The 72,089-nt window shown below is 39.0% G+C and overlaps 2 protein-coding genes across 2 annotated transcripts; one reads left to right on the forward strand and one right to left on the reverse strand.

The window, feature by feature from the left end:
* Positions 1-6,209: 6,209 nt before the first annotated feature.
* CRYZ (crystallin zeta) lies at positions 6,210-30,933 on the reverse strand. Its single transcript, XM_044749146.2, has 9 exons — positions 30,801-30,933; positions 25,438-25,561; positions 23,865-24,017; positions 20,273-20,436; positions 15,643-15,694; positions 11,616-11,765; positions 8,314-8,415; positions 8,118-8,213; positions 6,210-7,681 (listed from the first exon to the last, which is right to left on the reverse strand). Exons 2-9 carry the CDS (start codon positions 25,546-25,548, stop codon positions 7,520-7,522), a joined length of 990 nt encoding a protein of 329 aa, XP_044605081.1. The 5' UTR covers positions 25,549-25,561; positions 30,801-30,933; the 3' UTR covers positions 6,210-7,519.
* Positions 30,934-30,961: 28 nt separating this feature from the next.
* Positions 30,962-47,035, forward strand: TYW3 (tRNA-yW synthesizing protein 3 homolog). The gene is made up of 6 exons (XM_014831421.3): positions 30,962-31,224; positions 34,007-34,087; positions 35,496-35,594; positions 35,813-35,884; positions 38,341-38,474; positions 46,324-47,035. The coding sequence occupies exons 1-6, from the start codon at positions 31,051-31,053 to the stop codon at positions 46,547-46,549; spliced, it is 786 nt and encodes a 261-aa protein (XP_014686907.1). The 5' UTR covers positions 30,962-31,050; the 3' UTR covers positions 46,550-47,035.
* Positions 47,036-72,089: the final 25,054 nt, after the last annotated feature.

Here is a 72,089-nt window from a genome sequence, read left to right on the forward strand (position 1 = left end):
AACCATGAGTTAAATCTGAGGGTTCATTACGAGGGATGCAAACACAAAGTTTTCCCAGGATCAGATTGTTCACACCACCTGAAGAATGCTTTATATTTTTAAAACGAAATGGAATATTTTCTAAGGACAATTTATTATTTTTTTTAAAAAAAAGAATAAAATAAACAGTTATGAAGTTATGATCCACTTAGTGCAAATTTAATACAAACACACTATAATTTTTTACAGAGCATGTCATAAGAATAAATCATAAATTATCAGCACTGGCAAGAAGTGAATTCTGAATGTTTCTGAATGTGCAGACATATAACTACAGAATATTCAAAGTAAGATATACATGTACTCAGAAATTTAATGTCAGTCATTTTGCTTTTTGATATTAAACTCTTTAGATCCTACTATTTATTATTTAAGAAGGCATTTATCTTAAATGGAATTTAGCCATTGATTTTTCAGAAATGACTTTTCGTTAAAAAAATATTTGAAAATGCTGGGAACCTAACCCCACCACTAAGACAAAAAAATTTGATAAATATCTACCAGGTATCTCTTGAAATGCATAAGTAAACACAGACAATTATATAGAAGTGGAATTACATTATACATATTCTATATCTGTTCTTTAAATTTATATTCTTAATACTGTGCCTTGAATATCTTCCCATGTTAGTAACTATGGATATACATGATCATTATAGTAGCTACCTTGTATTACCTTGTAGGAACGAATTAGCTTGTTAATCACTCAACTGATGGACAGTCAGGTTGCTTCCAATGCTGTAGGATGATAAGCAACGCTGCAATGAAAACAATCTTGACACATGTCTACAGACATGTCTATCTCTTTAGAATAAATTCCTGTAGTGAAGTTTATGGGTGAAGGGGGATCCCCATTTTAAACTTATAGACATTGCCTATCTGCTCTCCAGAACAGAAACAATTTTGTATTCCCTTCAATAGTCCATGGGTGTCCCTTTCTTGTATTACTAGTGAGGTTGAATAACTCTTCCCAAAAGTTTGCTGGCTGTATGTATCTATTCTTTTATGGATTATCTACTCATGTCCATTTCTCTTGTGAGGCGTTCATCATTTACTAACTAATTTGAAGAATTCTTTTTTTTTTTTAAGATCATTAATCTTTATTATTGGAGATCTTTTTCTACTTTGCCTACTTTGCTCTTTCTTTTATAGTTCGGGCTTTTGATTAATGGTCTAAGAGGCTTTTCACCTCTCAAGATTATAAAAACTATTCTACCATGTCTGTGTTTTATATGATTTTTTATATTTAAATTTTTTTTTTTTAAAGATTTTATTTTTTCCTTTTTCTCCCCAAAGCCCCCCGGTACATAGTTGTGTATTCTTTGTTGTGGGTTCTTCTAGTTGTGGCATGTGGGACGCTGCCTCAGCGTGGCCTGATGAGCAGTGCCATGTCCGCGCCCAGGATTCGAACTAACGAAACACTGGGCCACCTGCAGCGGAGTGCGCGAACCTAACCACTCGGCCACGGGGCCAGCCCCTATATTTAAATTTTTGAACCATCTAAAAGTCTTCTGTTTTTATATGTGAAGTCAGATTCTAGTTTTATTTCTTTTTCCCAAATGGGTAGCCAGTTCTCTTATTGAATAGCCTTTATCCTCACTGAAAAGCCATTTTTAACACACACAGAGTGAGAAGTCTTTCTAGACTATTTGGTTCCACTGATCTAGTCACTTTCGGACTAGTGTGACTCCATTTCAGCAACTCTAACTCGGGAAAGATTTTCATATCTGCTGGGACTCGTTCCAGCTCATTTGTTTTCCTGAATTTTTCTGGTTATTTGCCCCTTTTTCACACAAAAAAACTTTGGAAACATTTTTAAAAGTTCCTAAATAGTCCCACTGAGATTTTGTTATGAATTACTTTGAATTTCTAGAGTTTGAAGGGAAAATCTTTACATGAATCTGACCAAGAATTCTTTCTCTGAATATTCCTCTGTGTCCCCTGGAGAGTTTTATAGTTTTCTTTTTAAGGGTCTTGTACATTTCTTGTAAATTTGGTCACTTTTATTTCACTGCATTTTAAATTAGTAATAGTACTGTGAACAACAGCTTTTTCCATTATATTTTCTAATCGATCAACTGGCTTATATTAATTTTTGTATGTTTATTATGCAATTGGCTACCTTTCCGAACTCATTAATAGTTTTTCCATTTGTTCTCTTGCATTCTCAGGTTTTGAATAACATAATTGTAAATAATGATTCTTCTGTATGCTCCCTGCCAATATCTAATTATGTAAAATTTTAAAGGCTATGTCTTATTACTAGTAGTTTTCATTAATTTTGCATACACATAATAAAAACTATCAGTAAATAAACTTAGCTCTTTTGGTTAGTTCAGGAAAGTTTTCTTTAATTATTACTTCTTTCATTTCTTTTGCTTTTTAGGGGAAAACCCATAATTCAAAGGTCGCATTTTCATTTCTTTTTTGTCTGCTCTATCTTATTTTTTTCTCATCCCTCTTCTCTAGATTTTTGGAGAGTGCCCATATGACCCTGAAATTTTCCGTAGTGTCAGTTATGCTGATTTGTACGCCCACGGGAATTCGCATTTGGGTTTCCTTTTATTTTTTGTATATTTCAGGATGATCCCCTTTCATTCCTCCTGTTTATCTCAACTTATCCTTTCTTTACAACTAATAAAAATGAAAGATTATTTACATACTTCTTTGTACAAGTGAGTGCGAAGTACTTCACAGACATTAGCTTGCCTACGTTCTGCAAATTCTGAGGTAGATATCACTCCCATGTTAAATGTGAGGAAATCAAAAGCCAAAATGACTGGATAATCTGCCCCAGACCCCACAGCTGGTCAGTAGTAGAGCCAGGATTTAAAGCCAGGTCTTCTGCCTCCATTACCCAAGCTCTTAACCCCACCAGGGGGTTTCATGTGCCCTTGGGCCTCCTCCCTGCTCATAAGGGAGCTCAGTTCCTTTCGGATCTATACCTGGAGTGAGGTGGCCTCATAAGGACCTTGTGTCACTATCTGGCTGCTGGGCTGAGGCATGAGCATCTTCTGCTCCAATTCTTAGATCATCTGGCTTTGCTGGAGCCAGACAAATGTTCTTTGTTCAACTGTTGTACACTCCCCAGCATTTGCTACAATCCAGGGATCCTCCACTCTCCGCCCTTCTACAAGGTTTTCTTCGTGGTGACTGAACATCCAAGGCTGCAACGTCCCCTCCCTCCTGAATCTGCAGTGGTGCCAAAAGTTGAAATTGATCGTCTCTAAAATGCAGGCAAAAGCAAGGAGCTGAGGGATGCTGAGGGGTGGGCACAGACCTCAACTCTAGCTAGCTCAGATGGTGGCTGGGCAATAAGGGCTTGATTTTCCAGGCAGTGAGCTCCTTTGACCCGAGTTAGAGGCAGTGTCTGAGTTGAGGCTTTTCCCTACCTACTCTGCAGTTAATTTGGGTCAATGTATTCAGTGATTGACTCTGGAGTTAGCATAAATTCCGAGTGGATTTTGGCAGAGTTTCCGTTTATCTTTAGTTTCTAGTACTATTTCAGTTTCTGTGGGTATTTTTACATGAAGCTGGGAAAGGACAATCAGGGACCACTAATCCCCGGCCATGTTTAACACACATTTAATGAGCATCTATATCATATGATGGGTTTCGGATTTAGACTCACTTGAAAAGAACATATATAGACTGTCTGCATCAGTACTCAGTGCTCACTGACACAGACCAAAGAGAGTCTAGATTTCTTTCTGCGATGTAACATTTCCTAGGCTCTTTCCTTGGACGTAGGAAGTTCTCCCAATATGAGCTATTCCTAAAGCCCTACGGATTAGTAAAATTTTCTTACAATTTTCAAACGACTTTTAAAAAAAAAATCACTGTACTAAAAAGCAGTAGTGTTGAAATAAAATTAAGCATTGAGCTGGGTGTTTTCCTGTCTGAGACGCAGTTGAGACAGCTGAGAGCCAGGTCAAAGTGACCTGAGAGGTTGTTCTGTTCCTGAGAGTTATCTTATGCAGAAAAAAAGCTCTTCATACCGTAAATTATGGACGCCCCTTGGCACACAGAGAATTTCTTGCCTCAATAAAGCCGAGCTAAGGACATTATAAAATGCTATTTGATTTTTTCCCCCTTTCGGATGCATCCAGATTATTTTGTTCTTTTATGGCCAAAGCTACTATGGAGAAAGGGAGATAACAAATGCATCAAAAATATTAAATGTGGGAGCCAGCCTGGTGGTATAGTGGTTAAGTTCGTGCACTCCACTTCACTGGCCCACGGTTCGCGGGTTTGGATCCTGGTTGCAGACCTACATACCGCTTATCAAGTCACGCTGTGGTGGTCTCCCACATATAAAGTAGAAGGGCCCCTCATTGTCTCCCTGTGTCACCCTCTTGTGATGGTTAGTCTTCTGTGTCAACATAATGTCATCATGTTTTGCTTACAAAGGGTCACCAGTTGACTTTAAGAAGATGATCCTCAGTAATGCAGGTGGGCCTCATTCAATCAGTTGAAAGCCTTAAGAGCAAAACCTGAGATTTCCTAGAGAAAGAATTCTGCCTTAATACTGCAATATAGAAACCCTGCTGGCCTGCCCCATAGGTTTGGGCTTGTCAGCCCCCATAACTGCATGAGAAAACTCTTAGAAATAAATCTCTTTATACATACACATGTATGTATAATGCACATGTGTGTATAGATATAAACATTCATGCACCGCATAATGATGTTTCAGTCAATGACAGACCACATATACAATGGTGGTTCCATAAAATTAGTACCAAATAGCCTAGGTGTGTAGCAGGTTATACCATTTGGGCTTGTGTAAGCACACGCTATGATTTCACACAATGGTGAGATCGTCTGACAACACATTTCTCAGAACATATCCCTGTCATTAAGCAACGCATGACTGTATATACACGGACACAATACTCTAAAAAGTTTTACTTGGCTCTTGTCCCTGCTCAACTGTAAGTCAAGTATGTGGACTATCTTATACATCCTAGTATCCTCAAATTCCAGCACAGTGCCTTCCCAAACTCTAAGCACTCAGTAAATATTTTGAACTAATGGATGAATAGAATAATCCCTTCATAAACGACTATCCAATCAGGAGGTAAGTGACAACTGATGCAAGGATGATTAATAGGGGCATGAACTAGGAATCTCAGGCAAAATGAGGCTGGAAAGCAGGCAGCTCAGCTCCTAAAGTAGCTAGAGGTACAGTAAGCCAGGAAATCCAAAGGCCTGGAAATTAAAATTCAGGTTTTATATCAAAAGCCTACTATAAAATGTTGGCTGAGTTTGAATCTACTCATCATGTCACCTTTGGCATGTTGTTCCACCTTCTTAGCCCAGGGTGGCTGATCCACTTGATCTCTAACACCTTATATGATTCTCAGCAAATATAAATCTACGGTCAAAGGAAACAGGAACAGAAACAGCAGGCTGAGGCGTGAAATGACGCTTGTTGATTCTGCGGGTTACTCTCTACTTTGTATCTGGACAGGTGCTGGCGACTGGTGTGGTAGCCCTTAGGCTCTAGGCCCCAACGGTGCAGTGAAAACAGTTGACTGAAGGGTAGGACAAGAATAGAACTAGAATTAGAAGGAGATTCATGCAGGGAACAGGTCCAATGCTACACAACCGTAAATATGGTAGTTAATGCATAAAGTTTGACTAGTTTTGCTTTGAGATACACTGAACTGTATCAATGGATTGTGAAGTATTAAGGCAGTGTGGGCTTTAGCTCATTCTATAGATGAGGCAAATGTGAAAACAGATTAAACTGACTTTCACAGAATAATTATTCCTTTATCTTGTTGTATGGGAAGGAATCCTCCATTTTAGGATGTACATAAAATGCTAGTCTCTAGATTCACGACATTGTTTTTTAAAACTTTTATCAAACATGTTATTCCACAGGATGGCTAACTTATAAAAGAAATAGTAAATAAGCCTAGAAAATGCTAATAGCAACACTTAGGCCATGGCACATACAGCAGAAGTCAGTGACACCCCTCGATTACGGAAGTTAACAGTTCACTATTAAAGCAGGTTTCATGTTCAAACTAGAAATTGTCACTCAACAGAACAACTTAGGTCAAGAGAATCCACCACATAATGCAACAACAGAAGACTGTGTTCATATGAAGAAAAACAAAAATAACAATCAAACTCCATTTCCTCAGACATAATACGGACGGTAAGGTTTCTAAGGAATCATCCCTTTATTAGTTTTGATAAAGACTTTCAGCACAGAACACTGTTATGAAGCAACCATCAGGAGCTGTGCAAGAGAGGTAAGGCAAGCTCCACATAAAGACAAAATAGACAAACACAGTTTTTAATTCCCTGTAGACTTTATTGCAGGTTACCATGTTGTGAAAACAAAAGCAGATTAAAGATTGGCTCCTGAGCTAACAACTGTTGCCAATCTTCTTTCTTTTTCTTCTCTCCAAAGACCCCCAGTAAATAGTTGTATATTCTAGCTGTGAGTGCCTCTGGTTGTGCAAAAGCAGATCATTCTTATTGTATCAAATTTGTTTATATCATCCCCATCACACAGATAATTCTTTTTTTTATTATGATTGGCATCTGAGCTAACATCTGTTGCCAATCTTTTTTTTCTTTCTTCTCCCCAAAGTCCCCAAGCACATAGTCGTATATCCTAGTTGTAGGTCCTTCTAGTGCTGTGTGGGACATTGCCACAGCAGGGCTTGATGAGCAGCACTAGGTCCGCACCCAGGATCCAAACCAGCGAAACCCTGGGCTGCTGAAGCAGAGTGCGGGAACTTAACCACTCAGCCACAGGGCTGGCCCCCAAACAGATAATTCTAAATCTACTTTGAAAATTCAATCAATCAAGAAGTATCTATTTGGAGACTATGTACCTACTATCATATTATACCAAATATAAGGCTGCTGTCCTCATAGAATCTATGGATCACTGGTAATCAACCACTAACATAGTGAATGTTCTAAAATTGCAGGAAATATTGGAAAACTAACAAAATTTCTCTGGACATTGTTTATCTTGCCCTTCCAAGATACTTGCAGATCTAGATGAGATTAGTTTGGAAAAGGGGTCTTGTTTAGTCTAGAAAATCTTCAGAGTCTAATACAGTTCTCGGCTAATTAGAGAGTAAAGACCCTTTATAAGGGGAAGCAGGCTTGGAAATCAAGCAGGCTTATTTTGAATTTGAATGTTTTACTTGAAGGTGTGGAACTAACGATCAAGTATCAGTTAGGAATTTCTGTAATGCACCTCAATGCTATGATCACTGACATTCTACTTCCTCTTATGAAGACTTCTTGATTTGAGGTGAAAGGCTTAGAGAGTACTGCCAGCTATAAAATAACCTGTATCCAAAGCTTATGATCGCTAAAGATAAATCTTGTTTTTTAATACAAGAAACTCGCTGAATCAAATGAATGCTAAATAAAGCACAGATGGCGTACGTGAAAGGGCTAAGAAACCTCTCATTACATAGGAAACACAAGAGAGAACTAATCATTATAAGAGAAGAATCATCTTTCCCTTAGCCCCACTGCTGTGAATGATATCTTCATGAGCTTGGACCACCTTCTCCAGTGGATACTGAGAACCTATGACAGGGCTCAACCAACCAACTTGCATCCCAGCTTGAAGGGCTGCTGCATACTGCTGAAATTCCTCCTAAGTGAAAGAAAAAGGTTTTTTTTGTAGAGGAATATATGACAATTTTCAGAAGCATTAAAAATTCTCAGAATCTAAGAGTTAGAGCATAAAGATTTCCTACAAATGTGTGGATTTTGTCAACTTGCCCAGAACTGCAGAAAAAGTAGTTTTCTATAAGGCAACCGTAACTCCAATTTGTCTGAGACGGTCTCAGTTCACAAAATACCTATTGTCCTGGAGTAATTACTAATAGTATCTCCTATCTCTCTCAAAAGTGTCCTGATTTGGAAAACAAATTATATTGTAGCCCGAGTTATCTTCTAGTGACTAATCCTTAACCCATTCGCGTAGTCAGATAACTATGTTTAACATTTACTTAAACTTTCAGTGTGCCTGACTAGGCAAATTATGTCAATGTTTAAGTTACCAAAACCAGAATCCCTTCTTTTCCTACCTTGGTTGATGAATAGAGAGAAACTCCAATTATCCTAGATTCCTTTACCATGGTGGCTCGTGGGATTATTTCAATGGGACCTCTGCTGCCAACAACCTATTACGAAAAATAACACATCTATGGTTAAAGATTACTGCAAAATAGTGTTAAATTATGGTAAAATTGTCAAAGTGGTAAAAAAAAATGAAATACTTACTATTACTCGTCCTCCACGTGACAGAAGATTCAAATCATTACGAAGATTTACATTAGCTAACATTTCAATAATCACATCAATTCCTTTTTCACCAACAGATTTCTATTTATATAAAAGAATGCAGAGCAAGATAAGAAAACAATTAAAAAACACTGTAAAATAGTTATCATAGTCCAATATATTACAGAAATGTGTTTCAAATGATATAAAATACTGTAGGTTTAAGACTAATAATTCAAATTTTAAAATGATCTATTTATAAAGTGTTGATGTAATTCTAAGGTATCAGCCACAACATCTAAAATGATAAACATTTGTACTAAATAAGTTGCTATAATGAAATAACATTTGTCTAGAATTTTTAGATGCTTAGACTCAACTTGACTATAAAATACTTTTTCCTTGGTTGAAAATTTTCTATCTTCAAATTGTATTTTCTTAGAAAACAAACAAGTTAAAAATCCAAAACCCCAACGGGGTTCCCATTTTTATTGAAAAACAAAAGAAAACCTCACTGGCTGTTCGGCGTCGCAAGATTTTTTGCCGGCATTCAGTTTCGTTCCCAGTGGTTTATAGTCAGCTTGGCATACTACTTCTTTTCTTTTGGGCTCTCAGATGTTGGTTCCCAACATTCAAAACTAGTTCTTAAATAAGTTACACATATCTGCCTTATATTCATTTTATTTTAACAAAAAAAGGAATATCTATGTCAGGCACTGTGCTAGGTACTGGAAATTCAAAGATGGACACAGGGAGTTCAAAACAAAGCCAGGGAGAAAGATGGAAGATTCTACAGTCATAGCTGTAATGTAATGGGCTAAGTACTACGTTAGCCAAAATAAACCATAGGCTATAGAGAAAAAAAAAGTTACAACTCTGATCACCTGTAATGGTCAGAGAAAGCTCCACAGAGATGATGATGTGGGCACCAAGGGATGAATAGGAGTTCCTTAAGCACAAAGGAAGGAAGAGGAGCAAGGGGAAGCAGAGATGATCTGGACAGAAGAAACAGAAAAGCAATGATGTAGGAACTGAGAGTACAAGGCGGGATTGGAAAGGAGCCCAGCAGAGCAGGAGTATGCTGGGGAGGCTGGGGGTAGGGAAGGAAGAGGGAGGAAGAGACCGTAAACTGGTACAAATTGTAAAAATACACTGAATGCCACGTTGAAGGATTTGGACTTTTGGGGGGCAAGTATTAATTAATTTTTGCGTCAAGCACTGTTTTAGGCTCTGGAGGTGCAGCAGGGAACAAGGGACAAAAATTCCTATCCTCATGAAACTCCCATTTTAGTTATTTCTGGAGGTATGTTTTTTTTTTTTAAAGGTGAACCAAATAACTCTGGAGGCAGCAGAGAAGATAGAAGGGGATATAAGCTCAGTGATAAATAATAGTCAAGGCTGAGGAGATTGAGGACTAAACTCAGTCACACTGGTGAAGAGCATAGAGAAAAAGAGCTATATATGAAAGGCATGTGAGAGATGAAAGTGATAGAATGAGATGACCGACTTCCTGGGTGGGGGGGAGAATGGTGATTAAAAGATAGAAATAAAAAATGAAACATGCGTTTCTGTCTTGGGTGACCAGATGAGTGATGATGTCGAGTAGGCTGATGAGGGCAGAGACAGCGTTGGAAATCCACAGTATACGGGTACTATCTGGAGCCATGGGCATATATAAGATTGATTGGGATGAAGGGCTAGCACCAGAGAAGATGAGAAACCAAGGGAAAAAACCTAAGGAACATCAACATTAAGTAATACGAAGAGGAAGAGGACTGAAAATGAAGTCAGGGAAGTAAGAGGAGAACCAGCTTCCAGGAGATGTGGTCAGGGTCAACTGTTGCTGAAAACTCAAACAGGATGAGGACTAAGACAAGAACAGCAGACTGGTAAGAGGAGCTTAGCACCTCTAAGGAGCAGTGTAAGTAGTGAGGGTGGAAGTAAAAAGCAATGTGAGGTGATAGGAGGTAAGGAAGTGAAAGGATTAAGTACTCACTACTTTTTCAAGAAGTTTGGTGGTAAAGCAGAGGAGTGGGGTAAGATAAAAGGTTAAGAGAATGACGTGAAGAATGAGAGAGACTTAAGCAGAAGGAACCAACAGAAGAGATGGAAGCTACAAGACCTCATGGTCTTAAAATTACATTACTGCAAAACAAAAATATATTCTTAAAATAGCTGGCCATTTTTTGCCTTTGTAAATACTCTTGGATAATGGCATCAGGAGTGGATACTCAATTAATTTTAGGTTTCCTAACATAATGAAGGAGTGCCTTTTCTCAGTTTTCTTGGCCTCATGATTTGGTGGTAATAAACAAACTCTCACTCATATTGTTCCTCAGTTGGTAATTACCTAGTTTACACAGTAATCAGCACCTGAAAAATTCTAATTCTTTCTCAACATGAGCAACTAGTTTGAGGATTAGCAAAGTAATCAGTGTTTAGTAAATTGCTACAACAGTACATATGGAGAACTTCAGAATCTTCTTGAATTCTCTTGCAGTAATGGAATATATGCAACAACTAACTAAAGCTGCCTCACCACTTTGGATAAGGTAGTCATTATTCCTCCAAAGCATCCAGTTAATAATCAACGTTATTCCCTAGGCCAGACAGATCCAGTTTGTAATCTGTGGACACCTAACTTTCCATGGAAAATTTACACCAATACAAATTATATTAAGAACATATTATAGTTGCCAGAGGCGGGGGTTGGTGGGGTGGGCGAAATTGGTGAAGGGGGTGAAAAGGTACAAACTTCCAGTTATAAAATAAATAAGCCATGAGGATGTAATGTACAGCATGGTGACTATAGTTAATAATACTGTACTACATATTTGAAAGTTCTTAAGAGAGGAGATTTTAAAAGTTCTCATCACAAGAAAAAAAATTTGTAACTCTGTGGTGACAGATGTTAACTAGACTTACTATGGTGATTGTTTGACAATATATACAGATGTCAAAAGAAAATAAAGAACACCTCAGAACTCCAAATACAAAGCTTTGGCTTTACTTCAAATGTGATTTGCATTAAGGAGTACCAATTTTTATAGCTATAAGACTCTAGAAAGGCTATATTTTATCTGATAAACATAAGACAGAAATGATAGTGAAGGTTTGAAAATTAGACATCTCTACCCTTTAAATTAATTAAAACTTTAAACACACATAGGCATAAAAAAACACATACGCATTAAAAAAAGGAGCAAAGAACTTTAAGAGAGTAGTTGATAAAAGAACTTACCAAAAAAATGCAAGTCTCCCAAGAAATAAAATTTTACTAGAAAATTGTAGAACAATTTTACCTGAATTTTATCAATATAATTAACTTCTCCGTGATTAAACACTTCATGGGCTCCATTTTGCAGAACAACTTTTTGTCCTTCCTCAGTACCAGCTGTGCCCAAAACCTTTAAGCCATAAGCTCTAGCAATTTGGCATGTTGCTAGTCCAACCTGAAGAACAAAACAAAATATAACACAGCAGTTTTTGATTCTTTGCATCCCTGCAAACATTTATTAAATACATATAGTGAACTCAAGGTGCTTCTAGGTCCTACCCTGTCCTCAAGGAACTTCGAGTCTAAATGAAGAAACGAGAACAGCACTGGCTAAGTTCTATGGAACATTTACAATGGATGTGTCAGGTACCAAACTAAAGCTTTCCTATGCACTGCTTTATTTCATCCTCAGAATGAGCCTGTGAAGTAGATACTACTATCATCCATATTCTAGAGATGAGAAAATTGAAGCTTATAAAATGTAAGTAACTTGTTCAGGTCACGGAGATGGAATCAGGGCCAATCCCAGAGCTGGACCAGATTGGACTGGAGATCCTGAGCTTTTAACCACTGCATGAAAGGGTTTACCTAGCATCTGCTTTGCACAAAGGGGGATGGGCTTAAAGATAATCCAAATATGCTGACTTCATACTTTAACTGCACATATAAAATACTATATAACAAATGTAAGACTGCTCTCATTTAAGTGGAAGAGACAAGTACATGGACAAATTAATTTATTTATCCATATATGATCATTGAGAGTTTACTATGTGCTAGACATGGTACTTCATGTAAGAAACCGACATTCTAAGGAAGGGGGAAGATAACAAACACACTAACAAATGAATGAATAAAGTAAATTCAGAAAATTAAAGGTGCCATGAAAAAAAACAGTCTATTGGGTTAGAAAGAGAGGGAGAGGGGCTAGTTAGGTCGTCAGGAAAGGCCACTCGGAAGAGATGAGACCTGAATGAAGTGAGGGATGAGCCACAGGCAGGTGTGGGAAACCTCGTGGAGAACGTCGTGGGCAGAATGTTGTGGTGAACCTGGTGACATGGGAATGAGCTTGGGGTGTTCAAAGGACAGAAAGAGGGTCAATGTGGCTTGAGGGCGGGGCACGTGGGAGACAGTGGAAGGTGAAGCCACAGGGACATAGAGATGCCAGGCACACAGACCCTTGGAGGTAAAGACTTTGGAGTATATTGAAGAACTATGCAGAACTGCTGAAGAGCTTAAGCAGGAGGGTGATATGATCCGATTTAGGCTTTCAAAAGAACACTCCAATTATAGGAGAGGCAAAAAGAAAGGTGAGGGGAAAATGGGAATAGGAAGACCGGGCCTTCCTTAGAGGCTGAATGTGAGAGGTGAGGAAAAGAGAAAAATCAAGGATGTCTCCTAGGTCTATGGCCAGATTAACTGGGTAGATTACCGAGGCTGAGGAAGAGGGAGGATCAAGTCTGTGTGAGCATCACTTCCCTTTGAACACGCTGCGCTGCGTACTGCTCACCTAACTGAAGATGTTCAGTAATCAGCTGAATACAGGTATGGAGTTGAAAGTTCAGAGTTGGAAATATAAATTTGAGATTCATCAGTTTATAGATGGTATTTAAGCCATGGGATCAGATGAAATCACTAGATCATCAGATAAATGTGCTTAAAGGAGAAATGAAAGCAGTTAGGAATATAGGTAAAGGCCATTATTTAAATTGTACTAGGAAATACATGTTTGGTTACATGTCAAACGAACGGTACAGGTATATTTAGAGCAGGGTTTCTCAAACTTGGCCCTTTGACATTTGGGGCTGGAATTCCTTGTTGTGGGGCTATCCTGTGAATAGAAGGATGGCTGGCAGCATGCCTGGCTTCCACCCACTAGATGCCAACCTCTACCCAGTAGTGACAACCGAAAAATGATGACAGAAACTAATTAAAATTGTAACAGAATCGCAGACTCCCAGGCCTGAACCAGACCTTCAGGACCGTACAGCGTCTGGGGGTGATGAGCCTGAACTCAGCTGGGTGATGGCGGTGACCTGCTTGATTGAACCACAACACACACACATGGACCTCACTGATGAGGGGGAGAGACAGTCGATCCCATGAAATACAATCACTATGGGGTTAGCATGATTGATTTTTTTTCTACTTTAATTTTCGATTTAAAAAGAACTAGGCCTCTATTAAAACCACATTTTAAACTAAAGATTTAATGTAAATACATCTACTTATGCTCTAACCACTTTAAAGGGGCACTCAATAGCTATTTTAAAGACACTATTTATTCTATTCTTGTCAACAATTACGCTACTAATACTCCTTCAATAGATTATGTACCATTATGTGTCAAATATTTTGCTTCTATTTATTTTGCTGACACTAAAGTAGGGTACTCCCCACCAACATATCTGGATAATAGCTGTGTTCATAAATTTCACACCATTTTAAATACACAGAATAATCCCAAAGGAATTTGAATTAAATGAGGACAGAAAGTACAAACAGAATCAAGACAAAACCCGGCGCTGTTTCCCCGTGATAGGGCAGGCGGCATTAGAAGCGCTGCACACACTGGGGCCGCCGGCCCACCCCTGCCAGCTGAGGATTTAACAAACTCAGCCAGCTCAGAGAACAGGGCGGATTTTGCCTTTAAAAAAAAAGTCATGGTGAAGCAACGAGGCTTTCGACAAAAGGGTAAAGGGAATAAAAAGAGATTTTCTTTAAACTCTTCTCTCCCCTTCCTACTGAAATCTCTCCCTCAATACAGAGCACAAGGTTAGCTCTCTGAAAGCCAAAGAAATTTAAATAAATGCATGTGTTTGACAGATGCTTTCATTATTTAGGGTTAAAATTTAACCCCAAAATAGCCTCTTTGGTGAAGCTAAACAATGGGAGTTTATTCCAAGGTATGTCTTTCATATTTTCCCAAGCCCCATACAGACAATCTTGGTGTTTTTTAGTAAATAGTCTGATCTGCGAAATCCTTCAGAATTGATCTATTTGCGGTACAGAGGAAGCTGGGGGTGAAACCCTGTGATTCACCAATCTAAAGTAAGAGAAACACAATGGACTGAATTCTCTGTTTGTATTACCTGGCCACCTTTAGAGGTAAATTCACATTTTCAGAATGCCGCTCATTATTCCGGGGACAATGTGCCATTTGATAGGTTACTTCCTTCAATCTACTCTCCGGAATACACAGCGCTCTGAAAGGGTTAACCAGCTTCTCAAGGTGAGCCATCTAGCCCCAGGCCCTTTATTTTAAAAATTTGAAATCTTGTCTCCAAAATTTCTAAAGCCTCTCCATGCAGGATAGAGGTCATGTGGATTTCTTGTTAAATTCCAACCTCACAGCTCTAACTTTCCCCCTAAGCTCCTCAGAGGCAGACTGACAGCCTGTCTCTTGAAGAGGTTTCTGACAGCCCGGCACTGGGTGATTTCACTGAAGGGCTTATTTGATAAGTTCTGAGTCCTCCCTCCCCAGCCCCTCCATTAGCATTTTAAGCCAGGGGTTGCGGTGTTGAGGACACAGCCGTATACTGTGCACTCCATGAATGTCATCAAAGCGCAGCAGGCAGGCAGTGGAAGGGAGAGGGAAGGACTAAGGATTCACGGTGTGGCTTTGCCGTGCTGTCTGGGGTGACACAGGTAAAGCCTTAATGAGCCTACTTTCCTTATCTAAGGGAATATGGAATTTATATTAACCTTCAAGGACTCTTTAAAATTCTAAATAAATATTCTTATAACATTTGCTACCTGAAGACAAAAACAAAGATGGGTTATCTTGTCCACACCCAACATAAGGGGTAAAACCTAATATATTACATTTTTGATGGGGTAACCTGTTTAATTTTATTAACCAAGAAATGCTAAACTAATGACAAGGAATCACCTTCAGAAGACACAATTTAAAGAAGCTTCATGACACAAAGGGAGAAAGCGCCCTTGACTATATTTATAAATTTGGCTTTTAAAACTGACTTGAAAGAAACAGAATATGAAACCCGCAAACATAAGCTCATTTAAAAATAAACTTAAAAAAAAATACTTACTCCTCCACTGGCCCCGTGAACCAGAACACTTTCTCCAGCTTTCACCTGGGCACTGCAAAACAAAGCACAGGCTCATCGCCGGCCTTTGGAGCTAATTAAGTTCAGGTGTTTCTCACCATCCTTAAGGAAATTCTACCCTCAGTTCAGCTACCACTTACCCAAAGAGGAAACTCATCCTGACACGCAACCCAAGATATTCTCCAAACTCCATGGGCTCAAACAATGGTTCTTCAGAGTCACAGATAAAAAAGAAATTTCAATTCATTTATTCATTCGACACATGTTTACTGGGAGTCTGCTACGTGCCAGGCACTGTGCTGGGTGTCAGGGTCACATCAGGGTGGAACCCTCTAAGAGGCTGCACTCCGTGCAGGTGTGTTCAGTGAAATTGCTGAACCAAGAGGCACTGGAGTCTCTCATTCCCACAGGTTCCCACAGACAGCGTCTCAAAACAGGTTTATTATAGCCCAGTCTCACTCTGTGCTCCAGAGTAACACCCAAGTATACACAGCGGCTGGACTACTTAAAGAACATTTTTCCTTCTCCATGCCTCAAACACCAGGTTGCACAGCCTGTAAGCCCTCGGTTCAGAAAGCAAAGCTGAGTCAGCAGTGGTAGGAGAGCAAGAAATACAGTAAATCTGTCACAAAGGTTCCCTTGCACCCTCTAAGGGTGCTCTGGTGAAATGACATATTCTCTTTACTTCTGGTTCATACCACTACTTTTCTGTTCTACTGAAAACAAGACACTTGCAGCAAGACAGACAGGGGCTGCTTTATTACTCCAGACGGACCAGTGCTAATGTCACAAGCCAGCAGCTGCTGTGTGATCCAGATCTGCCTCTCAGGGCGGATCTCACTTTCTAGAACAACAGGGGCGGCCACCCTGTATAGACATCATGTTCAGTCTGGGCGTGAGAACACAGTAACCTGGAGTCCAGCTCGAGGCTGTGTGCTAACTGCTGACAAATGGCAATTATGAGCAGTAGACAAAGATTATTTCTCCAACACTCTGGGCTGGAGATAAGGACACTGAGGGCAGGGAGTTAAACTGAGGGTATGAAATGATAAACGGAGATAGCTGTCACCAAAGCACTTTACATTCTAAAAAGTATAATACAAATGTAAGGGAACAGGATAACTAAAGTTACTCTATGGGCTATGAAATACTTCCTAATGAATTTTTTTTATCTTATAAACAACCCCTCAGACACTAAGAGCCCATTCTCCTAAACCCCTGGGCCTGGGGTGGGTGCAGAAAAAGGACTAACCCTTCCCAGATTCCCACTGCTAGGATCCTTCTATCCTTATGTAGAGTCACTGTGATGGTTAATTTTATGTATCAACTTGGCTGAGCCATGGTGCCAGACATGTGGTTAAACATTACTCTGGATGCTTCTGTGAAGGTGTTTTTCAGATAAGCTTAACACTGAATTGGTAGACTTTGAATAGCAGATGCCCTCCATAACGTGGACGGGCCTCATCCAATCACTGAAAGGCCTTCACAGAACAAAGACTGACTTCTCCCAAACAAGGAGGGATTCTGACAGCAGATTGCCTTTGGACTTGAACTGCAGCCCTTCCCTGGGCCTCCAGCCTGCTGGTCCACCCTATCAGATTTTAGACTCACAATCACATGAGCCAATTCCTCAAAAACAGCCCCGCCCCCCCCACCCCCATTCCCCTCCACATTCTCTTGGTTCTGTTTCTCTGAAGAACCCTGACTAATACAGTCACCTCCCGCTGAGGCTCATGGCAGGTGCTCCAACACATGGCCTGGCCTTCCATGCTGCTATCCCCGACTCCCTTCTAGTCACTAAAGACTAGTACCTGGCACATAGGCCGTCTCTTCCACCTCAAATCCAGGCCCAATCAAGGAGATTTCAACATGTGCCTGGAGGAAAACCTTGCATCAGAATTCCTGAATTCTCCTCCACTTTAGCCACTCCCAGGGCTAAACCTGGTAACACCCCTGACCACTCTACCTGAGAAATATGAGACACTTAAATCAATATTAGCACAGCAATCTCCTATCCTAATTCTGTAAACCCGTATTTTCTAAAAACCTTGTCTTCAGCTTCAAGATTCACAGAGACTGCTGTCTCTCGGTTGCTCTATTTCTGCCCACTTGCTGCTCCTGGCCTCCCTTCCTTCCCCAGCCAGCCTGGACCCGCTAGTAGATTGCCCCAACTTCTCTCTCTTTCTCTCCAGTGCTCTCATTTCCTTTGCACTAGTCTATTTTGCCACTAATATTCCTGACCTGGATTATTATTAAAATCTAACTTCCCTGATAATTTATCCAAATGGCTAAAGTCTATGAAAAAAAGAAATCACACGACCATGCATTTTGGTGCCCCTTCCATTCTGATTCTCAAAAGGTCACTTATCTCCTATTTAACTATGAAAAGTGAAGGAATCACATCTGAGTTCCTTCAACATCCCATCCCCTCCCCACAAACTCTTCCATAATTATACCATCTTTGCCTCTTCTAGGTTTAACGGATGAGCTGTCCTTTCGATATTTGAAGCCAATCTCTCTACCTGTGTCATAAGTCCTTTCCACCTTGCCTTATACAGGATCTTGTTCCATCTGCCACTCTGCCCTCTCTTCCAAACCTTCAATCTCTCCCTCTTTGCTAGATCCTTTCTCAGTCTTGTCCATCCTTAAAAAAACCCTTTTGTCTCCACACTTTCCTCAAATACTCTTCTACTCCCTCCTTTCTGCCTCCCCCATTTTTAAAAAGAATAGTCTCCATTCAAGGAATTGATTTCCTCTTTCTTCTTCAACCTACTCAATCAAGCTCCTGTCCCACCACTCTACTGAAATGATCTAACTAAAGTCACCAATGACCTCCTAATTGCTAAGCCCAACTGTCATTTTATTCACTGCTGCATTTGACAGCTAGCTTCCCTCCTTGGTAGCAATACCAGCCTCCACCCCTAACACTATCAATGCTGATTGAGCACTTACCCTGTGCTGGGCTCTGTATTAAGAGGTTTACATGTGTTACCTCACTTCATTCTCACCACACCCCTATGAGGAAGGTGCTATTAGTTTTTCAATCAGTAAGCTGCAGATGAGACAGGGAAGAACCTTGACCAGGGTCTTCCAGCTAGTAGCAGGGAAGACAGTATTCTAACCCAAGTCTTCCTGTCTTCAAAGCCCATGAGCTTAACAGACGTTTAATGGACACCATGACCTCTAGACTCTCTTGGCCTTGGGATACACTCTCTTTGGTTCTTTTAGGACTCTGACCTCTATGTCTGACTACACTTTTAAATGTTGATGTTCACTAAGGTTCTATTCTCACTCCGCTGTTCTTCTCATTCCCTGAGGGATTTCAATCACTTTTATCTCGTCAACTCTCACCCACATGCTGATATCCCCAAATTTATATCCCTAGCCTTCAAGTGTCAGACTTTCATCCACCAGGCTGCTGGACTTCTCCATTATGACATCCATGTCGGTTTCAAGTCCAAAACTGAACTCAGCTTCCCTTTAAAAGTTTTTCCTCCTTTTCTTTGTCACAGTTAGACATGACTCGAGCTAGAAAGCTGGAAGTGTTCTAGCTCTCCTCTCCCTCATTCTTCACATGCAAACAGTCACCCAATAGTCCTGATTTTACCCCCTAATAGTTGTGCCTTCCCCTCTACCTTTTCTCGCATGACCCTTGCTCTGGCCCATAAGAATTTGGCCTAGAGGACACTACTATAAGATCCTTCCATCTCTTTCTCCATTCCTGTCATCAAATCCATCCTTTACACAGCAGATAAGTGATCTCATTAAAACACAAACATGACACTAACACTCTCCTGAATAAAGCATTTCATGACGCCAATCCCTCACAGAACAATGTGTGAGCTCTATAATCTAGCTTTTGAGAATCTGAAATCTACCTATTTGATGATGACAGCTAACATTTATTGAGAGATTACTATGTTCCAACCTTACTCTTTGCCACTCTTTGCCTCAAAATCTTCTATCCAACAAAACCAAATTGCTACAGCTCTCCCCAGATGCCATGTTTTTCCCCAAACACTAGGCTACTCCTATTGTCTAGAATGCTCTCTCCCCTCCCAGCTACTCTTCCCCCAGCAATTCCTAATTCTGATCCTTTTCAAATACCTAAGGAATTTGATTAAAATATAGGTTCTCATATCCCAGCCATGGAAACTGACCAGTGGGTCTAGGGTGGGGCCCTATACTACATTTTCAAATTGCAGCAATTAGTTTCCACGGCTGGATAATGAGATTTTTTAAACCGTAGCTTTAAAATAATCTAAGTTTTACACCTTTTCAGGAAGCTCTACCTCATCACCAGGGCACATCCCTTGTGATCTCATAAATCCCTACGGACATCTCTGTCACTGTCCTTTTCACACTGTATATAAATAGTATTCCTATGTATATCTCCCTAACTAGACTACGAGGATCTTGGAGACAAAGACAGTGTTTTGCTCTTCTTTGTATCCCCAGTGATTAGAATAATCTCCCAAATTAGCACAGCTTGTACACCATAAAAGCTTAATGGTAACTAATTGGTAACCAAAAATGATAGATAGATGGATGGACGGATGTTAGGAAGGAAGGCAATTAGTACTGCCCTCTTTGGTGTGGGCTATATAATTACCTGTGGAACAGAGCTCGGTACGCAGTAAAATATGGGATACCGATGGCGGCTCCTTGTTTAAAGTCCAGTCTTCCTGGCAGCGTGTAAACAGTGTGATCTGCTGCAAGAGCATACTCTGCATAGCCCCCGGAGAGCGTGCCGGTAGTGAAAACTCTGTCACCTTTCTGGGAAAAGCAATAAATTCATAAATGCACCAGGGATTAAAAATGTCAAAATGGGTACAATCTTTTATAATGCAGCCTTTTTAACAAGAAGTATTCATATATTGTTTTCTACATCTTAAAGTCTTATAAAAATAACCTTAAAGTACTGAACATTTTTAAATGTTTTATTAATGGGAACCGGTGAGAAGAAAAATTAAGAGAAATAGGAAAAGATGCAAGAGAACCCCTAGAATGAATAACTAGGCTTTACTGAGAGGTCATTGTGCTAGGCCCTGCATTAAGACTCTTCTGAGTAACATTTAATTTGATCTTCACAACAGCCTATGAGATAAAAACTTTTATCATCCCCATTTTAGACTAATCCCACTATACAGGTAAGGGAACTGAGGCAAAAAGAAGTTCAGTAACTTGCTCAGGTCAAGCAGTCAGTAAATGGCAGTTAATATAAATCGTTTTTTGCCTAAAATACTACAGAGAAGAAACAAATAAAATGTAAAGTTTCTTCCACACATTAAATACCTGTTCTAAATCCTTTCCATAGATTTCCTCAACCAGCATTTCGCTCACTTTGCATGCATATACCAAAAAGCAGGAAACTCCTCCCGGATCCCAACAGCAGGATAAGCCAGGATAGGTGTGTTCACTTGTCAGGGCACCACAAATACAGCAAACTCTCCATAAACATCTGCCAGGGCCTCTCTATTGAACAGCAGATGTGTAACGGAAGGTGAGGTGAGGCACTGTGTGAGCGTGACAGGCCTGCCCAGTAGGACCTGCATGCTAGGAAATCAGCCTGCCCACTGCAGACACCTGCCCTAACTTCTCTTTCTTGAAAAAAAATGTAAATATTCCTTGGAATAAGCAAAACATTAAGGCAGTAACTCTCAGCATTCTTGAATTTGTCCTATTATAAAGAGATCTGAAAAAGTAACAGCACTGTGCAGTAGGGGATTGACAAACAAGATTCAAAGGCATCGAGGAGTCAAAGGTAAGCATCAGTGCTAACAGCGTTGCCTGCAAATGGTCAAGAATGACTGTGTTAAGATTAATCCTGTTTTTATAGCTTCAAAACATCTTGCATTGATTTCAATATAACCCAAACATTCACTAAGAATCCACTATATGGGAAGCATTGCTTCAAGCTCTGTGAGGATTATTAATAGCAAAACATGCTCCTTAATCTCAAGCAGCTTAAACTCTAGGAAGAGAGAGAAGAAAGGGATAGAAGGAATTACAAAGCAGGGCAAACATGATGAGCCATCAAAGATAAGTATAAGAAAAAGAAAGGAATGATTTCTCAGTTGAGGGAATCAAGAATAGCTTCACTGAGAAGCTCATATTTGAGGTCGGTCTGGAAGGATAGGACAAGATTTTGAAAAGCATAACTGGGAAGAGTCATTAGAGGTGAAGAAGACAAAGTAAAGGAATAGTGACAGGAACAGATGCTGAGAAATCGCCAGCATTCATCCCCAATGAGTAAGTGGTCCGATGTATGGAATGTAATAGCTTCAGGAGGTAAAATGAAAAGAAATTAAAGCTAGGGTGTAAAATCCCTTGAATCCGTGTTTATAAGTTTCAGTTTAATCCTGCCAAGCAGAAGAAGCAGTATGAACAAAGACACAAAGATGAAAGAGCATGGGATGCGCAGGGAAGAACCAAACTCATTACTAAAGAATAAACTACAGGGCGAGAAGGAATGGGAGATAAGAATGGAAAGGTGGGAGAGAGAGCATGAAACAATCTTCCTTCAAAACATAAGCAGTTTCAACAATACCCTGAAATCTACAAGGAATTAATGCAAGAATTAAAACAGAGGTATAAAACAATCAGAATTACATTTCAGAAAATTACTCCTTAGAAAGCAAGGATAGATTCAAGGGGGGCCGGGGTCGGGGGGGGTAAATTAAGCATCTGTTACAGAAATCCAGGTAAGGGACTAGGTAAAATAACCTGAATGAAACTACAGGCAGTGGGATTAGAAAGAAGAGAGAGAAAAGGGTTTTAGTAAGGGGAAAGCTGAGTGAGGGAGAGTAAAGGAGTAAGTCAAACCCCAGAAGTCACCAAGACAGTCACAAGAGAGAGGAGCAGATCTGATGGGAGATAAGCCAAGCTCGGTTTTAGACACGGAGTAAGGGGTTCCTAGAGGCTGACAGTGTGGGTCCCATTCTCTCCAACAACTTTCCGTGATGACGGAAATGTTCTACATCAGTTCTGCCCAATACAGGACCCTCCAGACGCATGGGGCTATTAAGCATTTGAAATGTTGCTAGTGTGACTGAGGCAGTGACTTGTTTATTTTAATTTAATTTGAATTTTAAATAGCCACATGCGGCTAGTGGCTACTGTATTGGACAGGACAGGTCTAGAGCTTAGTAGAAAATTCTAAGCTAAAGACATCATGCGTGATAAGAAGAAGGTAACAATACAAAGAGCAGATGTCTAAGTAGGGACTGAGAGCCTTGGGCAACACTAAGATTTGAGGAGCACCCAGAGAAAAAGAGGCTTGAGAAAGAATGCCCGGAGAGGAAGCAGGGAGGAAAGCAGGAGACAATGGTGTCACAGAAGCTGAAGGAAAAGTTTTTTTAAGAAAAAGTAAGTGGCTGAGAGTGTCAGATGTCACAGAGAAGTCAAGAGAGATAATGACATAAAAGGGCCCATTAACTCCAGCAATATAGAGGCCATTAGTGACATTAGCAAGAATCCAAGAATCATTCCAGTGAAGCGATGGGGGCAAAAGCCAGATTGCCACAGGCTGAGGAGTGGAAAGTGTGGGAATCCGCCTCTCTTCCTGTGCAGGGCAGCATTAATCTCAGTCTCAGTCCAATTTTGGTATATGTGCTGCCAAAGTTGAGGAGGTCAAGGAATTATGAGGAAAGATGCTAGACCATGAATATGCTTCTACGTTTTCTAAGTCTTTTGGCATATAAATAACAAAAGCCCTCACTATAACATTGTCATTGACTCAGTCCCCTTGGTCTGAGTCAGAGCTCTAAAACTGCATAGTGATCTTGCATTTTCTTCATTTTCACTTCTTCAAAAGATTTAGCCTTCCTTTTATTCTGTGAAGCTAAATTTAGAGAAGGAATTAAAGATTACATTGGCTTGTGTGTTATCAAGAGTTAGGAAATAGTTTAATTTCCTTGCTTGTTTTCTTTCCTTACGTATTTCCGTTAAATCAAAAGGATCATAGTTCAATTCTGTGGGGATGTGAAGATCCAGAAATCACCCAGCACTTATTCCCAACAATGCAAACAAGCAAGGCCTGTGGATAAAGGTAATTTCTTTCTTGACTAGAGGAGTCCCCCAAGTGGTAGAAATTGTGTAATGGGGCCTTTTAAAGACTTAAATACAGATACATTTTAAAGCTACATTAAAATGTTTTAAGAAAAAATATTAAGCCAAAATAGAAATAACTAAAAATGTAATACCTTGAAAGCAGATACATTATCTCCAACAGCTTCTACCACCCCAGCCACATCTGAACCAGGAGTATAGGGTAAGACTGGTTTTATATTGTGAGTGCCAGAGCGAATATATGTCTCCACTGGGTTGACACCACATGCGTGGACTTTGATTAGAACCTGCAATAACAATGTATTTAAGTTCACATAGAGCATTTAGGTATTCATTTAGCATTATGCTAGAACTGTACTGATTATGGGAGCTATAAAAATGGAGGAAAAAACCTTGCCTTCAGTTAGCTCGCATTCCAGTTTTGCAAACCAACAAATAAATGAAAAGATGTGACAGAATGGTTTATGTGCTATTAAAAACATTTTGGGAAAACAGTGGTGGAAATATTTGAGGGGATGTGTAGCAGAGACCACTATGTGCTCATCAAACCTATTTCCTCCTGCTCTTCGGTACATAGGAAGAATATTATTTCTTGGCTTCCCTCACAGTTATGAGTAGCCATATGTTTAAGTTCTAGCCAACGGAACATGAGCAAGAGTGATGAGAGCCACTTTCAGGCCTGGCCCATAAAGACCTTCCTAGGCAATCCACACTGTGCTCACTCCCTTTCACAGCGACCTCAGAGGACAGGCGTTGAAGGTGGCAGGGCCACATGATGGAATATGCCCGAGTCCCCAAATCCCTGTTGGAGGAAAGCTACCCAAGAACATTGTAGAATTTTGGAATTTAGTGCATGAGACATAATTTTCTATTGTTGAGCCACTGAGATTTTGAGGTTACATCTACTATAAAAGCTAATTTTACCTTAATTAATACCAAATGATTACTTCTGCTATCAGAGTAAGGGAAAGCCTTACAAAAGAAGTGCTATTTGAACCATGCCTTAAAGGATGAGCAGGAATTCTTTTGGAATGGGAGAAAAAGGCTATTTCAGGTCAAAGGAATAGTATGTGCAAAAACAGAAGCAATGAAAGAGCTTCTTGGGGAAACCAGATAAAGCTCGATGCTGTCACAGCACGGTCTATCGAGAAGGAGTGATAGAAATAAATCTATAAAGATAGGTTATGGCCAAACTGTAAAAATTCTCATAAGGTTTGCTAAGGAAATTAGATTTGGGAGTCATGGAAGGTACAGTAATAAAAATACATAATTTTTATTGAAAAAGTCACCAGAAATGATTTAACTCTACATTTAAATTCTTTTAAATCATATGCTAAAAAGCACGTATGCAGAAGAAAATTGCTTTCCTACCACGCACAAAATAAAAATCATGAAAGTTTGTAAAAGAATAACTTGTTCAAAATGACTTATGACTTCATTCAGAAAAATTCAATTATTGCACTGTGTAGATGATTCCCAACTTCAAAAATTTTCTCATAACACGATGTTACTCCTTTTCATACCTCTACTCCACTAATTATTAGAATTAAGTTCTCTCTGTCAGAGCTCGTAGATACAAACAGCGTAAACTTTGCCCTAATTCAGTGTCTTCACAAATGTGAGTATGCTTCTTTCGAACATTAACCTGATGTGCTAGAGACTCACACTCAGGGTAATTATTGCCTGTTTTTAAGTAATTATTTCCACCTGATGGTCCTTTGGAACTGGTACTGCAACATCCGACAGGAGTTTCAGCACTTCTGGTCCACCAAATTCAAAAACTCTAACAGCTCTCATCAACTTCTGTCCAGTTGCCATGGTGATCTAGATACTAAAAAAAAAAACAAATTCATGTATTGTCCTATTGTATCTAGGCTCTCACTATGTTTTTTCCCCTGGAGGGGGCAGATCAAACAACTTTTCAAACAACAATTTAAATCATGAGCCTACCACTGATCTCATTTCAAGTTTAAGGACCTTTCATCTTACAAATCCTTCAGCTCACAAAGCAAAATACTTCATATTACTTCCTGTAGGGACTCGGCCTGCCACGAGGGAATCAAACATGCAAACAAAAATGTCTGGATAGACATAGCATGATACTTAGGTTCCCTTTTGTGTAAGCTTGGGCTCCAACATCTCGGAAATTTTAGGAGCTAATGTAAGTTTTATTAACATGAGATAAATAGAAAAAAATAAAGAATATAATAAGCACATTTACCTGCCACCCAGCTTTAACAAATCTTAACATTTTAAAAACTTAACATGTTATAGACATAACTGAAGCCTCCTGTACCCATTCCCAACTCCATTTCTGTGCCGCCCTTTTAATGAGGCGGTATTACCATGGACCCCATGCTCGTCATTCCCACTACCTCACGTGGACGCAGGAGTAAAAGATACGTGCTATTGTTCTGCATGTTTTTCAACTTTATTTAGATTGGCTCGTACTGCACTTAATTCTGCAACTTGCTTTTTCCTTTCAGCATTAAGTTTTTGGGATTTTAATCAACGTGGAAGCACTTGGCTTTAGGAAGTTCATTCATTTTAACAAAGGAGGAAAAGCATTAAAAACTAAAAACACGACTTTCAAAATATTGTATGTCAACTATACTTCAATAAAAATAAAGAAAATAAAAACACTGCTTTGTATGTGATCTTTTGTAAATTACAAGGGTAATTCACAGTTAACCTTTCTGTCCTACCACTGTTAATATTAAAATGAAAAGAAACTCAGAGTAAAATAAACTCAAAGAAAAGGTAAAGAACATTTGTACATAAAATTAGACAACTTGGGAAATCTTCCATACCTATAGAGATGTAATGAAAGGGTTTTGACTATCTTCATAATTTTATTTGTGCATTATCAAAATTTCTTGAAATTACCCACATCAAGTATTGTTAGACTCTGCCACCACCTAGAACATCTTTGCTAACTTCTGGAATAATCATATGCATCAACCACAAGCAGCTGAAACGTCAGAAAGAGCTGCAGAAACTAGGACTTGAGATGAAAGAACTCAGACTTTTACTGTATTGAAGTTCGACACAGGGCTACTCAGAACAGAGCCCATGCTAACTCCTAAGTGTTGTCCCACGCACGGGGGAATCAAGGGCATTTTGATGGTGTTACTAATGAAAAGTTCTTGACATAATTAATCGGAAGTTGTGTCATTTTAAAACCCTGTATTTAAAATAATTTAATATAGTATGTAGCACAGAGGAGAGTAAATTTTCCATTGCTAAAAGGTTGTTTAGCAATGAGATATCCCAAAGGCCAGCCCTCTAATAAAAGGGGACAGAAGCAGGCGGAAGTCATAAACCTAACCGCCTGTGGAGGAGCTGGGCAGGCCCTGGGTGTGGAAGACCCACGCAGAGAGCCGGGACTGAGAAGGGCAGCTCACTCCACACCTACCCAACGTCTCATTGCTGCATTTCTGTCTGGGTCTTCACTCAAGCTGGTATTTCTTAGACAATAAAGTGAAAAATGAAGAAAAATAAAACAAAAAGAAAAGGTTGCCCAGATCAAAGTTTTCCATTCTGGAAATAAGAACACAGCTGCTTATTTTTTTCCTTCTTGTCTTCGACAAGGTGTTATGGAAAGAGTGCAGGCCTTGGAATCTGGCGGCTCTCAGTATGAATCCCAGCTCTATCATCATTTACTAGCCACATTGCCTTGGGCAAGGTAGTCAACTTTTTGAGCCTCTTCAGCTGAAAACTGGGCTCCCACTCAGGGTTACTGTGCTGGAGACACGACAGATCAAGCACAGAACCTGGCAAATGTTTACTCCTATATATAGTAGATATCAGTATTCCTGGCCCATCTATTTTCTCCTTTCCAATTTCTTATTAATTAAAATGTTCCAAATTCTATTATTCTATAATCATCTTTGATTGAATATAACACTATTTCAGGCCTCTGGTTGTAAAAAGTCCTTAGCCTCAAAGTGTTTGCAGTCTAGAGAATCATTTAAAAAAAACACTACTACAAAACACCGGTTGTTATTCATTCATTCATCCATTGTTTTGTTGAACATTAGCTGTAAGCGAGGCACTGTCCTAAACTCAAGAACCCAAAGGGCAACGTGAAAGTGCCCAGCCCCTCCCCTAGCTGCTGCTCACTCTGGGCCCTCATTCTCTCACACATGTACACACATGCCATGGAAGATTCGTAGCTCTTTATCCACTTTCAATATCTACCTACTTCCTACCTATTTCTTTCTTTCAAACACTCGCATCTATCTTTTCACCAACAGACATCACTATTATCCTCAAAAAACTGTAGAGATAATAAAACCAAAATTAAAGGACTTGGGTTCTAGCTCTGCTTCTGTGTGACCCTGGTGAGTCTCCTGACCTCTTGGAATGTTAGGTCAAAAGGAACAACAAAAAGAAAAAACACAACACACTAATAGTAATTATGACTCTTAAACCCCTGCAATACCTGATTTCTTCTAAAAAGCACATCTTTGACATCCATTGATATAATTATTTTTACAACATGTAGAGAAGCAAGTTACTAAAACCACCATTTAATTGTATGCAGAAATGGGAATAAAACGCCATCTATTTTATGGAGGAGAAAACATTCCAAGAGGTTAAGAGACTCAGCAGGGTCACAAAGAAGCAGAGCTAGAACCCAAGTCCTTTAAAAAAGGAAACAAGCCCAAAATGGAGTCACTTGCCTCATGACAGCAAAACAAGACTTCATATCTAACCTAATTGCAGTTTCAGCCTGTCCTGGGAACGTGACCTTTAACCAGTTAATCTGGAATCACCTGGGCAGCACTAGAGTGGTGATCCACATCATAGACCCTTGTGCTTCCCCCAATGGAAGGTAACCTTGTCTGAAATAATCCACTGTTTGTTAGAAACTTCCTTTTTCTGCCCCCTTCTGCCTATAAAAGCCTTCCATTTTGTACAGCTCCTGGGAGCTCTTTTCAATTTGCTAAATGGGATGCTGCCCAGTTCATGAATCGTTGAATAAAGCCAATTAGATCTTCAAATTTACTCAGTTGAATTGTTTTTTAACAACCTTAAGTGTTGTTAGATGATTTTTTTCTCTTACTGTACCACCCTTTTCATCTCACCCTTTTAAATGCTGGCATGGAGGACCCTTAATTTCTTAGAGATATACTTTATAATGATGATAGTGAGACAGACTGAGCTAGAAATATGAAATTCAACTAACCTGCAAGGAGGATTACATATTTTATGATTAAGGCATCTGCTTACAGTTTGAAATTTCTCAAATGCTCATAAATTAGGGCATGATTCTATTAGGAAAACTAACAATTTCCTTATCTATAAAATGGGGCCAATACTACCTAGCATAGGATCCTTGTGAAAATTAACTACCACAGCACATGGTGAGCGTTTCACAGCATACCTGGCTGCACTATTACTCAAAGGAAATCATTTGCAGTCAGCAGGCTTGTCAAATTGCTTGTGGTTTTTTTTTTTTTTTTTAAAGATTGGCACCTGAGCTAACATCTTTCGCCAATCTCATTTTCCTTCTTTTTCTTCTCCCCAAAGCACCCTAGTACATGGTTGTATATTCTAGTTGTAGGTCCTTCTAGTTGTGGCATGTGGGACATCACCTTAGCATGGCTTGATGAGCGGTGCCATGTTCACGCCCAGGATCCAAATGGGCGAAATCCTGGGCCATCAAAGTGGAATATGCAAACTTAACCACCTGGCTACGGGGCCGTGCCCTGCTTGTGTTTTTTAATTAAACGACACTTAAACAGGTTTTTCTATCTATCAATTATAAACTTTAAAAAATTATTTAGAGTACTCCTTGGTTTAATATTTGGTTTTACTTTTCACCTATGAAAGACTGCCAACCATACTTTACAAATCCAGAAAATAGAGAGTTGAAAATTCATCCTCAGTGATCTTTTCCATGCTACGCTTGAATCCATCTAGTTTAAATGAAAATTAAAGGAATATGAAAAATGTTAGAAATACATTTTAACACAGAAGGAACAGACCAATTCACAAAGCCAGAGCAAAGCCACATTATGAGAGGAAAGCAGAAGTAAAATTAAATAAGAATTTCTGGCAAGAAATAAAAACTTGGAAAAACCACTAATTAAAAATGTGCTGCTGTTGATCAAGAATGACTCACGTAAACATTTATTATTCTTAACCCAGAAAAAAATTAAAACTGGCCAAAGAAAAGTCTCTTCCTGGCTCGGTGACTTTGTCAGGTGACTTCACTGGTCTGGATCTCAGTGTCCACTTCTGATAAAAGGGGGTGGAGGAGGAGGAGTTGAACAGAAAATTCCAACCCACTGCCCCCAGGTCCTCTGATGAAAAGATTGGATGGAATGGGGCAGGCTGCTCGCCAGTGTTGGGGGGGGGGGGGGGCCAGGCTCAGTGGGATTTGCTGCCCCTAACCAGACACTCGCGGGGCGTCCCAGCGGCTTCAGTGGGAATCACAAGCCATTTCCACTAGCTGCGCACAAACAGTCCAAAGGTTAGCCTTCAGATGGTTCAATCATCAATCTCAGCGACCGGGGAAGGTGCATAAGTCCCCAAGATGTGTTAACAGAGTTTTGTAATTTTTTCCTTTGAAGATTATTCTAGGTAGGGGCCACGGGGGAAAAAAGTCAAAAAAATAAAACCCTACACATTTCTTTCCAAAAGTAAGAAGGCACCCCTGATGGCAAAGCAGGAGGAGGGCCGGGCGCAAAGAGCTCTGGGAAGCCCGCAGCTTGGGGAGCCGCGGAGGAGCAACCCCCCTCGCCCGGCGGGGCGCTGCGGCCGCCGTCCACGGCCGCCTTCACCATAGGGAAATCGGGGGGCGGGCGGGGAGGGGGGGGGCGCGGGACGCCCCGCGCTGAACAGCCGGGGCTGGGCGCTCAAGACCAGCACGTCAAACTACCCTGCAGCTCTACGGCTGAAGAACTTGCAGCCCCTGGAGGGACGGGATTCGGGCGAGAGTCCGAAATTCACTGGTTCTCCGGCAGGACAAGAGCGCAGCCAAAATCAGCTCGGTTCCCTAGGGACGAGTGGCGAGGAGGACCGTTGCCTGAACAACTATGGGGACTTTTCCAACTACTTACCTGGTTCTAGAGTGGGGAATCAAAATCTGCGAGGGTTCTTCGGCTTCTACAGAAAAGAGGGGCGGGCCTGGCCCGCTTCACCGTTTGCTGGCTCCGCCCCGCCCCGCCCCCAGAAGACGACGGGAGAATCTCCCGAGTTCGGAACGACGAGTAAGTTTGGACCTTTTCGGCCACCACTCCCTTCAATATGGCTGCCCCCAGGGAAAGGCGAGAGAGAACGTGAAAGCACAGACTCTATATCCCTCATCGCATGGATCGTAGCGCAGAGTTCAGGAGATGGAAGGCGCAGTGTCTGAGCAAAGCGGACCTCAGCCGGAAGGGCAGTGTGGACGAGGATGTGGTAGAGCTTGTGCAGCTCCTGAATGGGCGAGAAGAGTTTTTCACTACCAGTTCCTGTGCTGGCCGCATCATCCTCCTGGACGGGGTGAGGCCCCTTTGTCCCCTGCCCGCACCTGGCCTGTAGCGTACAACACCAGGAGCCCTGTGCCCACCCAGTGCAACACCCTCTCAGTCCAGCCTTCCCGTGGGTGGTCTCGGATTCTTTATCTTTGAAACTTAGAGGGCGAATTGGATCCGTGATTCTAAAACTTTAATGTGTCTATTAATCACCTGGGGAGTCTTAAAATACAGATTCTGATTCTGTAGGTCTGGGGTGGAGTCTGATACTTTTCATTTCTAACAAGCCCTCAAGTGATGCCTAAATTCCTGGCCTGGGAATGATCTTGAGTTGCAAGGGTTAGAGAATTTGATTTTCTGAATACTAAGGAAACAAAGACTTCCCAGCCTGGAGAAGCTGGAGTGTCCTCTTCAACCGCTCTATCAGGTCATCCTAACTACATACTTGATTGAACGTCGCCAGGGTTAAGGAGTTCACTGCCTCCTAGTGGCCCACTCCATCATTACAGTTTCGGTAATTCTCACATTACATTGAGTACAATAGTACTATGTAGTCCGAGAGAGTGGCGGACCCCTCAGGCTTTGGAGTGATACTACTTAGATTGTAAACCAGTTATGGGAATTATTGGCGTGTGACTTTAGGAAAGTTATCTACATTCAGCCCCTTCCTGTTCCATGAACTGAGGATAATAAAGAGTGTCTGCTTCGTGGGGATTTTGTGTAGAAGAAATGGGATAATTTGTTTGAAACATTTAGCATCGTGCCTGGCCCATATGAAGTGCAGTGTAAAAGTTAGCTTTGTGTTAATTTTAGTATTCCGATTGAGTCCAGAGCATGAAAAACAGCACACTCAGACTCATTCTTTAGATCCCTCACTGATCATCTTCCAGTCTCCCAGGTTAGCAGGGCTTGTTCATTTTTATTTTGCTTCCATTGCCTCCTGAGCACTGGCACTCTTGCTTGGCTTGCTCTCTCTCTTCCCCATTTCTGCTGTCCTATCTTACCTGGATTTCTGTGGTGGCTTCCTAACAGGTCACTGAACTACCAGTCTTCCTACCCCAAATCTTGTTACACACTGTTAACATATTCACCTTTCTAAACCACAGCTCTGTGCTGCATGTCACTTATCTATGCTGAAATCTTTTATTACACATTTTTCATCATCAGAAAATCCAAATCCCTACTCTGGTATATCTTTCAACCCTATTATCTGCTATTTCTCTTCATTTTTATCTATTTACTGAAACTAAACTATTCTTTTTTTCATCTTATATTACCTCCCTTTGCTCATGTTTGTCTTTCCTGAAATGTTTTCCCTATCTCTGCATATCTGAGACATGGCTCCCTAAATTCCCGCCTCCCACCTGAACACAGACACACACATCCACTTGGAAGGAATAAATGCTTCTTCTGAACTGCCTTAGGACTTTTTCTGAACCTCTTTTCATTTTATGTATCTCATACCTTGTATTGTATTTATTTTCACTTTGCGTTATTTCAGGAAGGATTTGGAGCAACTTACAAAAGGACAGTACAAGAAGAAAAATAAAAAGTGGGAAAGTCTGGATAAAGGGAGTATAGATAAGATAAAGCCAGTCATGGTGTCACTTCTCAAAACATGCCATGAGATTCTGTAAATTTGCTAAAGGTGGGACACACATTTGGCTCTAAGATTTAGAGTGGTCAGCATCAGATCAGATACATAAGTCACTGGGGTCATTCTGTTAAAACAAACCGGTTATTTAAGACAAGCACAGCTCTTCCCCATTCCAAGTCCAGAGAGAAAAATTTCCTGTAGACTCACTGTATAAATAGTTACTTTGTAGAAGTACAGTGATTTAAAAGTCATGTGCATTCCTGCATCCTCTTTCTAGTGTCCTTGAGGGTAAGATCTGTTTATACCCAAAGTACCTAATAGAACTTTGCAAACAAACATTTTTCTAGCTAATAAACAAAAAATTTAGTGTTAAAATATTTGCTTTCTTTAAACTTTGCCCGTTCAGTCCTAGTTCTGCCCTTTGTGACTACATATAAAGTCTAATCCAGAGGTCACAAATTTTTACTGTAAAGATCAGGATGTCTTAAAGGATGTGAACGTTGGAGGTGTCAGTAAAAAGTGGTGGGTCTTGAGCCAGCCCTGATGGCTTAGCATTTAAAGTTGGGTGCACTCTGCTTTGGCAGCCCAGGTTCAGTTCCTGGCTGTACAACCACACCACTCGTCTGTCAGTAGCCATGCTGTGGCAGCAGCTCGCATAGAAGAACCAGAAGAGCTTACAACTATACACAACTGTGTACTAGGGCTTTAGGGGGAGAAAAAGAAGAAAAAAAAAGGAGGAAGACTGGTAACAGATGTTAGCTTAGGGCAAATCTTCCCCTGCAAAAATAAAGTAGTGGGTCCTGTGCAGGATTGGGACAGTGCTTTCTTACAAAAGGAATTCAAATTCTTTTTTCTTTTTCTTTTTTAATATTGTGCTAGCCAAGTAAAACAGCTAGAGTACAACTCAAGGGTTGCTAGTTTACAACCCTTGTAACAATCCCTTTTCTCCTGACAAAAGCCTGACCATATTTCAGAAAATATTTATTAAGTACTTTGACCCTAATAAACAAATTATTTTCTTTCTATCTCAAGTGATTTGTTTTCATTTTTGTTTGGGGTTAACTTTACCCAGAAGCCCATTGAATTGTTCTCAGTAATACTTAAAATCACCGCTTGGGACTATTAATTTAACAAAGCCTACAAAATGCTATGCATTGTGCTTATTATTTTTGTAAATATTATATGATTAAGTTATATCATTTTTTTATTTTAGGGTGTAGACGGTTTTGAGGTTCAGAAACAAAACTGTTGCTGGCTACTGGTTACACACAAACCTTGTGTAAAAGATGATGTGGTAAGTTTTTATATATAAATTTAGAAACAAACTTTAATTTGCCGTCACTTTAAATATATATGAAAAGAATAGAAAATTCAGGGTGACTTATGCGCATAATTATAATAAGTGAAGATTATAAAGCCCAAAGAGCATTCATTACAATGGCTTATTTGAGTTGTAGGAGGTAAAAGTATAAACATGTATGCAAACATTACTTACGGCTGCTCAGCAGGACTATCCTCTTGGACATAGCAGAGAGTTCATGGACGTTGGACACATGTCGAATACAGATTCTGATTTCAGTCCTGCCATGTGATAACTCTGTAACCTGGAAAAAATTATAGAACGAGAAGGGAGCTAGGAGAAAGGGATTAGTACTATCTATGTATTACCAGCATACTGATGTAAATAAATTAGACATTACTTACCTGGATTGCTTCTTGAACATCTTCCTATCTGTGCTGGATTATTTAGTTTCCTAAATTAAAATGTTTAGATGAGTTCATATAAGTTTGTATTAGTGAGGGGCTTTACATTCCTGGTGAATTTAGAAATCCAATTCTAAATGTCTTAAGTAAAAAAGATAGTTGATTTAACTGGAAAGGACGGGAGTAGACCTGGCCGCGGGCCTTCCTGGTTCAGGTGCTGACATGCTGCCTCCCCAGTGCTCGCTGTGTCTCCACCTCTGGGTCCTGGTGCTCTCTGCATGTTTGCCCTTGTTCTCTTCTGCTGCAGGTGATCTTTTTGACAGGAAAGATAGCTGCCAGCAACCCCAACAGAAAAAGTCTCTTCTTCCTAAGATCCGTGTGTCATTCCCAGAGAAGGGCCCTGAGTCATCCTGCTTGGGTTAGGTGTTCTCCCTCTGGCCTTGATCAGACTGAGGCACTTGGCGTCTCTGATACTACGATGGCAGGACTGATGAGTGGCAGGGTCATGATTGACAGGCCCACCAGCATCAAATGGTGGGAAGGAGGGAGGATGCTCCCAGGGATAGTAGGGAGACAGAAATTACAACTGCCTTGTATAAATTCCAGCTCAGACATAATAGTACGTGTGTCTTAACCCTCAGTCTGACCTCAGAACATTTAAACAGACCTTTGAGTACAGTCTTTACATACCATATTGCCTGATGAGAAATCTGTTATGGAACTAAATAGAGTAGTAGTAGTTTAGTTTTTCAAGGTATGGTTGGAAAGAATGACACAGAAGGTTTATGGGAGAATTAGAAATCAAGTCTTTTCAAAAAATAAGCAGATTAATAAGTTTTTGGAGAGAGAAGGACCAAGAAAGCAGAGTGAACAGTCTGTGGGAAAAGGCTGCTGAATGAGTCTGAAAGTTTCCGGGAAAAACTGAAGTTATGTATGATAAAGGGTCATCAGGACGATCATGTATTTGTGTCTGATCCTAACGTCTTTCGTTTATTTAGATTGTAGCTCTGAAGAAGGCGAACAGTGATGCCATTTTGAAGTTTGAGCCATTTATTCTTCATGTGCAGTGTCGACAGCTGCAGGATGCACAGATTCTGGTAAAACTTTGTAATTATACTTGAATTTATAGGTATGTAGGTAGGTTTAATTTTAAGATTTAAATCTCCTACCAAAAGTTAATGCAATGTTAGTTTACTCAACTAGTTCTTTATTTAATTACACATTTGGGGTAATATGTGTTTCTGCAGTTTGTAGAGCTAAACAGTTTATCTGATTAGGCAAATTATCAGAATTTAACAAATTTGTTTTCTTACAGCATTCAGTGGCAATAGATTCTGGCTTCAGGAACTCGGGCATAACAGTAGGAAAGAGAGGAAAGACCATGTTGGTAAGAGACCTTTTGGCAATGGATAAAAATTAAACTATTTGCGGTGAGCATGATGCAGTCTACACAGAAACTGATAAATAATAACAACGTACACTTGCAACTTTACAATGTTATAAACCATTGTGACCTCAATAAAATAATTAAAAATAATACCTTTTGGCAAAGAGCAATCCTTTAAGCATGAAGTGGTCCAGATTATCGGATCACTTCTAACTAGGCTCCTGCCTTTAGTCTCTCCCGATTCATATCTTCTTGCCATCCCCGTGCTCAGAAACCTTCAGTGACTTACTGTTTCCTACAGGGCAGAGTCCAGAGTTCTTAGATTCACATTTGAGGTCTTATTTTATCATATTCTCCACTTACTTATAACCTGATTCTCTGTGCCGTCCATCTTAAATAGTCAAGGCCCAATTTAATAGGCACCATGATGTGGTGGCAAGATCACAGACTGGGGGTCTAAAGTCCCCTGCACAGATACTGGTGGGACCACAGCTGTTTTATGTGGACTTGGGCAAGCTCCTTGATCTCTTAGGGTCTGAATTTTCTCAGCCATGTCAGGGGTCCAGCAAACTGGGGTCCAGCTCAAAGGGGCCAGATCCCAGTACACTCATTTGATTAATTATTGTCTAAAGTTGCTTTTGCGCTACAATGGCAAAATTGAGTAGTTGTGACAGATACTGTATGGCCTACAAAGTTGAAAATATTTAATATCTATCCTTTTACAGAAAAGGTTTGCTGAGCCCTGGGCTAGATAATCTTTAAGGTCCCTTCTACCTCCCTCACTCTCTCTGAGTCCTTTCCTGGCCAAGCTAACTCCTAGCGATTTTGCCCTGTTCTCATCTCCTGTAGTAGTTACGGTTGGGTTTACTGTTTGGCATGGTATGCATTGTTTGCTTTTGAACTATTTCAAATTGTCCTCCATTCTAGCTCCATAGACTTTGCTATTTTCTGTCTATTTTTAACAAATAGCCTATTTGCCAACAGAGGTGGCTTACAAAAGAAGACACCCATAAAGCCTGACTAAATAGAAAATGTAAGCCCACAGTACCGGTTTGTGTCCCTGTGTCACTCCCCCTGCATCTGGTGGCCAAGCGAGAGCAGAGCCATTCTTTCACCTTCCTCCTTTGTCATCCATTTTCAGTTAGTTACAAGTCCTCTCACATCTGCCTCTAATTTCTTACACCTGACCCCACCTGCAAGCCACTGCCCCAACTTAAGCCCTCATTGTCCCTCACCTCAGTCTTTCAGGAGCCTCCTGACTGGTCTTCCTGCCATCCATCTTCTCCTGCAGTCCTTCCCACCAATACCATGAGAATCCGCCTTTTAAAAAAGTCAGAGTTTCCAAATATTTTCCCTGATAGTCAAGGCCTTATGTAAACCATTTTGCACCTACCTTATTTTTGCTCCTCTCTTGCTAGCATACTTATGCTCCAGCCATGTAGAAAACTATTAGTTATTTCCCAAACGTATCATGCTTTTCATGTCTCCATGACTATAGATTAGTTGTTCCTCTGGCTGGAATGCCCCCCTTCCTCCATTTTTATGTCTGGCAAAATTGAACTTATCCCTTAAAAAATCCCAACTCGAATGCCACCTTTCTCATAAAGCCAAGGCCTCAGTCTCAGTTAGCTGCTCCTCTGCTACATTTCCTTAGCATTGTGTGTGTGTGTGCATGCGTGCATGCACACATGCCCACATACATGTACGTGTTTCTCCCTTCATAGCACCTCTGTTGCAATTCTTTGTTCATGTGTTTATTTCCGGTTCTAAAGTGTGGGCTTTTAAGGGCAGGGCCCATGTTGTATTCATCCTGTGTCTTCACACCTTATGTGGGGCTTAGGACATTGCAGATGCTCAGTGAAGGTTTGTTGAATGAATATTTATTTCTCATAATTTTTGTTGTTGTTCTTCACCTCCATCCAGTGTTTGGATTTACTCAGAACATGTTGAGTGTTTCATGGGCAGGGTTACTGAGATTGGCAACCCTAAAGCCCTGAGAAAGCCCCTGCTTCGTGGGTAGAAGAGGCGTGGTTTATTCCTGTGCCCACACTCTGCTCACGCAGCAATAAGAGGGTCTTTTGCATCCAGTCCATTTTGATTTTCCCTTGAAGCTTCTGTTGAGATTTCATTTATTTCTTTTCTTTAAATAGTGTATTAAAGCTTCCTAAGCTTTAGTGAGATTGAAACTGTTAAAGTTATTGGATTCTTTGATATTATCTGCTTCTCTGAAAGACAATGTGTCGAATGACTTTCTTTAGAAATGACTTTATTTGATGGGAAATTTTATGGAATCTCCTTTGATTCAACTTTTAGCTAAATTATATCAAAGCACAAGCTTAAATGCTGTAATGGAACTGAACTATGTTTACACACAGCCCTGACTGGGACTTTTCTTTAGTTATCGTCAGTGTCTCTAGTACATAAGTCTTCATATCTAAATTGTTTGTTCTTTGTAGGCTGTCCGGAGCACACATGGCTTAGAAGTTCCATTAAGCCATAAGGGACAACTGATGGTGACAGAGGAATATATAGACTTCCTATTAAAGATAGCAAATCAAAAAATGGAGGAAAACAAGAAGAGAATTGAAAGGTATATTAATTGGATACTTCCATGATAGTCTTACATGCCTAGGTCATCTTTGAAAATATTAATACACACCATCTTCAGTTTATTTGCCCATCTGCTTTTCTACTTGTAGCCTTATTACCAATAATAAAAAGATGATCAAAGTAACAGATGAGAGTAGCCGGACCGTGATGGAGCATAATGGGGAAGCTCCATGGAGGATAGTGGGACACATGACTCCCGGCCACAGGCATTAAGGACAGAAATGTAATCATTCAGGCAAGAGAGCCCAACAGTCACAGGGACCATACTGATCAAGTTGAAGGCAGCCGGGGAAGAGGTCCACACTGCCCCTGGGTGTGATCTACTGGAGATTACTTAGAATCTCCTTTTGAGAAGAACAGCCTGGTTAATTCTAGCCTGATAAATATTTTACACCTCTGGCTAGTTCAATACCCAGCTCTCACCATGGATGAGATCTAAATTGCCATAATTGTCCCAGTAGGAAGGATCGTGGCCGTCAGTTCACATCTTTATACTTCTCTTGTTCTTAAACTTCACATCCTGACAGGTTAAAGTATTACATCACTTTCTTTTCCAAATTTTTCCTAAGAATAGCGTTTTTGATATAAAAGAGTGACTCTTGTGCTGCCTTTCACATATGAAGATAATGCCACTGACCTGCCATTAGCAAGATGTACACTTCCTGGTTATTCAGGGAATTATGGCAACTTGATGTCATTTATAACTTCTTTTTCCCCTTTTCCCACCCCCTTAGCCACTTCACAACCCGTCAGTCACTGCCTCAATAACTCTTGAATCTTTCTTCTCTCCATCCTCATTGCCACTTTGTTCATTCAAGACTATGGTGATAGCCTCATTAGCTGGTCTCATAGTAGGATGCTTCTAGTATGTCTCTTTGCTAAGCCATTCTCCCTTAGCACCATCAGAATCCTGTCTGTAACGTGCAAAGGAATCCTATTGCTTAACTTGCCTTCCTAAAATTCTTTAATACCTAGAACTTTTTTGAAGTAGCTAAGGCCAGAAGTGCCAGTGGTAGCAGTGTAGCATGGTGGGAAGAGGTAGACGTAGGCTCCAGAGGCCAAAGTGAGTTCACTCCAGGTTTCATCACTGCTTACTCAATTCTCTTGGCTCCATTTTTCTTATCTCTAACTTGAGGGAAATACCTATCTTAAAGAACAATTTTAGTAGACATTAAATAGCGTATGTGTAATGACTGGCCCTGCCTCTGTCATGTCATGGATTCTCAGGATAGGAAAGCCCTTCTTTTTCTTCATTAATTCATGTGAGAATAAACCTATATCACTTCACTACCGCTAGGCAGCCTCTCTCAACCAGGGCTTCTCAGTTGAATGACAGAATTCATAAAATCATTTGGATGACTATTTCTCTGTTCTCCCAACGATGGTATATAACTTGTACCATTCTAGATACTGGGGAGAAGTTACTTCATTATATACAATGGATGTCTTAGGGCGTTAGGGCTAATTTTCTAGCAGAACTCTGAGAGGTTACCTGGCCTCAAGGTGCTTTGACTAAACATTCTAAGTAAAGTGACGATTTCCAGTAAGCAACTAAAGAGCACCTGGCCACTCACTCCACCAGACTACAGAGTTTGAACTATTTGTAGGTGCTTATTGGTACCATTCCAAAAGTTTACTACATTTGTTAGACACTATTCCAGCGAGACTGTTTGCTAAAACATAGGAGGTAGCAAATCAGTTTCTCTGTTTCCTTACTTGAATTTCAACAAGATTATAAATATAGCTGAAGATCAACTAACTATACACCTGGTGAAGTTAATTGAGCCACGTTCACCAACTATAAAATCAAATTATGCTTTAGATCCATTGACTCAAAAATGTATTTTGAGATTATAGTGTGCATGCTGCTATCAAGAGAGCCATGCTCATCATACAAAATCAGGGAAAAATTAAAGAAGGGTAAAAAGTGTCTTAAGATACTGATTAGAAGATTACATGTGAATTCAGGAAGGGTGAACAAATTAGGGAGCTCCTTTGGGAACAGCTGTACATGCAACCGAATGCAGAGAAAGTTACTCTTCTGATGTTGAAGAGAAAAAATGATAAACACTGGAGGTGATGAGTTCTGCAATCAGACATTGAATACTAAAACTGGTTTGTCATAGGACCAAAGTTACACAATTCAAATAGTTATAGTAAGAGAATTTTTAAAAGTCAAAATCCTAATGAGTAACTTTCAGCAACAAGAAATATTCTGGAAATGGGAAAATCAAAGTTAAAAGGTAAAATATTTTTGATAGGAAAAAGATCTTGTTTGTGAAAAACAATTCTCAAGCCTACTTCTTAGTGGAAAGAGTAAGATAATTTCATATATAATTATTTCCAGGTGAAAAATGTGAGATTTGGAGATCTGTTCACTAATCACATGACAAAGGCTATCTTTGTACCTGTTAATAAGAGACCAGGTCTCACTTGGGTCCAATGAACCCCACATTTGGCTATGAGCAGAATAAAATTAGCCATGTTCATCTTTCCACCAACTGAGTAATAAGAAAATAAATGTTAAATAAACTATAGAATAAAAGGGCTGAATATATTGACCTATAATATTGTTGATAAAAATAAAGGAAATCGGAAAGAAAATGAATCTACTTCCAATCGGTTGTTTTGTGTGTGTGTGGTAAAATATTCATAACATAAAATTTACCATTTTAACCATTTTTAAGTGTACAGTTCAGTGGCCTTAAGTACATTCACCATCACCACTATCCATCTCTAGAACCTTTTCATCATCCCAAACCGAAACTCTCTACCCCGTCAACAATTCCCCGAAATCCTAACTCCTGGTAACCTCTATTCTGTTTTCTGTCACTATGAATTTGACTATTCTAGGTACCTCATATAAGTGGAATCATACAATATTTGTCCTTTTGTGTCTGGCTTATTTCACTTAGCATGGTGTCTTCAAGGTTCATCCATGTTGTAGCATGTATCAGAATTTCATTTCTTTTTAAGGCTGAATAATATTCCATTGTATTTATATGCCACATTTTATTTATCCATTTATCCATCAATAGGCATTTGGGTTCTTTCCACCTTTTAGCTGTTGTGAATAATGCTGCTGTGAACGTGGCATACAGCTATCTGTTGGAGTCCCTGCTCTCACTTCTTTTGGGTGTATACCTAGAAGTGGAATTGCTGATCACATGTTAATCCTACGTTTAATTTTTTGAAGAACTGCTGTACTGTTTTCCACAAGAACTGCACCATTTTACATTCCCACCAGCCACACGCAAGGGTTCCCTTTTCTCAACATCCTTGCCAACACTTGTTGTCTTTTATTTTTTTGATAATTGCCATCCTGACAGATGTGAGGTGATATCTGATTATGGTCTTCATTTGCATTTCCCTGCAGATAAGTGACATTGAGCATTTTTTCAGATACCTGTTGGTAAGGATTTCTCTTATATCACTTTGCTGCTTTCCTTCCTGTTTGTGGTGTTCCTTCTTAGCTTCCTTCTGGATTTCTCTTATTATTCTACCTAGTGTTAAACATTGTTGCTTTCCAAGATTCCATCCCTGGTCCCTTGCTTCAGCTACTTCCCTATATACTGGTGGGTCTTCCAGATTTCTCCCAAGTCTTGGCCCATATGCCCAATAACCTATTGAACACATCAAACTAAAATATCCCATCAGCCTTTCCTTAACATCCTTCTTATCCTAGTCTCAACCCCTTGGTTTGGATTTTTCTTATCGTTTACCAGTATCATTACAGCTCATGCCTCAGTGCAAAACAGAAATGTGAACCATATTGAATTACACTTATTTAATTGCATGTGTATCTTTTTTTTCCACTACAACACGGGCACATTGAAAATAGGACTGACTTCTCCCCACCACCAACCACACACACACACAGTTTTTAAATATCTCTTATCCTAAAACTTTATATAGTATCTGGCTTCTAGGAGGAACCCAATAAATGTTTATGGAATTAATCATAAACAGTAAAGCAACTTAAAAGTTAACACATTAATATTGAGTTCCCCAAAGGCAAAGACAATTTCTTATTCATCAGTATCTTCTAAGTGTCTGGCATGAAAATAGTGGTTAATAGATGTTTGGTAAATTTAGTTAACTGACTTTTTCCTTCAATAGTGCTACTTTTAAGGCTTCAAAGTCTTAGGATGATTATTCTGGAAGACATGTAAGATGGCTTAGAGATGGAGTGAGCAGGAGTAGGCTCTTGCTACATAACCCAGGTAAGAAGTGCAGGACCCTGAGTAGCAAGATGAATGGGAGTGACGCTGCGAATAGAAACTGAACATGGCAACAGCTTCGACAGCGGTAGAAGAGGAGGAGACCATGACAACAGGTGTCTTAGACTCCATAGTTGCCAGTCTTGTTTTTAAAAATGGACTAAAACCGGTAAATAAATAACTCACCCATTTCCCTATATACTTAAGATCAAAAAAGTAAAAAATGTAAAGTGAAAACATATATTTTCTGATAGTTTCTCTTTGGATATCCCCTTCCATCGTTTTTTTCCTCTCATAATTCATCTCCCATCACCTAGCCACTTCCATTCATCCTTGTGATTCAGCCCAGGCTGGGTTTCTTCCAGGGAGCACTTTACAATCTCACTTGAAGCAGTGTGCTCCCACTTTATCTTATCTTTTTCATGGCACATTGAATGTATCTTTAGAGCTCTAAAGCTCCCATTAAACTCTGAGTTCCTTGAGGGCACAGACCATGTCACTTACCTCTGTTTCCAGCACCTGACACAGGCCTTGTCACATACATATTTTTTTAATAAAAATGATAGATAGAGCTTAATCAGTTAAAATCCAAATATATAATATATGAGAATAGTCTTCTTTATTATTTGTGAATAATGGAAGCCTAAAAGGGTATGAAATTATACCTAGATTTCATTAATTTTATATTCCTATTTCAGAAGTCAAAGAAATGTCAGCTTTTTATTGCAAGTGGTCCTCTAACTGACTTGAAAACCAAGAACTGATTTTCCTAGGGCCGGCCTGGAAAGTTCTCTCAAGAAGAGAACTAAGTACAGCTTGCCCCATGGCATGATACCCTCCACTGCCGACGCAAAACTGAAGACAATTTGATCTTCTTTTGAGAGGAGAAAAACCAGTTGCCTGAGCATTACTTTCTTTTTGTCCTCTGAGCTCTTTTTGTGGCCTGTGAGAGCTGAGAAAATTACTCTTTGAGAATTGGGCTTTAGAATGGTGTGTCGAGGGTCATAGTATGAGGGGAGAATGTGTAATTGGAAAACAAATTTCTGACTTATTGAGTCATATAATTTCCCAAAGGCCTTTTTAAAGGTTCCCTTACAAAAGGAAAAGGAAAAAGTATTTGAAGTTTTTATTCTTGGCTTTCAGCATGAAAAGTCTTTGTTCCATTTTACCAGTTGTTTTTTGGCCCCAAAGGATGTAGCTTTGAATTCTTAGGTTCTTTAATGGAAGACTGAAGTAAGACACCTGTTCCTCTTTAATTAGCTTTTTTTTTATTGATTGATAAGATATTTTACACAAGCTGTTAATTCTCTGTGATGATAAAAGAGCAGTTTAATCCTCCCTTTAATTTCCTAGGAATAAAGTATAAGCCAGAAAAAGTCCTTGGTTCCCTGAGTCTGAAGTGCAGGGTGGCATGCTTGGATTAGTCTGGCAAAGTGGCAGTGAGCCTGCTGAATTCTGACCTCAGCCCGCAGCTCTGGTAGGCAGGATATGGAAAGAAGAAGTGGTCTCCCCATGAGAGGAAAGGGCACATGGCGCCTTTGTAGGGAGGCCAGGTTTCAGTTAAGAAAGGACCTAAAGGGTGCATTAAATGAAAAGATTGTTACCATGGAACAGAGTCTAAACAGTTGTATCTCAGTTAATATTTTTCAAAGCTTTTGCTATACCTCTTACTATACAGTTTTTCCTTTTACTGTATCTCTCTCTTTGAGATTGATTTAATCATTGAAGAAACATTTATTGGGCACCTGTTAGATGCCAACATGGTGCTGGATATCAGGGTGTACTGTGGTAAATATGTACGTTCTTGAAATCTAGACAGGGTACGTAGTAATCATGTTAGGTATATATTAGAGTTCTGTGGAATATTTGGGAATAGGTGGATTTGGGAGTTTTTTAGGGCAGTTGTAGAGCCTTTGCAGGTAGAACTTAGCCTGTTCATTAAATTAAAGAAAGGAGAAAATTGGTCCAAATAGCAATCTTTTTTGTAGATGTCAAAAATTTCCTGTCTTAGTCTTTCATTATAGTAGCATGATGAGATCCCTACAATGTGAAGGGAATTCTCAACTTCCAGATCATTCTAATTTTGGAACTAGGATAATATATCCATATTTACCTTTTTTGTTCAGTAGTTATTTATTCATTTATTTAGCGTATTTTTACCAAGTGTGTCAGCAGTGTAGCACATACTAAGAATATAACAGAAAGCAACATAGATGGAGTCCTTGATCTCGTGGAGTTTACATTCTATAAAAATAGTCATTATAGAGAACTTACTCTGTGCCAGGCACTGTGCTAGGTCCATATGTTACCTGTAACCCGCTGACAACCCCACTAGGTACAGGATAATAGCCAGTTTTGTAGATGAGGAAATCAAGACTCAGTAAGGTTGGAATTAGCTAACCTCAGCTTTCTCAGTGGAAGGCTGGTGTGAAGCACATGCAGCCCTTACTGCCTTCCAACATGCGCCGAAGGCTCCCCTGTGAGGCGGGGCTCGTGCCAGGTATCACTGTGGGAGTGGAAGAGAAATGAAGCCCGATTTTCAGGGGACTGACAGTTTATTTTGTCACGGAATTAACACTAAAACTGCAATTGAAAATTAAAGGAAAAGAAAAATTTACATTTAAAAAATTCAAATAGCTAATAAATAAATGAAAAACACTCAGTTTCACTTGCAAACAAGAAATGAAAATTAAAATAATGAGATACCATTGTAACCTATTAAAGTGTATTTTTTGATGGAAATATTTAATGTATGGGTGAAGTGCTCTCTCGAGTACTGCTGTCAGAGGCATGTGTTTTGAACATCCATTCTGGAAAACAGATAGTCTTTATCAAGAGCCTTAAAACATGTATACCTTTTCACTATGCCATTACATTTCTAGGTGTCTACTGTAAAGAAATAGCTAGAAAGTCAGATCACATTTTCAAAAATGTTTGTCACGTTGTTTGTATTAGGGAAAATTTGAAAATAAATTAAGGCCAATCTAGATGACGTAATGTTATACAGCCATTAAAACATGTTATTTTGTATTTAATTTGATGATATGGAAACTGTTTTCAAGAAATATTAAATTTGAAAAAACAATGTTAACCTTTCTATGTGATACCACAATTGTGTAAAAGATAGGTATCTGTGTGCATACATACATAAATTCAGAATACATTAATAAACTGGAAAGAAAGAAAATTATTGAGATTGGTTATTTCTAGGTAGTTATGTAGAGGTGATCTATATTGTAACTTCATGTATTTTCCAGACTCTCTAAAACGAGCCTCTATTGCATTTATGATTTTTTACAAAGAAATAATAATTTTGTTTTTACCTTCTTTGTTTGACCCCTACATGTGGAATAGAAATTGAGGTAGGACAGAGGTTGTCAAGAGGCGATTCCAACCCAATTTTCAGGACTGTTCTTAAAGAACTGAAAACATATTTATTTTCCTAATTAAACAATTATAAAAGCAAGGAGCATATTATTTCTTTGATTCATTTTATATTTAAAAGTTAATATGAGACATCAAATTTATATAATTTGTAAGTTCTAAGTCTCTTTTGGTTATTCCATTTCAGTACACACCGTTATAACAGTAGTACTTATTTCTTTACAGGTTTTACAGCTGCCTACAACATGCTTTGGAAAGAGAAGCTATTACTAACTCACATCCCAGAGAGAAAATCAGAGGGGAAAAGAACTCATCATATTCTCCTAAGAAAAAAAGAAACACAGAAAAAGCACGTGGCAAATGTATTACTGAAGAAAATGATAAAGAACTTGAAAATGATGATGACGATGATCCAGGAATCAGTGTTCCTTTCTTCCCTGAAGATTACTAAAATTTGGTTCTGAAGTGTCTTGGTAGAATACTCTTTATAAGAGTATTTTAGTTTCTTGATGTATGAGACATTCAGAAAAGCAAGATTTAATTTTCTCTATATTTTAGAGAAACCCATCTTATAAACATAGATGCCTTTTTAAAATAGCTTTGTATAGGGACCGGCCCGGTGGCATAGTGGTTAAGTTTGCGTGCTCTGTTTCAGTGGCCCGGGGTTTGCAGGTTCGGATCCTGGGTGTGGACCTGCTCATTAAGCCAAGCTGTGGCTGCATCCCACATACAAAATGGAAGAAAATTGGCACAGATATTAGCTCAAGGACAATTTTTCTCCAGCAAAAAGAGGAAAATTGGCAACAGATGTTAGTTCAGGGACAATCTTCCTCACGCACAAAAAAAGATAAAATAGCTGTGTATAATGTTTGCTCATTAAATACCATCTTTTAGTCACATAGAGATTCATTACAAAAATAAAAAGATTTTTAATGTCTCTCTTTTTTTTAAGTTTCAATTTCTACTTCTACAAAACTAGAGAACTATAATGCCCTTTCAAGAGAATCTTAACACTAGGAATATTTGAATAAAAATCATAGTAATGTCTTATTTATTTTTTGAAATCTCCACCCTTTAAAAGGGAATCAGAGTTTGCTTCTTGTTGCCATGGAGTCCAATGATAAGTTTTTTCCTCTCTTTAATGGAAGAAAATTAACTGTTACCCTTTCTGCTCAGGACAAGATACCTGAACTATCCTCTGTTGTTCCTCACAGACCTGAGCTCGCCACTGCAGTCTCTGAAACAGGTGGGCATGGTTTGTTGCTGACCCTGATAAGAAGTGATAAGTTAAAACTCAGGAATCTTAATAGAACATGCTATGGAAACTTGCAAGGAATCAGAAGTCTTTAGTTTCGAGTTCTAACTGCTGCACAGGAGTTGGGGGTCCTTGAGCAAATCACTTACTTTCCAAGGGCTTCCACTTTCTCATCTGCATAATCGTAATTCTAATACTTGCTATATTTATACCTTAGGATCAAGTTAAATAAAAATGTGAAGGCAGTTAGTAGACTTTTGCATGTATGCTACTATGTACTGTCCTGTTTATTTTCGTTATATACTGAAGATGCTTTCACGTCGTATTTTCAGGATGTAGCAAATCATAAAAAATATGCATTTAAAAGGAAATTACTAGTCATAGAACTAATAAATTATAAAAATACCTGAACATAAAACAAAAATTATATAAGATAGTAAACATTGAGTTGAGATTTTGGCATTTCCTAATATTTTAGAAATTTAAGTCTTTATATAAATTAGATCTGCATCTCAGATGCTTACCTTCTAACATTTTGTATTCTCATTTTTTAAATATATTGACTTCAGAGACATCTATTAGCCTCTAAATAAAATCATAAAAGATACTGTCGAGACAGCTCTAGAGTTAACTGTGAGATTTTTTCTTTACTCCTTTTTTCTATCACAACTGAGCTCTCTTTTGGCCTTTAAAACGAGATACGAATATTTACTTTCGTAATTTCTCTTAGTATTCCCAGCCCATTTAGGAAGTCTTAATACAGTCCTCTGCTTGGCTGTTTCAGAAAGACCCCCCACGGAGCCCTCAGTCCCCTCGCCATCCTGCAGCATTGGGCTCTGGCGACCCCTCACATCCAATGGCTCTGCCCTTTCCTGGTGTCCTGAACACTGTCTTCTAAGTTATTTCCCTGTTAATGGTGAATCCTTCTGGATTCTTTTTCTTTCCAGTCCTTTCAGTTTCGACATTTACGGCACCTTAGAATCATGTTTAGAACTTCGAAAAAATCTCTAGGGCATGTGTGTTTTTGTAAAAGCTGCCAAGTTCTCTAGTTGCAAACCAAAGAGTGATAACGCTGTAGGCATTGCCAGGTGTCTGTCTTTGGCCCTCATCTTGCACTCCTCTCTTCACCCTTGCCATCTCATCCATCCAGCGGCCCTAACCTCTGAGCCAGTTTCTCCCAATTCTCCTGTCCCACCCTGTCTCTTACGCTCCCGTTAACTGCTGGGCCTCTCCTGTAGGGCTGTTCCTTTCTAAACATTTTCTCTTTCGTTAGACTGTTCCTTTCCTGGTTCTTTGGCTAGAAAGAGCAGGCTTTTGTTGGGACTTTTTTTTGTCTGCCCCCATTGGCATTTCTGGGTTGCTGGCTTTTCCAATGCTGAGTCTGGGATACGTGAGGTAAAAAGAAAGCCTAGAGAGCTCACCCCTGTGTTGTTGTTTAGGTCCCTAAATCTTAGGGGGTCCACCTTCCCCTCTTGACCTTTCAGTGTCTTCTAATGTTTGTTTTATATACACTGTTCAGAGTCTTTAGCTGCACTTAGTGGAAGGAATGGGAAAAAGTATATCTACTCCATCTTCCCCAAATCAGAAGTCTAGTGTATTTTTTAAATTATTGATAATATCACATTGTGGGGGTGTCCAGGACACCCTTGGAACCCATCCAAATAGCCACAGACCCTTAATTTAGTGCTGCACCCCATCTCCCGGCTTACTTGGTTTGCTGCTCTTGCTTTAGGCTTCTGGAGCCTCTCCACCCTAAAACAGAGGGAAAAGCCTGGACGTCTGTTTCTTCTCTTCCCCAGTCCCCATCAACACATACACACCCACTGTCTCATAGCCAATAATGACAAGTGCAGAGCTTCAAAAGACAACTCTGTTGCCCAGAAATGGGATAAACTTGGACGTGCAATTGCCATTTCAGCTCCCAGCAGCATCAGGCTGAGGCTGACTCCACCTGAATCCTATCATATTTTTCCCACTCCCTTGCCGTTTCTCCCGGGAGCGCCTGCTTAATCAATCACTTGCACTAGAATGGTGTCTTCATCTGCAGGAACCTGACCTAAGGTACTGAGATTACTTTGCATATATTTAAAAAGTGATGGCATACATTTATTATAGAGCTGATGTTTTAATATGCTAAAAATTATATCATTGGTAGTGATTTAAACATGATATAAATGATGCAGATAAATTTATGATGTTAAGTACATAGTTTTAAAAATTCTTCTGGGGGAGTATCTAACCAACACTTGTTGAGGATCACTTCTATAACACATACGTTAGAAGAACCCAGAAGCGGGAATAATTAATTCTGGGTGAGGGAGTACTAGAAGTCCAATTCAAGGGACTATCATTTCATATAGGTCTTAAAGGACAAGAAACAAGTTCACTTGACAAAAAAAATCCAAGAAAAGCTCTTGGAGACAGAGGGAATGTGTAATGCAACTGAAGCACCCAAGAGCATGATATATTCAGTGACGGCAAATCTTCCAGAAAAGCTGAGATACAACATGTGGTACGAAATGAGTCAAGCTGTGAAGTGAAGCCCAATTGTGAAAGGCGCTGTAGTCCAGCATGGAGGTGGAATTAGCCAGTCTAGGGCGGGGCATGGGGGCTGCTTTCTCAAACACTGACTCCCAGGCCTTCCTCTAGATCTCTCAAGCCAGAATCTTCAATCTGGAGTCCGGAAATCTTTATTTTTTAACCAACTCATTCAAGTGATTCTGATAAAATCAGCCCAGCACTTTTAGAGTCCAGTGGTAACAGACTTCATCCTGAAGGCATTGGAAAGGAATTGAGGGGTTTTAGTAAAGAAGAAGAAAAGTGAGATGATCAGATGTTGCAATGTACCTGTGTCACAGATTCTGTATCTGCACATTATAGGAGGGTAAGCAGGAGCTTCTACTGCATCAATTAATTCCCTGTCCTTATCCTTAGGTCTAAGGCAGGTGCCAGGAGGCATGGCAACATGTACAGCTGTGGGAATTGCACTCTGTATGGCTCCAGGAGGGGACACTCCCATTCACGACAATGTGAGTGGCACAGGGCACTCACAGAAGTTGTGCAGTGCACATTCTTAGATCCTAACATATACAGCAGTCCTGCCAAAAGGGAATTTGGGCAGGAAATAAATCTTACAGTGTCAGAAGGTCTGGACCATTTCTTCTAATTTAATGAATAAAATATGGAAATATCTGCCAGGCAGATAGATGGAAAGAGAAGAGAAACAATTTAAAACTAAGTCCTAAATACATAAGCCCCTGTAGGAAAAGGGGTGGGGGGTCAGTGTTTGGGGAAGAGAGCCCTGTGGTGGCATGATTGTGTATTCTGCTGTTTAAAAATATCTCTAAAGCGCTCATAATCCGTTGGCTTTCTTTCACTCATTTAAACTGATCCCCCAGGGATCTATGTATTCCAAAGACTCTATAAACTGAGAACATGCATGAGAATCTGGAAGAGAGGGGCTGCCTCCTGATCCCTTTCTCTAAGATAGCGACAGGACTGCCTGGGACCTCTTTGGTTGGTAGAGAAGAGAGACCAGGTGCTGGCCATAAACCCAAGAAGACATTGAATCCCACTCAATCCTTAGCACCCCTTACTATATTATTTATGTATTAGTCAATCCACGTGCCTGATGAACAATATTAATAACTGCAGCAGGGCAATTTACTAATAATTTAATATACAAGATCACTTATTGAGAATTATCTTGTGTTTTGTTTTCATTGTTGTTGATCCATCCAAAAGGAAAGGAATTTTTTTTCCTTCCCCCAGGATGGGGGCAGGGATTTATTCCTAAGGCCTGGACTCTCCATTTCTCCATATCGCCTACAAGTTAACAACTGAAAGAGGAAAAAAAGTTGTCAGATTTATTGAGAAACGGGGAGGGAAACTAAGAAACACGCTTTTGTTTTTGAAATTCTGGGCCAGAGGTCATAAACTAGTGGCCAAGGTATGGCCAAGCAGATGTGTTTTGCTTGGCCCACACAAAGGATCTTTTTTCTAATTGAGCCAATATTTTAAAATATGATGATTTCATTTTTTTAAGTACATCTCCAGTTTTTCTTTGAACATTGGAAGATCTGGCTACACTGGGCCCACATTCCCACATGACAACACGTGGAGCCAAGAACTGGCTGCCCCTTTTGGATAAAGCTTGCTCTCCTGATCGCCACAGTCACAGCGCCCCCTACTGGCTCCCTGACTCACCTGCTGCAGTCCTTCCCACTTCCATGGTCCGTGCGGCAACGAGCCTTGGCAACCCTGTTTAGAACTTTGGGGAGAATTAAACTATATTATGATGTTAATATATTACACAATACATAAGAGATTAGAGCAGGACTGGCTACATAATTTGCAGAGGACAGTGCAAAATGAAAATGCGGGGCCCCTTGTTAAAAAAACGGTTAAGAATTACAAAAGGGGGGCCGGCTCCGCGGCCGAGCGGTTAAGTTGGCGCGCTGCGCTGTGGCGGCCCAGGGTGCGGATCCTGGGCACGGACATGGCACCGCTCGTCAGGCCACGGTTGAGGCGGCGTCCCACATCCCACAACTAGAAGGACGTGCAACTAAGAAATACAACTGTGTACAGTGGGGTTTGGGGAGATAAAGCAGAAAAAACAAAAAGATTGGCAACAGTTGTTAGCCCAGGTGCCAATCTTTAAAAAAAATTTAAAAAATAAATAAATAAATGAAAGAATTACAAAAGGGCAACAGCAGAGCACTAAGTCAAGTGCAGGGCATTTCTGAGGACAGGGCCCTGTGCAACTGCACAGTTATGCACCCAGGAGGCCGGCCCTGGGTTCGAGGCGCGGTGCTTCAAGAGCTAAAGAAGGGAATGAGTGTTCGCCCTTCCGCCCCGCTTTAGGAAAGGCGCATAGTGCCGAAGGTTCTGCGATGCGCTTGGACTTGACGCCTGCTCGCAGGCGCCCCCTGCTCGCAGTGGCAGGACCATGGGTGCTGTTTGGGAACCTGCGAGGACTGAGCGCTCGTCACGGATGTTTTGGAAGCTAAGGCAAAGATCTCCGTGGCTAAGCTTAGATCAAGTGAAATGGAGCCTTCTTCAGAGGCACCTGGCTTCAAATGAGAGCAAAGGCAGTGAGGAGCACCATGTTTTGGAAACAAGGGCTTTCCCCATTTTGACAGGAGTTGTGTAAGTTCCCCGGCTAAGTGTTGAAGAACCTTGAAAAACAGCTGCTGTCATCCTTCTATGGGTGGGCCCTTGAACTGGCTTTAATCTAGTGGGGAGAGGGGAGCAAATCTAACACCGCCATGTCAGGTTTATAACAGGGAATAGTTTTTGGTTAGGATCTTTGGCCTTTACACTGGGCTTTGACCCTCAAGCCTCTCCTTTCTTTGTCTATTGTGCTGGTCTCAACATGCGGGCTTCTCCTAATGGAAAATTATTTTAATACCCATAAATGCTTATGTTCTTAAGCTCAACATCTTAGAGTCCTGGATTTTTATGCAACCGGTTCTTGCTAAGAAGCGCCTATTGTGTGTCAGTCACATAAGGAGAAGACAAAGTCCCCACTCTCACAGAGCTTTCCTTCTAGTAATGTTATATTGTGGACACTGTCACACAGATGCCTAGGATCTTCTGTGCTCTTTCAATTCTGTCACCAGCTAGCTCCTCTGAGTTGCTTAAAAAGTTACTTAGGCTTAAAGAGTTGCTTGTTGCTTAGTTGCTTAAAAAAGAAAAGCCCCATCAGCAGTTAGTAGTTCCTCAAAGTAGTTGGGAAGTCCTTAAGACAACTTTCCATACCTGGCACTTCGTTTTGAAGTTATGCTTGCTTACAGGAATTAAGACAGCACATTGGGACAGAATGTTGTCAGATGGCCTAACCACAGAACCAGTCCAAACCAGAAAGATCCAAGATGGCAATGGGGTGCTGTGCACAGAAGGAGACGTGCAGAAGGTGCCATGCAAAAGAAGGGAGATCTGTGCATGCCCCGAGATAAAGCTTCCTCTATACATATTCCTACCCCAAATAAAAGGCACCCACTCCCTGCTCAGGGAGCCATAGCTTTGTGAAGTTACTCCCTATGCCCTCCATTTTCTTTGCTGCTTGCCACAAATAAAATTTCTGCTTTGCATGACAACTACTTCTGGTGTAGTTTGATTTAACTCACCAAAAAGGGGACTCACATTTGGTCCGGTGACGCTTCTACTCATCAATCAAGGCCCAGCTCAAATGTTGCTCCTTCCGAGAAGCTTTCCTGATAGCCCATTTCAGAATTAACTTCTTCCATCTCTGTGTTCCCACAGCACTTTCCCATTGCTAGACTTTGTAATGCTATACGTTACATAGCACTTTGTTCACACCTCTATAATCATACATATCAAGGAGTAGATTAATATTTAATTGCACACATATACATCCAACACCACCACTATATTAAACTTTGACTACCTGAAGGAGAAAGATGTATTTCCATCACTTTTGTATCTCCAGTGCCTTGCATGTTGTTGATTTCTAAGAAGTACTCTCCACACTATTTCAATTTATAAGTACATTGTATGAGAGTTCCAGAGCATTATCTAATTTATTGTTTTACAGACAAAAGACAAAATTCCTAATCAAATCATAATACCTGAAATTCATTCATTACAAGAAATTCATTTCTTGGAAGTATCTTCACTATATGATTGATCAAATTAAGGGACTAGAGTGGAAAAATAAGCTTAAAGGACACTGTGTGCATAATATCGTGCTGTATATCTGACAAAATATCCAAGTTTCCAGACCCAGCATCCCAAGTTCCACGATATACTTTGTGACTAAAGGCTATAGGTCCTGTCTGTTTTTACATAAAGCAAGCCTTTTTAAAAGCTTTTTATTTTGAAATAATTCCTGATCTACAGAAAAGTTATAATAGTATAAAGAACTTCTGAATACACTTTACCCTGATTGACCACTCCATCTCCCTCTGTCTCTGTCTCTCTCTCCTTATATATACGCATATATGTGTGTATATATTATATGTATGTGTATATATACACAAGTATATATATAAACTTCTATTTCTGAACCATTTGAGAGTAAGTCGAAGATTCCATGCCTTTTTACTCTTAAATACTTCAATGCATACTTCCTTAGAACAAGGATAGTCTCACATAATCTCAGCACAAATATAAAAATTAGGAAATTTAAAATTTATGCAACATATTCATATCATCTACAAATCTTATTCAAATTTCATCAATCGTCTCAATGATATCCTTTTTAGTAATTTGTTTTTCTGGTCCAGGAACCAATTTAGGAATAGGAATTTCATCTAGTTGTTGTGTTTCTTTAGTCTCATTTAATCATTAATAATCAGTTAGTAAGACTTTGTCCTTCATAATGCAGACATTTTTGAGGAATATATAAAGAGGGTTTTTGTTTAATAGCTATCAACTTATATTTTTCTCATATTTATTCATAATGAGATTCAGGTTATGCATTTTTGGCAAGAATACTGCATAAATGATATGTTCATGTCAATGTGAAACTTCAGCAGGCACGTGACTTCAGTTTCTCCCAATATTGGTGATGTTAACTTTGATCATTTGGCTAAGGTGGTACCTTCTAGATTTCTCCACTTGAAAGGTAATATTTTTTCCTTTTGTATTCCATAAGAAATTTGTAGGATGCTGTACTTCAGGATTATGTAAATAACCCGTTTATCATCAAACTTTTACCTGCTAGTTTTAGCATATTTCTTGTCTGAATCAGTTATTATAAGGGATGATTGCAAAATGGTGATTTAGTATTTCTTTATTCCATTTACTAGTGGACAATCTACTTCAAGAAGAAAGCTTCTTCACCATATGTGTGTGTGTGTGTGATCAATATGGATTCATAGATTCTTACTTTATTCAATGGGTTATAATCTATTGCCATCACTCTTTATTTTAATGCTTATATTGTCCCAGATTTGGGCAGTGGGGGGCACTTCACATTGGCTCCTGTGCTCTTTTGACATGTTCCCATCAGGTTTTGAGCATGTCCTTATTATTTCGCACAGGAAGATGCTCCAGGTTCATCTTGTACTGCCCCAGCCATAGAATCAGCCACAGAGCTCTGGTTCCTTGGCATTTAGAAACTGCGTTCTGAACACTAGGTGTGTTCATGACAGCAAGTTTATATATATATATACACACATATATATATACACGTATATGTAATTATGGAATGATTCATCAATGTATAATAATTATTTAGTAAGTGATCGTTATTCAATGGTTGAATCTTGCAGTTTACATCATCCATGAGATTTGTTGAGAGAAATGACCTCTAAAACCACCTACTAAGTTCATTTCTCTGTGATATAGCTGCAGAAATGTTCATATTAATACACAGAAATGCTGTCTCATTATATTCATTTAATGTATTACTTTGTTCCTCTGCTTTTCATGACTTAATATATGCCCCTACCTATTTTCCAGGATATGGTAAGACTTAAATAAACTGTTCTTAACTCCTTGGGGAAAAGCACTATGCAGAGATCAAGAAATTCTGGCTAATTTCATTTTACTTAACAATTGCCAGTAACTTATTCAAACTTCCTGTTAATCTTGCAGCTAATTTTGACTGATGCTTTGGATGAGGCAAAAGCAAATTAGTAAGTACATAAACTAGCCAATGTTCCTCGCAGCAACAAGCATATTGTCAAATTGAAGTTTATTCATCAGTTCTATAAAGGGGAGCGGAAAGAAAGAAACAGAATGCCCAGCTACAGTGTCCAGGTTTTTCACAAGCAGCCACCAGGTGGCAGAGCACACTGCACACAGCGGACCGGGCAGAGCAGTATGAGCGTCATTTAAGACTGAGGTGGTGAGTGCCGGCTTTGGTTTGTTTTATTTTCCTTATAAAACCAATTCCAGAATATTTTGATGTTTTTATTTTTAAGGAAAATAATATTAGGAAGAAAGAACTCTGCCTCTTATTCTATAAAATCAAGTAGTATAATGTCAAATGACCAGATATGATATTTTAGTCGTTTGATAGTTTAATAGCAAAAGGTATATATCCAGAAGTTTCCACCTTTGTTGTTCCAATATGCCACTAAAATTGTATTCTGTCTAAGATGTAAAATGAAAGAAATATTAGGAACAAGCTTTACTTCAAATATTTAGTCTGCTTGAGTCTAAAATCTACATGTAGTTAGAATTCTTAGATCATCTTCATATTTTTAAATATTTTCACACATAAAGTGTATGTATAAGGAATTCATAATAAACATCACTTTGTATAAATTCAAAAGATGAATCTATGTATTTATTTGTGGATAGGCCTCTAAGGAAATTGCTCTCTCTCTCTGTGTATCCGTATTTAATCTACAGGTATCCTAGAAAAAGAGTGGGTAATTATAGTTAAACTTACCAGGACTGTAGATTTCCAAGTCAAATTTTTTTTATTATTTTTAGTGTTACTATCCCTCATGCTGTCCTGTTTATTCTTGATGTCAAATATAATGTTCAATACTTAGACAAGTAGTTACAAAATTTATATATCTACCTTCAATCACCAAGTCTATAAATAATCCATTGCTGTTGGTTTAAAACAATCCTTCTAAGATCAATGTTCATTGATTCCTGATGACAATGTATTCTAGATTTTGTACAACCATTGACAGATTTTTTGATCCCTTGATTTTGAGGTACTTTTGTGACACTGGGTTTTCTTTGTGATTGTAGAGGTAAAATGTAAATAATACACTTTCCATTTAGAGTGTAGTGCTGAGGATTTCAAAATACAGCACAGCTGGGTACTTAGGACTACAATTGTGCTTTGGTGGTAAAAAGCAGAAACAAAGTAAGAGAATCTGGAAGTGAAGCTTCGTAAGAAATAGTGTCCTTAATACAAAGATGAAGAGAATCAAATGCTGAGGAACTTTTACCGATTTGTTTCCTTCCTCCCACTATTGTGCGTTAGATGTCGTCACAGTGACATCTGGTCTGTCCTTGTAATCTCTAATTTACACTTTGAATTTGCAAAACAAAGGAGCATTTTTCTTAAATATTACATTTGTATTTTCGCTTACAGACTTTTGGAGGTACTTGGCATGTGTTCCTCCGTGAACTTACGTCTTTGCTTTCTTCTCTGCATCTCCTTTTTGGATCCTAAACTTAACTGTTTCCCCAGACTTCTCTATCCTGCACTCAGTCCTCTAAATGGGAAAATACTATTTGTGGGGACATTCTTTCCCTCAAGGAGTGAAGGATAGTTCTTTCAAAGAGTTATATTTCATCAGCCATTTCTATAGTCACTTCTTTTTTCCGTCTTTCCATATTTTTAAAATTGAAAAGCTGCATATGATGCTTTAACTCTTGGTCGGTCGGTCAGTGGACTGCTGCCCTGTTGATGCTGAACAGTCTAAATATAGAAATGAGCGTATAGCTTGCATCAGTTCCAGTATCATGCCTTGTTTCTATGGAAAATACACGATTCAATTTAATTACATAATCTGTCGTTCTTTAAGACAGGGCTTCCAACAGGGCCAAACAATTCTGAAGCGGGTTTGTCTCTTTTTTTAAGAGGGCTAATCAGAAGGGATTTGTGATATTGAAATCACTAAGAGGTAATTATGAATGATTTTGTGCAATTCAGAAATGAAAAATCCCCCCCGTCAAAGCTCCAAATCTTTGAGTCTGTTTTGTTTTAAAATAATGGGAATTTGTTGCTTCACTTACCTATCATGCTAGTGTTGTGCATGGATTTCTCAAATGCCAAAAATGAAAATATGTTCCTGTAAAGAAACATGTATACTTTCCAAGTGACAATAAGAAATGACACGTAATATACTTCTGGAAGCAGAAATTTCCACAGTGATAAAAGACAAGGGAATTTATTCCATGAAAATAATATTAATAATGGGTTTCAACACTGAGATTTTCCATTGTTTCTTTATAATCAGAAAAGAAAAACATTTTCCAAAAAACTTTCCATAGTCTGTTGATATGAACATCAATTTTTGCTATTAAAGTAGAAACTAGTAATTACATTTTTGAAAATGACACTCTGGTAATTATATATTTTAAATATGAATCCTGATGTTTAATTACGTCATATGACTGTAATATCAGCTCGCATTAACAGCAGATTATCAAATCCTAGCAATTCATCCCACGGAGAAATACAAGAAGAAAAGGCTGCTATAATTGTGAGATTTAAATAGAATAAACCATAATGCAGTACAATATTCTTTAAATGTTTTAATGTTTACTAATGTTATTGAGTAATGAAGTTTATCATCATGGCACATTCTTCTCAGATAATTGCTCTGGTAGCAATAAGCGCATAGGAAGATGCACGGTGTTTTCTTTTCCAGGAAAGCTTTTAAATAAGGCTCAGAGCAGAATTCAAAACACATATTTGCAAGTGGTTTTGTTTATTTTTAAATCCATATGTATGTTGTATTAATCTTTTTCCAAATTTAATTACATTGTACTTGGATGTTAGGTAAGTAATTTTTATTTTTTAACATATATCATAAATCTATATTTTTTCAGCTCTTACTTTCACTTTTTTCTAATATTCATTGATAAATAATTCAGTGCAAATAAAACTTCATTTTTAACATGTGTCTATCATTTATGATCAATAGTTTCTAAAAAGCTTAAATATATGCCCATATTTTGTATTTAATGTTTCATTGTGCATTTATTACAAGTGCAGGTTTTTTGTTAATTTTTGTTCTAACAGCTCCTTGCCTTTCTAAACCACACTGACTGGTATTTCCTAGTTTCATTTATTTGCCACAAACGCGAAAAAATCATAATGAGGTTTAGTTATTCATTTTTAAATCTTAATGCAACCCTCTTTCGGAAGTGTTGTTCTTAGTGAAAAGATCCCTTTACAACATGCGTGTCGCACTCTCTGACACCTTGTGGGAACTGCATTCCTTAATATTATATTTCCCCTCCAAAATTTGCTCTTTCAAATATAAAAATTAACTGTTAAATGGCTACTACAAAATGCATTTGTCTAGGTTTAATGATACAAGTGCTTTTTAATACTTACAAATTTTAGTCTCCTTATAACGTGTCTAATGATTTACACAGCTAAAACCACTTGAGTACTTTTCCATTTACTCCATAAAAGCTAGGATTTCCCATATATAGGTAACTTTACTACTCAAGAAGCCTGCCTTGAAATTGTTCCACACATTGTCCTTGACGGTGCTACCAGAATTTTTATTAAAAAATCCTGCCTTTTTTCCTCCTTGTAGCTAAATCTGCTATAACTAATAGCTTATAAACATCTTTTTTGTAATGAGAGAAAAGTGCTTTCTGAAAGACAAAAATCTAAAATTGCTTGAGTGGATCTGGGCATTAGACATTCTTTTCTTTAATGGGCAAGAGAAAAGAGATTGCCTTTTTTGTACACTTTGTGTCTTTTTGTGTTAACACAGTCAGTTGTGTTACAAGCAGTGACTAAATGAGTGTGCTGACATTACTGTCTTTATAAACGATATTTGGTGCTTATGGCTCACCCTAAGGAATCTATTTCCTAACATAGGGGTCATTTTAGCCTGTGGTAATATTCTAAGATATTTCGTTTTAATAAAAGAGAAAGTTAGACATATGACATTTCCTAAAAAAGTGTTATCCTTGAGAAACATTTTGCTGGACTCAGATCCCTTATTTTCCCCTAGTTGGACTGTGAATAGATTCCGTTACTTTGTCTAATTTTAAAATGGCAAAACAAAGGTATGCTTTGAGTTTCTTATCTAAAGCTCAGTTTTATTAATTCTACTAAAATTTGCAGGCTACTTCTTAGCTCACATTTTTGCCTGTGGTCGCTACTTTTTATTTTGTCAGCTTTTGGGTTTGCTTGGTCCTTTTCCTCAAGCCTTTACATTCTGATCCTCCTGAGCCACAGTGAAAGTCTTGCTTATTTTTCCCTAATTTTCAAACTGCTGTGAAGACTAGCAAATGTATCCATTAGAACCGAGCTTTTTCCTCCCCATAACAAAATGAATACCATCCAATACAATACTCAGATTTCCTACTCTTAAACTTTTTAAATTTCAAGCTCCTTCCTAAAAGTACTTTGGTTCCCTTCTCTGGGGCTTAATAATATCAATTCCTTATTTCTTTTAAAAAATTCATTTTAAGGCTGTGGTGCTGGACATAAGAGATGATATAAGGAAAATATTCTTTTCAGAGTAGCATTCTGTATTTTAGAATGCGTTGTAGATTATGTAATATGAATTGTGATCCTGTTTATATTGAATGGAGTGGGTAATTGCGAGCTATAAATCATTTCTGGGTATCTGAAAACTTTAGCCTTCTTACTCTAGTTACACACATAAATAAAGATAGTTATATTTGTTTTTCTAAATCCAGTTTTTTAGATCTGCTTAAAATCTGTTGTGCCTCAGAAAGCATAGTGTATTGTGTTTAACATTTTCAATTTAAAATCAAAGTATTTCCTTTGATTCAAAAACTAGATATATTTTCCATACTAGTATTTGCTAGACATATGGAAAATACCAAAAGAAAGTTATTTTTTCTACTAAAAATGAATAAATAATAAAAAAATGTTCATTATGCTTCCACTGATTCAAATGATGGGGAATTCCACCTTTTCTAACTTAGAATCGGAATTGCGGCCTGATTTTGCTGGCACGTCGGCTGCCCTGTGCTGGGCTACAGCTGCAGAGGCCTGCATTCTGCCCAGAGAATTCTTCTGTTGGTTGCCTACCTGAAAAGAGAAATGAAAGAACGATGCTGTGCTTTAGTTCTGCTACTAATTGTCTGTTTTGTTTTAGGGAACCGGTCTTAATTTGGAAAATAGAATGAAGTATATTTTTAATAGGTGACATTTGAATCTTCTCATATCTAAGGACAAAAGTGTTCTAAACTACAGAGAACTTTTATTACAAGGATAATGGAAAGTGGTGAAACATGCAGAAACAATATTATTGCTCACACTATAGTCTTAAAGATGCATGTTGATGTGAAGGCCATCCTAGTACAAAAATCACTGATGACTGTACTATATGAGGCTAACATGCCACACGCCTAAACACACATAATTTAAAACCATTTGGAAGAATGACGTTGAAAGAATAGGCTGTAATGCAAAAGGTATGATGGTGGGAGTAAGGATATCCAAGTTTTAATTTAATCTCTGTCATTTACTGGCCACGTGACCTTTAGGAAGTTACTACGCTTGCCCAGCCCTTGTTTCCCTATTTGCATAATAATTAAGAGGCTGAATAGGGTGGTCTCCACCTTCTTTTCTACCTCTATGATTCAATATAGCCCTCTGTCCTCTACTCTGATCAGTTAGTTTTCTTTCTCAGAAAGCAACATGGTCCTAACCTCGTTCGTACATTACATTAGATACGTATGTTCAGCTGCTTTGTGAAGAAAATACTTTACAGACGTGTGAGTGTCTTGCTCAGTAGAAAATAATTACATTAATTTCCAAAACAGTACCTATGTAAAAGGTAACTAGCTTTTTTGGATGTAACATGTTAATTAAGTGATTACCATATATGTATTCATTTTAATGTAGAACTTCAAAAAATGAGTGCAGAAGATGACTATATATTACTATGTTTCTAGTAACAGAAACCTTACCTGAACCAAATCCATCAACACTGCAACCCTGAAAGGAAAACTCAGTGGAGCATTATTTTTTATGAAGTCAAAATCCTTTCTAAAACAGTGATACTCAAGGACATTCACTAAACTTATTTGGGAATATTGGAGGTAAATGTGTCCAAAAGAATTGACGGTTCCTCTTCTCTTTTTTTTTGGAGACCCATAACTTTGACCACATGAAATATGTGACATAGCATACAATATCACCATTTAAAAAAAAACATATTTCCAATATATGTTAGTTGCTATTCTAGCATGGCAGCATTGGGATTTGATGTCATGAAAATGGTAGCCCACAAGAGAAACACGTTACAAAAGCAACTCCTTTCCACCCTCTTCTCCTCCCCCTGAAATAATAACAATTTGCTAAATTGTTGGGAAGTTGTTATAATTCCTTTTCCAAATTATTACTCGCCCTTTAGATTAGAAATGAGGCCAGGGTTAGCAATCAGCTATAAATGGTAGGATTTTTCAAGTAAGAAGCACTTGTCTGATTGTGAAGTGGAGGCCATTACTGCCTTGATTGGGCCTTTTTTTTTTCCAGCTTGCTTGATTTGTGGTTGAGAGCGCATATTCACTCCTGTGCTGCGAGCAATCAGAGGCTCCCCTCTCTCATTTTTGCTCAGCGATTTAGGGTCCACTACTTTGGCACAGCTGCCACCTTTTAGCCTCCATCATGCAGAATATATCCTTTAAAAAAAATAACAAAGGGTGGGGGATGGGAGCAGGTAACTAACGTATATTTGGCTTCTTAATGTGCCATTTTAAATGTTCAGAGAAAACTTTTTCACTCAAAATAACAATCACTTTGGAACTTGGACTTCTACACGCAATAAATAACTTTGGACAGAGACTTGAAGCTTGTTAGAGCATATTTTCCATTTCTTTCTTTATCCCATGATAAAAAAAACAGGTGTAGGGGTACAGAGCTGACACTAAGGCATCTGAGGGCACATTTAGCTTTAGCATGACCATAGTTTTTGTTCTCTGGGAAATGATACAGAAACAAGGGCTTTTTACTTTGCTTTTCTTTTGGAGGGCATCTCATAAGTTTTTCGCCAAATTTAAGGTCTATACGAAAAAGGTATTAAAAGCTCTTGAAATTGGAGTCCTGTTTTGTCAGGTTTAAAAATTATTTAATACCTCCTCTAATTTAAGATGACCTGTTCTTGTTGTCAGCAATAAGGGAATATTTTTGCTAAAAGTTAAGTTCAGCGCATCTTACTCATTAGAGAATTCCCAGAAGAAACTGGAATTTCAAAGTTAGAATTAGCTATCATCTTGGGCACTTTCCTGGATCCTGTGCGTCATCATTAAATAATAATGCACATATAAGACTCTGTGTCCTATCACCCCAATTCTGCTTCTGTTGCCCCAAATAAAAATGCCCAGATAACTTCCATGAAATAAATACCAAATGTGCAATTTTATAAATACACTTCCCAAGCCTGGCTCATAATAAACCTGCATAATAAAGTGAAGCTCACCAAAATTAAGAATATCATCTGGTAAGCAGTAGTTCCCTCAAGATCTGGGGCAGAATTCATAATAAATCTTTTTTCTTCCCCAGCTTTATTGAGATATAATTTACCAGCCATAACATTCACCCATTTTAATGTACAATTCGATGTATTTTAGTTTATTTATAGAGTTGTACAATTCTCACCACAATCTAATTTTAGAATATTTCCATCATCCAAAAAAGAAACATCATGCCCACTTACAATCACTCACCATTCCCACTCCCAGCCCTATGCAACCACTAATCTACTTTCTGTCTCTTTATATTTGCCTTTTTTGGACATCTCATATAAATGAAATAATATTTTTTTATGTCAGTATCTTTCACTGAGATATTTTTGAGATTTGGAGGTTCATCTATATTTTAGCATGTTGTCATTTTCTATTGATGAGTAGTATTCCATTGAATAGATACACTACATTTTGTCTATCCATTTATCTGATAACACACATCTGGGTTGTTTTGACTTTTTGGATGTTGCTATTGATGCTGCTCCATACATTCATGTACAAGTCTGTGTATGGATGTGTGTTTTCAGTTTTTGTGGTTAGATATCCAGAAGTAGAATTTCTAAGTCATGTTAAATCTGTTTAACTTAAGAAATTGCCAAACTGTTTGGCAAAATGGCTGCATCATTTTACATTCCCACCAGCAATGTATGAGAGCTCCAATTTCACCACATTCTTGTCCACACTTATCATTGTCCATCTTTTTTATCATAGCCATTCTAGTAGATGAAAAATTGATGTCATTGTAGTTTTGATTTGTATTTCCCTAATCACTAATGATGATGACAATCTTTTCGTGTGCTTATTACCTATTTATATATTTCTTTGGGGAAATATCTATTCAAATCCTTTTCCCATTTTTTTAATTGGGTTGTTTTCTTATTATTGACTTGTAAGAATTCTTTATATATTATGGATATAAGTCCTTTATTGGATATATGATCTGCAAATATTTTCTCCCAGTCCATGGGTTGACTTTTCACTTTCTTTATAGTGTCTTTGAAGCACAAAAGTTTTTAATTTTGAGAAAATCTCTCTTGAATTCTTAACGGAGTACAACGTTCCATCAGTTCTAAATATAATTATTTAGAGGATCAGAGAGAAAGAAGTAAAAGGTTAAAAACAAAATCAGTAACTATACTTGAGTCAGTGTGGGAAAATGATTTTGCTAATCCATTTCCTTTGAAATAATCTGAAAGCTTTCACTAGGAAAATAAGGTGTTTTTTTTTTTTTAACTCTTCATCGCTAACTTCAGTGTGTCAATTGAATCTTTTGTTAACTAGGGTAGCAGAAATTCAAAATTCATCCTTGCCCAGGTCACAGATGGTTTTGAACAGGGCGCATATATAAACAAACCTGAAGCCATGAACTCTACTCTTTGTGCTTCTACCTCTGAGTAAGAGTAAACGGCTGAAAAAAAAATCAGGATGCAAAGAAGCTTATTCTCAGGCAGGAGACCCTAAGCTTTGCCCTCCCAGGCCCACTATTTCACCTTATTTGCGAAATTCCTTCTTCTTAGGAACACCCACATAAGTGATTAGTAGCAGCAAATTTACAACCACTGCCAAAGATCAGCATAGCACAGGTACATGTACCTTGCTTCTAGCAGCAAAAGTGGTGAGCATTTCAATACTTTCCAGAGCCTACAACATAAAAGTACCCAGCAATGAATCCTTTTGAAAATTAAAGAATCAACTGTTAATGAGCTGACTTTGTAAGTCCAGATTTTCATCTGACGTTTGTTGTTCATCATAGGCGAGATATACCCACAATGCAGTTTGGTCGCCCTAGATGCCTCTCACTTCTTTTCCACCTTTGTACCATTATGATTTTAGCCCCCAATATCCAAAAAGCATATACAATTGCACAAAATATTGAGGAGCATTTTTACTTGACTTTATAGTAAACTTCAGAGTGTTTATTTTTTAACCAAAACTCTGGCTATAACTAAGAATTCAGTAATTACTATTGTTACCTTTTATCTTATAGATGCAAATGTTGCTGCAAATATAGAGTTAAAAATTGCCATTGTTGTGTAGCCTAAATGTTTCCTCAAACTCTGTTGTACACGAGTAGGAAGAACTGATTATCTGTATTATTTTTACACTTAACCTAGTACTATGTGTCATCTGGATTGCTTTTTTAAAAAGCGACTTTCACTTGAGGCTCTGCTAAGAACATAACTGAGTCTTAAGGACACGATTAATCCATTTTTGACAGAGTTGCATATTTGTTCAAATTAACACACTGAAACCTGAACTGAAGGAAGGTGAAGTTAAAGGTGTTGATTGTAATCAACCTAGTCAAGTTGAAATGCAGTGCTAATAAGTACTTAATTAAAATAGAAAGACCTATTAATTACAGTCAAGTTTCACTAGAAATAAAAACAGGTGAGTTGGGAACAAGAAATTTTTAGATAAATGTCACGTAACTAAAACGGTTCCTAGTAGCTTTTATAAAATGAAAACAGAAAAGGCATAGCCCCACACAATAACCTGTGCTCTGGAAAGAAAGAAATGACAAATAGAAGGAGAGAAAGACTGTTGATTTCTCCAAGGAACAAACGGAACCGTGAGTAGAACACCACCTGTGGTTTAGATCAATAAGACTTATTCTAAAACAAGGCGAATATTCTCTGATCTCCTCAGTGACTGTGTTATATCAACTGAGAAACTTTATACACAGGAAGGAAATAAGCCACTTTTCCCCATCATGAAAGTTCTAGAAGAAAGGAACTAGATTTGTTATAATTCATCAACACCTGAGTTCAAGCAGGTCTCATCAGTCTACTTTATAGCTGGAATGATATTAACGGTAGTCACCCAGACTTTATTGTTTTTTGCCCGCGCACACTCTGCAAGACCTCAGAGCCCTGAAAAGGCCTCAGTTCTTCTTCCTACGAGTCCTCAGGAGATATCGTGTATTTATGAATAAACTGAGTGAGTGATCTTGAGATATTTGCTGTTCGACTCTTCCCATGGGGTGCTAGCACATTTATTGACCTTCACTGCTGCTTCTGTTAGGTACCATAGTGTACCCCAAACATCATCATTCCTTCTCCTCCTCCTCTTTCTTTTTAACTTATAGTCCTCTCTCCATAGGGACTGTTTGGGTATAGATCTAGGTGCCAAGCACTACACACACAGTACTCAGATTTGCTGCTCTATCCCAGTTTGGCTCTTTTTTTATAGTTCCCATGTCTGTGCTTAAGTTTCTCATCTCTTCATGCATGTTTTTCACCTTTTCTATTAGATCCGTCAATATTTGTATCATTGTTATTCAAAGTCCTGGTCTGATAATTCCAACAACTGGGTCATCTCTGAGTCTACTTTTACTGACTGCTTCCTCTCTTGAGCACATTTTCTTGCTTCTATGTGTACCTTGTAATATCTTACTGTATTTCAGATATTTTTAATAAACGAACAGTATAGAATAAAGTAAATAATGTTTACCTGTTTACCTCCAGCAGAGAGGACACACCCCTTTTCCTGCCAGGCAGCTTGAGTGGGGAGGAGGTGCTGAGTGACTCTATCTTGCTGTCAAGGTGGATCTGGTCTTTTTGGCAGCATTAGTTTGATTCAGTTCACTACTGGCTTTAAATGTTTTGAGGATGGGATTGGGACTTTCCCATCAGTAGGAGTTAGCCTCTGAGTACTGATGAGGGTCCTGAGATCTCTTTACAACAGTGCCTGTAGCTTTCTGAACTGTGGGAGAGCTCTCTCCATTTACAGCAAGGATGCCAGATTTTGGAGTTGCTTGAAAGTTATCTTTGCTCTCCAGCTGGCTTCAGGATTTACGCACCTGAAATCTCTCTCCTCCCTGTTGCTCTGCTCCCAACTTCAGAGGGTGGCTGCTTATACTCTATGAAGGTCCAGAATGGCTTGGAAAGCTTTCTCTTAGCCCTCCTGCCCAACCTCAACATTGGTATCTGAAATCCCAGAGTGCCTTGAATGGCAGTTTCTTCAGTGCTCTTGTCCTGTCTCTTGCCCTCAGGTGGCTGCCTGTCTTCCACTTTCTCAGCTTGCCTGCTCTGCCCTCAGGCTTTGGCATACTACCCCCTACTGCTCAGTGCAGTCCTGAGAAAAGCGTTGGTGGGTGGATACAGTTCTGTCTGGGGCAGAGGCTCCTTGGAATTCTAATCTGTCATACCTGCCCACTTGTAGCCATTAAAAGTTCTTCAAAGCTTTCGTTGGTTTCTCCTTATCTTTATCTCTGGTAAACTCTTCCTCCTCCTACTCTTCCAGTAGGGATGAGAGCAGCCATGTGTCTCTTCTCTTCTATGAAGGGTATGTCATTTTCTGGAATATGGTTAATTTTGGTTTCTTTGTGTTCTCAGTTCTACACTGATTTTAAATCTTATCCAGCTTGTGTTGGTAATTAAGTAGAGAGTAATGGTTTCTTACAACTTATTACATCCTAACCAGAAATCTCCCCAACGTGGTTTTCAGAGAAAAAGTAATGCTCTTTCACTTTATATGTCATAGGCTTATAAAATATTCAGTTAAGTTAGGTGATTGCTACAACTGTTTCCTTAGGTATTTAGTACCCCTCTTTTCCCTCATTCTTTGAATTAATAATAAACTCACTCAATCCCATGACACACACACGTTCGTGTATATACAAATATACATACACATATACACATATGTATATTCTAATACTTCTCAAATTTACATATCTAGTCCAGATTTCTCAGAATGCCACATTTATATATCCAACTACTTACTTGACTTGACATCTCTACTTAAATGTCTAACAGGTGTCTCAAACATAACATATCCAAAACTAAGTACCTTATCTCTCCCACCCACCTACCTAAACCTACTGCCCTAGAATCTTCCTTAACTCAATTAATGGCAACTCCATACTTTCAGATCTTCACACCAAAAGAACCTGGGATTATCTTTGATGCCGTTGTTTCTCTCACACCCACAAGCAATCTTGTAGACTCTACCTTCAAATTTAATCCAGAATTTAATCATCTTTCCCACTATCACTCTTCTCATCCAGCATCCTGCTCCAAGCCACCATGATCTCTTGTCTGTATTTTTTATAATAAAAAAACTAATTGGGGGGAGATCATGTCATTCCTATGTGAGAAATATTCTCAGGCTTTGGCTCCTATCAGTTGATGGACCAGACTGGTCTTTGAGCAGGGTAGGGGGTGGTTCAGGAACCAAGGCTTCTTAGAATGTGCAGTTCTTATTTATGGTTGCTAGATTTTGAAGTTTATTGACCATTTTCTTATTTGATTGTTGTGGTGGCACCTTTCTTTTCTTTTCTTTTCTTTTTTTTTTTTTAAAGATTTTTTTTTTTTCCTTTTTCTCCCCAAAGCCCCCCAGTACATAGTTGTGTATTCTTCGTTGTGGGTTCTTCTAGTTGTGGCATGTGGGATGCTGCCCCAGCGTGGTCCGACGAGCAGTGCCATGTCTGCGCCCAGGATCCGAACCAACGAAACACTGGGCCGCCTGCAGTGGAGTGCGCGAACTTAACCACTCGGCCACGGGGCCAGCCCCTTTCTTTTCTTAAGGGACACATTTCTCTGCTAGAGTTTCTATCTGGCATTTTAAACTAGTAATCTATCTGTGCTATACACTTTGTATGTGCTATCCTTTGAAACTTCACAACAACCTTTGAAATAAGAAGTAGTATTAGTTTTTAAGAATGAGAAAATCAGGCTCAGAGAAGACCCAGGAAAGTTAGTTCTTTTTATCCTAAACAAGAGGATTTTTTGCTTTTGCTATTTCTCCATACCGTATGCATGTCTAAACCATCCTTTAAAGGACCAGCTGTCTTCAGTGTATAATATACCTGATACACAGGTACAGATCCCCATAAACCTTTGTTGGACAAGAAGAGGAGAATATGTCCCTTAGAGAAAAAGAAAAAACCAAGATGACTCTTTTGAGTATGTTAAGAGCTTGGTTCAGATGGAGGGTGAGACAGGCAGGGGAGTGATATCCCAGTGTAACATCTTGTCATTCCTTGAGATGAAAAAATGGAAATTGTTAGAAATATGGTAGAACATGAAATTTGGTATTGCATGAAATCAATGACATAAATTGCAAGCCATCATTTCAAGTTAAAAACGGCAGATTGAACAGACACATTTGCATTCAATTCTTCCCTGAAACTTATTGAGTTTTCTGTTTTAAAGACATAAATCACAAAGGCAGAGAGAATGGGAGAGGAGGCTGCAGCAGCAACTCCAGAAGCTGGCAAACACGTGGATGAGAGGTAACTGAACTTGCAGACTTGAGAAAACAGCATCTTAAGCTGTCAGTGGAAAAAGCTCAGAGGCAACATGATTTACATCCAGGAGCTCTGAAGAGTCTCAGGAACTGGTAGCACTAGGTACCTCTGGAAGTGGAGATGAAGGTGGGGCTAGAAATTGGGGGATGTAATTGAAAGCAGTTAGTCATCAGGTTCCCTCCCCTACTCAGCTGAAAGACTTTACTCTCTGAGGTTTACTCTCTGAACTGGGGGACACTGGGTATAGTTGAGGGATTCTGTGCATGTTTTCTCACTTAATTCTGAGGTCTCTAGGCTTCTCCCAGTTCTCAGCTCCCTAAATGCTGACAGCCAGGCACGTGCCCTCCACACACATGACTGAAAGAGTCTTTTTCAGGGGGAACTGACCAATGCAAGAGAATAGACCCCAAAATGCTAACAATGGAGGTGCAAGAAAGGGCCCAATGAGATCACCTTATAGCAAAGAATCCAATAGGTAAACCTCACCCACAATCACAGAGCTGTCACTCAACTTTTTAATTCCACATCCTTAAATATGAGCCAATAGTCAACAATCACTAGACCTTTGAGGCAAGCACCTAATATGCAAGATTGAAACCCAAATAAACAAACAGATAAAAGAAACTTAGATGAAGCAAAGAGATACAGGGATGAGAAATATTGAAAAATGCAACTATTATTAAAATTCTCTGAGATAAAAGGAGATAATGCATCTACAATACATGCCCAGAATTCTATCAAAAGGAGAAGGGATGTTCAAAGAATAAGAAGGACCTTGGGAATTAAAAATATGATTGCATAAATTAAAAAAAAACTCAATCATATTTTTAATATCCACAAGCCTGTTTTACTCTTTGAATGTCTTTTCCCTTTTTATAGAATTCTGTACATGAGCTATTCGGAAAATGTGGTAGATACTTTCTATTTGTCCTTCCACTTCCATTTTCTGCTTGCCACCTCTAATAGACAGACCCTAGGGGGACCACCCCCCCAGTGGTTCACACCCTGTATAATCCCCTCCCCTTGAGTGTGCGTGGCATGTTGACTTGCTTCTAACTGATAGAATATGACAAAGGTGATGGGATGCCACCCATGTGATTAGATTTCATCATATAGCAAAGCTGAAGCACTGACACTTCCATAAGTAGGTTAAGTAATATGGTAAAGATAATATGATGTCACTTCTATGGTTACATTATGATAAACATATACATATATATATATATATATATATATATATACATACACAGAGAGAGACATACAAGAGAGAGACTGGCACTGTACATGGCTTCATATATAGAGAAAGACTTCATACAGAGAGAGAAACTAGCAAGGTGAAACCATATATATATATGGGTGTGTGTATACACACATGCACACACACACACACACACATACTAGAGAGACTCTCCTGCTGGCCTGAAAGAAACAAATTTCTGTGCTGTGGACTGCCTATGGAAAGGTTGACATGACAGGGAACTGCAGGTGACCTCTTGGACCTGAGGGTGGCCACCTGTCTACTACCAGCAAAAAGCCAGATTCCTCAGTCATACAGTTGCCAAGAAATTCTACCACAAATCTGAAAATGCTTAGAAGTGAATTCTTCCCCAGTCAAGCCTTCACTCCGACACCTTTACTGCAGCCGGCTGAGATCCTGAGGCAGAGAATCCAACTAAGTCAGGCGTGGACACCTGATCCACAGAAACTGAAATAATCAATAAATCTTTAAGCTACCACGTTTTGGTAATATGTTCTGCAGCATAGAAAAGTAATGAAGCTTTGCAGAACTGCCTCAGTGGTTAAGACGCTGGACTCTGGAACAATTGCCTGAGTCCAAAATTCAATTCCACCACTTACTTGAATAAGTTAGTTAACCTCCGTGTTCTCAGTTTTGTCATGTATAAAATGGGGATAATAACAGTACTCACCTCAGTGGATAATTATGAACACTAAGTGAGTTGGTATATGTAAAGCACTGGAATAGTGCCTGGCACATAATAAGAATGATGTATTTGCTATTGTAATAGTTATAATGATACACTAATAAATATGAATAAATAACATAAACTAACAATATAAAACAAAATGATAGTAAAGATAAAATATTTATGATAAATAACATAAAATAATAAAATAGTATTTATACATTACTATCATGTCAATCAGGACAGGCTGGGTTATGCTGCAGCATCAAAAATCTCAAGATCTCAGTGACTTTAAGCAGGAATGTTTATTTCTTGCTCGAATGAAATGTCCGCTGCTGACAGCAACAGTCTCTGTTCATTGTATTCTCATAGATGTGGGCTGATGGAGCAGCTTCCATCTTGAATGGTGCCAGTCACGGTGCCCGAGTGA

The sequence above is a fragment of the Equus asinus genome, chromosome 16 (assembly GCF_041296235.1).
Source record: "Equus asinus isolate D_3611 breed Donkey chromosome 16, EquAss-T2T_v2, whole genome shotgun sequence".
Classification (NCBI taxonomy): domain Eukaryota; kingdom Metazoa; phylum Chordata; class Mammalia; order Perissodactyla; family Equidae; genus Equus; species Equus asinus.

Bases quoted from the DNA above. Each gene is read 5' to 3' on its own strand.
- CRYZ (XM_044749146.2), bottom strand. From the start codon at position 25,548: ATGGCAACTGGACAGAAGTTGATGAGAGCTGTTAGAGTTTTTGAATTT. The intron at 24,018-25,437 runs GTGGAAATAATT...TTGTTATTGCAG, and splicing joins CAGTTCCAAAGGACCATCAG to GTTCTAATCAAAGTCCACGC. The intron at 7,682-8,117 runs GTAGGAAAAGAA...TCTTTCACTTAG, and splicing joins CTCTCTATTCATCAACCAAG to GAGGAATTTCAGCAGTATGC.
- TYW3 (XM_014831421.3), top strand. From the start codon at position 31,051: ATGGATCGTAGCGCAGAGTTCAGGAGATGGAAGGCGCAGTGTCTGAGC. The intron at 34,088-35,495 runs GTAAGTTTTTAT...TCGTTTATTTAG, and splicing joins CTTGTGTAAAAGATGATGTG to ATTGTAGCTCTGAAGAAGGC. The intron at 38,475-46,323 runs GTATATTAATTG...ATTTCTTTACAG, and splicing joins AACAAGAAGAGAATTGAAAG to GTTTTACAGCTGCCTACAAC.